Consider the following 60,948-nt stretch of genomic DNA (forward strand, 5'->3'; position numbering starts at 1 on the left):
TTTTTTTATTTTTTAATTTATTTTTTTGACAGAGATCACAAGTAGGCAGAGAGGCAGGCAGAGAGGAAGGGAAGCAGGCTCCCCACTGAGCAGAGAGCCCGATGCGGGACTCGATCCCAGGATCCTGAGATCATGACCTGAGCCAAAGGCAGAAGCTTTAAGCCACTGAGCCACCCAGGTGTCCCCAAAAGCATATTTCTATTACCGTACTCATAAGGATGTTTAACTACATTGTTGAAGGCAAAGCTGGATATAGAAACTGTGGAAAAGTATCTTTCCTCCTGCCTTGCTTTTCATCGGAATGACCTGAATGTCATGCTCAATGCCCATTTAAATCATTTCACCATTGTCAAAGCCTGAGAAGTATTTCCTTAAGTACTGGAGTGAATCGTAGGGACTCCACAAAAAGGAGTTCATTCCTTTGGCGTGTGACTTAGCAGTAATCTCCATTCTGCAAAGAAACCAAGAATGGGGCATTTTCTTCAGCCTGGAAAAGTAGTTTACTGGGAGGGTCTGAAGAGAACCAGAGGCTGGAAACTAGAAGGGCTGGGATTGTCCCTGGTGTCTGGGAAAGAGATATGCCCACCAAGAAGCTCAAGGTGAAGACTGAGCTACATGGCAGTCTCAGAGACCATCCCAAGTCTGGGCTCAGGACAACAAAGGAAGAGGCTCACTTTCCTGAGGAAGGCAGTGGTGTCTGTAGTGTTGACCAGCTCTATAACACAGAGATGCAGAGAGAGATGAGACAAGGGGTGGGGGGTGTGCCTCATGGGAAAAGGGACTTGAAGATATTCCTGGAGGGGGGGGCAAGAACTTGCTACAAGGCCAGAAGCCCAGGGGAGTCTTGGTAGTATCTTCTTACTCTTTCTGCTACACCAAGAACTGGCGCCAGCTTGAGGGACACTAGAAAGGCTGAGTGAAGTGAGCAGAAAGGCAATGACTCTGCTCTGAAAGGGCCAGAGAGGCTCATGGGAAACAGTGATAAGACAACAGATCCCAGGACTCACAGAGCAATGGAAACACACCTCAAACCCATGGCGCGGGAACTCTACATCTGTGAGAACTGTCTTTGACTTCAGGTTGCGAAAAAACTTCTCCCCAAAGTAATGTAGTAGTTACTTGGTTCAGCTAAGTTTTTAAGTAACTATCACTCCTTCAGAGTCTCTTTAAAGTCTTACGGGCGCAGTGTCTCTTTAGGAGTCAAGTGTGGACGTGCCAATGAACCCAAAAGCCAAGGGAGACTCAGTGCTGCAGGACAGGAGGAGATAAGGTACCAGAGAGATGATTATTCTTATTTCACTGTTCAACATAATGAAAACACACACGTAAGCTTTAAATGGTTAGGTACCAGTCATAGTGCTTAATAGGTCAAGCTGATTTTCAATTGAATACTCTCATTGTCACCATGTCATGAAATTTACCGAAAAAGCTGGCTCTTTAAAGCTATGTAAATCTAGTTTTTCTCCCAGATGAGCAGTTTCGTCTCCATCTTTGCTACAAGGTCCTTCGGCTCTGTCATCTCAATGTTTCTTCTCTGGACTCATTCCCTTGATACTTCATTCAGTTCTATATCTTTCCTGTGCCTTTAATAATTCATATATGCTCATATTCTGTATTTATGGAAACATAATCTTGAATTCTAGATTCGTATATTCAACTACCTAATCGTCATCTCCCTCCGTTGGGTAGCTAACGGGCACGTTAGTTGTAAAAGTTTGAAAATAAAACACTCAATTCTCTGAAACTCACTCTTTCTTCTATTAACCCAATTTCATAAATTAGTTTATTCAGCAAATATCATTGAGTACATCTTATCTGCCAGATATTGCTTAAGATTAACCTATGAACAAAAAAAGAAAGGAGGCAGAAACGAAGCAGCAAATAAAACACCCCAACGAATCCCCAGTGTGTTAGCAGGTAGGAAGTGTTTCATAAAAATAAAAAAGGAAATTAAATCAGGGCGCACTGGGAAAAGGCCTGCATCATCACACCAGGTGGCCAGGGAAATGTCACCAAGAAGGTGGCATCTGAGCAAAGGCTAAAAGTTGGTAAGGGAGTTCGGCATCAGGAGCCAGTTTAAGAAAAAGAAAAGAGTGGGGCACCTGGGTGACTCAGTGTGTTAAAGCCTCTGCCGTCAGCTCAGGTTATGATCCCAGGGTCCTGGGATCAAGCCCCTAATCTAGCCCCTAATTGAGCCCCTAATCAAGCCCGGCATCGAGCCCCACATCGAGGCTCTCTGCTCAGCAGGGAGCCTGCTTCCCTTCCTCTGCCTACTTGTGATCTCTGTCTGTCAAATAAATAAATAAAGTCTTTAAATTAAAAAAAAAAGAAAGAAAAGAGCAATTGGAGGTAATAACTCTTTTTTTTCAAGTAAAATTTTTTTAAAGTTTTTTTTTTTTTTTTTTTTTTTTTTTTTAATTTGAGTGAGAGAGAGAGAGAAAGCACAGACGTAGAGTGGGAGGGAGAAGCAGACTCTGCACTGAGTGGAGAGCCCGATGTGGGGCTCGATCCCAGGACCCTGAGACCATGACTCCCAAGACTCCTGTAGTAGTCTTGTTATATTTTCCCTGACCTGAGTGCCAGCCATCTCCTGGTGGTACCAAGCCAGCTAGAAGCAGCATGCTATCATTTGCTGACGGGGTTGCTTTTCCCTTTTTAGTCCCCCCCATTTGGGCCAAAGATAAACAATGTTAGACCGCAGGGCATTCATCTCGGATATGCATCTTTTTACTGTTGCCACGATTTTGCTGATCAGGAGGATGTCCTGAGTATGTTGCCTGTAGCTGGAGAAGGTTTAGTGTTTCCTGCTCTTTTTATTCCTGGATGAGTTATTCAAACCTACCGAGGGAGCATTTAAGAATATGAAAAAGATATATCAGCCATCTGCAACCCAGGTGATTACCAGAAACAACCTGTCCATCGCTTCTTGTATTAGACTCTCAAACAGGGACCTAGATGATCATCTCAGGAAATGAAAATATGTACCGAAGGTTTGCTGGTCTTTGCTAGAGACCTGGATGGTTTTCTCATCCTTATAATACAGAAGGAAAGGACACTTATTACTCTAGTTCTTGCTAAGGCAGCGCAAACCAAGCTTATCACAGAAAGAAAGCATATAACAATCAAAATTGATTAGGTCCAAATGAATATACCCAACTGTGTGCTTTCAAAGGGAATTTTTAAAAGAAAGTGAAAGAGCATCTAGTTATGCTAAGATAGCATAATAGTTTTGAAAAAGGTCTGTTTCAGCTGGTCACATAGGTTCATCCACACAAGTCCATTATGACCAGTAGCTTTTCTGACTGGTCGGTGCCACGCCTCAATCAGTAGGCACATATTTTGAACATTACCCTTGCTTATGTTATGGTTTCTGTGTCCATTATGTGAAAGGAGTCTTAGAAAAAGATCTACCTGTTTAGGCAGACGTGTATATACAAGCAGACACTCATTTATTGTTCATAAATATTTGTTAAGTGCTTTATTGATGAACTCAGAACAATTGGGGTTTCATTTCCCACCATGATTTTTCCTTCTTTTCTTAGAAGAGAGGAACAAGAAAAATAAATTATTACCCGAACCTTTTGTATTTTACACATGATTTGCTTCCACCTCTCTGTTTTGTCTCCTATGAATCTCTTCGGGTCCAGCTGGACTGGTCTTGATAGCTCACAAACCTGCCTGAACTTTTGCTTTCTTTGTGCCTTTGCCTGTGCCAGAGCTCAAAAGGCTCCCATGCTCTCCCACATAACATGGTACTGATGTGGGAAACAAAGGCAAAAGAAAAATTTGATTTGCTTACTACCTATAGGCCACTGACAAGTCCTTGAAACAGGCAGAGTGACATTCCTCTAGGAGCTCAGCTGTCTTGATGTTAATACTTTGCTAAGGGCAAAAGGCAATCTTAACCCAACCCCCAGGATCCTGTAAATCTACTTTAACATATAAAAACTCCTTTGGAAAAATCTACTTTAACATATAAAAACTCCTCTGGAAAAATCTACTTTAACATATAAAAACTCCTTTGGAAAAATCTACTTTAACATATAAAAACTCCTTTGGAAACTTCCTTTATCTCTAACCCCCAAGATATATGGTAGCAATCATCCCCCAAGCATATGGCCCACCCATATATATCTGAAGGGTCTCACGACTCAGGTCCCTAACAGTAGCTAGCCCCCTCAAGGTCCTGGGTCCTCCCAAATCCTACCACCTCTTGAGGAGTTCTCTGGGGCACTGACTAAAGTCGGTACTCTCTCTTTGTTATCTAGTACTGGTTAGATGTCCTAGTAGTCAGTGATAGTTTTTTGTTTGGGAATATTTTAATTTACTATGTAATTGTATTTATAGTTATTTGCCTTTTTTTTTTTAAAGATTCATTTATTTATTTATTTATTTGACACAGAGAGAGAGAGAGAGAGAGAGATCAGAAGTAGGCAGAGAGGCAGACAGAGAGAAAGAGGGAAGCAGGCTCCCTGCTGAGCAGAGAGCCTGACGTGGGGCTCCATCCCAGGACCCTGAGATCATGACCCGAGCTGAAGGCAGGGACTTAACCCACTTAGCCACCCAGGCACCGCTATAGTTATTTTCCATGTGTGTATGTGACTTACCCATTCCAAGGGCAAACTCTTTGAAATTTAAAATTATAACAATTGACCCCAGCATCAGCAAGGCAGCTTGCATGCAGTAGACAGACGGTGGTCCCGAGCTGGTGAGAGACATTTAGGTGCAGTGAATTTTCTCTGGCTCAGAGTTTGAGCTGTAAGACTCCAGGGGACTAGGGAGTTCATTTCTCTTAAGATCAAATGTCTTAATTTCCACCCTTGCATTCTCTTCATCAATCAACAAGTCCAGAAAGCCCAGGAAGACTGCAGGTATGGGGAAGGAGAAATAAAGTTGAAAACCTTCCAACATCAGGTACTCCTTCCGGTGGGGGTAGCGGGGTGCCATGGGAAGGGGAGAGAGAAGGGAAAGGCAGACAGCGGCATCACTAAAAAGGAATGGGAGCATGCCTCCAGAATGGTCCATGCCTTCTTGATTTTGTGGCCTGAAAGATGAAATATTTAGTAACAAAATTCAACGTTTGAGTCATAAAGTGATTTAGCAGCACAGCCGTGGCAAGCAGAGTTATGGCCCCTCCGAGAGGTCCAGGCCCTGATCTCTGGGACCCGTGCATGTGTAATCTTCCAAGGTACAACACACTTTGCAGATGGGATTAAGATAAGAATCTTAAAATGGAGGAGATTATCCTGGGTTATCCAGTTGCATGCAATGTAATCCCAAGAGTTTTTGCAAGTGAAACAGGGAGAGTTGGAGTCAGAGAGAGAGATGTTGCTGCTTTTGAAGACAGAGAAAGGGGCCAAGAACCAAGAAATGCAGACAGCCTCTAGAAAGGATGCAGAAGGCAGGAGAACAGATTCACAGCAACACCGCCTGTTGATGTATTGATTTTAGTTTAGTGAGCACCGTATCAGACTTCTAACCCACAGAACTGTAGGATAACAAATGTGTGTTTGGTGTTTTTTTTTTCTTCTTTTAAGATTTTATTTCTTTATTTATTCGACAGATCACAAGTTGACAGAGAGTCAGGCAGAGCAAGAGGGAGAAGCAGGCTCCCTGCCGAGCAGAGAGCCCGATGCGGGGCTCGATTCCAAGAACCTGAGACCATGACCTGAGCCGACGGCAGAGGCTTTAACCCACTGAGCCACCCAGGCGCCCTAAACGTGTGTTTTTTTAAAGCAACCAAGTTCAAGGTGATTTGTTACCGCAGCCGTGGAAAACTAAAACAATCTAACAAACGCAGTATATGGAGCATTTTGAGGGAAGCCCTACGTGAGCTGCTCAGGGTCAGTGGAGGATCTCGAGGGAAGGTTTCCCGGCAAAATGGAAATACAGTGGGAAACAAGAGAGGGTTTGGAACAGTACAAGCCATTTCACCTGACTGGCAGACAATGTAGTGATCCGTCAAGAGAGGAAGCAGGAGGGATGGAGGTGGGCGACTTCTCTGCTGGGGGCTGGGGCTGGGGGTGGGGGTGGGGTGGGAGGGTGGTTTAGGCTTTAAACCCAAGGTCATGAGGGGGTTTTAATGAATGGTAGTGGTGGTGGGGTGTGGGTGTGGGGGGTGTGGATGTGTGTATTGGGGGAGGGGGAAGAGCTGAAATGACATGGTAGGATTTGCATTTAAAAATACATATTACGGGGGCACCTGGGTGGATCAGTGGGTTAAGCCTCTGCCTTTGGCTCAGGTCATGATCTCGGGGTCCTGGATTGAGCCCCACATCGGGCTCTCTGCTCAGCAGGGAGCCTGCTTCCCCCCTCTCTCTGCCTACCTCTCTGCCTACTTGTGATTTCTCTCGTTGTATCAAATAAATAAATAAAATATTTTTTTAAAAATACATATTACCAAAAAAAATACATATTACATACAATTTCCTTTAAGCAAATAACCAAACCCCAAACAGAAATAAAGAACAGTGACTTCAGATATGAGCCCCGGTCTGAATGCCACAAGGCAGAGGCTCTGAATGTGGGCGCCTGATTTATGGTCTGATCCACTTTTAACCGGGACAACAATGTGTAGTGTGCTCCAAGGGGCAGAATGCACCTGCTACTTTGTTCCCTGCCCCCCCAATCCTTCCTTTTTAGTGAACCTCTGACACAGGGTCAGGGTATTTATTCAGCGAGGGTGCTGAGGGGGGTTTGAGGTGCTCTAGTCCCTACAACCCAAGCCATTCCAAAAAAATACATAAGACTAAAATACCAATACTTTTTTTGAAATGTGGATGACCATAGGTAAAATGTGAAGAAAAGCGGCTTTAGAATATATGGTATTTAAAATGATTTATGTATTTTTCTGACATAAAAATAGCAATCAAATGCTACAGCTATAAGAGAAATCCATAAATATTGATCTGCTTTTCCTCTATTTTCACCCTCTGAGACATCCCCCTGGCATTTTAAATTTAAGGATGGTTTATGGATTTTCCTGAGCAGCACTATGTAGGTTGTTTTTTATATTTCCGTATTCTCCCTAATTCTGAGTGGTTCCCTGCTATCTCCCCCAGAAAGTTATTAAAATTATTATGTTAACAGTACTTTTGCAGGACTATGAAATACAGTCAGTTCTTAATACTGACCAGAATGATCAGTTTCCATTAAAGTCCTCTCTCTCCCTCCAGGAAAGTGCACATAAGTCTCACCTTCACCTCTGATCTCCTCAGTTTCTCTGGGATATGGTGGGACTTAAATACAAAGTGGAGAATGTTTAGTTTTCCAAAACGGAAAAGCACTTACGTATTATTACTTTTAGTAACTTTGTCAAAAATGTTTAAAGAGTAGAAAATCTCTTCACTCCGTGGTCCTGGATTACTCACTGGGCTATCCATCCTGTGTTTACCTGGCAAAACTGGGACTAATGGAGTAGGTTTCCCTCTCTGAGAAAGGTTAAGGCCTGAGAGAGGTGAGGATCACCGAAGGCAAGGCGGCATCCCAGATTCCAGCTCAGAAGGAGGAAATGCAGTGTTTAGGGGACGACGTCATGCTTATGCAAACACAAGCAATCGAAACCCACATAACAAAGGATCTCTTCAATGAATAACAAATAACAAAGCTGGATTTCTTCAATGTTTAATGTCATTATAAACACCCATGGCTAACTTTGGAATGTGATTTGTCTATAAATACACATATATCTATTAATAGAACCGCAAGGATTAGTTAACCAAAATTTTCCTAAAGAAACATCAACTTTCACTTCTCTAGTTGGGTCCCAATCTATAAGCTCATCTGTTAGGAAAACAAACGAAGAGACAAAACATTTCTTCTTTTTTTTTTTTAAATGGGGCTGGAAATACAGTAATCATAGGATTCCCAGGAAGATTCAGAATAGTCCTCAGATATTAGGGGGCTGGGGTTTCAGTTTTCTGTATCTGTTAAATGTGAGAGGGACGAAGCCAATAATTAGTGAGGTTTTTATCCGCAGCCCCTATATGTTTATGAACTTTCAAAGGGACACAGGACCCAACCCGAAAGAGCTCCCAGGAGCTCTTTGTTCCCAGCTAGAACAATCTGAACAACACCATACATAATGTGGTATTGAATTAAAGTATCAAAGTATAAAATGTATAAAGTATAAATGTATAGTATAAATAGTATAAATAGTAAAGTATAAATGTATAAAAAGTATAAAGAATCAAAGTATAAAATGAATATATATGAATCCATGCTGATGTAATCAATGATCAAATAAATAAATGGGAGAAGAGGAATAAATCCTCTTTACAGAAAAATTCCAATAATATAGGCAGATACTCCCTCCTTCACCCAGGTGGAATTTCATTCCACTCTCCTTTCTTGAGGTGAGTTGAACTTAGTGACTCCCATCCAAAGAAAAGAATATGGAAAAAGAAAACCAGTAACCGCAGTGGAGAAAGCTGGCAAATAGTACTTTAACCAGGCGATAAAGATTAATATCACCAGCAGTTAAGTCGTGTTGCTCTCATGTACCCTGATAGGATGCTGTGATGAGAAAGGCACTTTCCCATCATGGTCCTCCTCCACCACACCCGTAACCATAGTCTCGTCATGAGGAAAGCAACAGACAAAACCAAAATGAGAGATATCCACAAGATAGCTTCGCAGAATTCTTTAAAATGATCATCAAGAAAAACAAGAGTTAAGAAACTGTTACAGACCAGAAGAGAGTAAAGAGACATAACAGTATGCAGCGTGGAACCCTGGATGGGATCCTGATACAGGAAGATATTTAGCAGAAAACTAGTGCAATCTGTAAAAGGTTGAGTTAAGTTAATAGCAAGGGCTCAGTGTTAATTTCTTAATTTTGACAAATGTACTATGCACACATGTACATGCACACGTACAGACGTAGGACGTGAATATTAAGGGGGCACCGGCTGAAGGGTTTAGGGAACTCTGTACCATCTCTGCAACTTTTCCTTAGACCTAAAATTACTCCAAAACAAAAAGTTTTATTATAAACAACAAAGGCAAAAGCTCATGAACTGAGAGCGCAAACAGAACCGTCTTCAAAATCAGCAACAACGGCCCCCTCTGTATCTCTCCACCGACCGGAGCGCAGCGTTCGGGACGGGGGTGTGGGCGCACGGAGTGCGCCCCCGGGTGCGTGGAACAGGGCGTGTGCGTCCCCGCGGGAGCGCGGGCTCCTCCCCGGAGTCGTCCAGGCGCCGGACTCTGCCCCGGGCGCACCCTGGGAGCGGGGTGGGGGGGGGCGGAGCCCAATGTGACGGCGGCGGAGCCACCCACGCCCGACGGAGCCGACCCGGGGCGGGAGGCGGGAGAGCGAGGCCGCGACCCCACGCTCGCTCAGCGCGCTCCAAGGTAGGCGAGCCCCGGCGACCCGCGAGCTCAGCCCCCGGGTAAGGGGGCGTCCGGGGCCCCCGGAGCGGGTTCCCCCAGCGCGGCGCCCCGACGGCAGAAACAGGCTCTCGGTGGGGAGGATATTCCTCCCTGGATTCCTCTCTCCGCTCTGGGCGGGAAGTTTCCGATTCCCCGGGCGGGAAGTCTGTGCTCCTCTCTGTTGCCTTTCCCCGGAGAAAGAACAACCTTCCTTTCGGCCGCAGCACATCTGGTTATTTATTTAGGTGACTGTTTTGCAGTCCCTTTGCCAGGGGTCTCCGAGAGTGAGAGGACCGGAAGACTTGATGTCACCTTGTGGCCGCTCTGACAGGTCACTGGGCCTGCAATTTTTAAGAGCACAAATGAATGAATAAAGGTGGTTGTCTTAACCTTCCTTCCTTCCTGCTGGCTTCTGCAGCGGCAGGTGCTTGTAGCAAAAGGAGAACAGCCCACTGGCTGACAGTTTTCTACTGCCTTGGGATTTTAGAGCTGGAAGTTACAGAGCTCTTGGCAGGTGTGCAAAGAAGCTTTATTATCTTACTGAAGAATATAGTACCGGACAGTGCAAGGATAGTTGTTAGACAGTGAAGACGTGGCTGTAAATTTTTCACCTTTTTTCAAAGAGGGGGAATATATACATGTAATGTATATAAAGATATCTATAAATACATATTATATATGATATAATATATAAATGCATTGTGTATATAAAATATATTATATATATTTATATAATATAATATATGTAATATAATATATATTTATATAATAATATATAATATATAATATACATTATATATAATATATAATATATAATATATAATATATAATATATAATATACATTATATATTATATAATATATAGATATAGATATATAGATATATAAATACATATTTATATATTTTATATATATTTATATACACATAAAATATATATAAATGTTATATATAAATATGTGAAACATATATAAGTATATATTATATATGTAATATATATTTTATATATATATAAAATAAGGATCAGAAGAAGCAATTAGCCCCAAACATAACTGAGCTGGGTCTGTCTTCCATTATACTATAGTTGTTTTATTTCAGGAATCAAAACTTTCTTTACTGTCTTGGTATATATAGACTAGATGAAATATCAAAGGGAGTTATTCTGCATTTGCAGTAAGGAAAAGATAATCTGCCCTTTTGATTTTACCTAATGATATTAAATATTCAGTTCTGCAGAAGTCTGGTTTTTCAGAAATACGATCTGAGCCAGAGTCTCAGGTACCCTGGCAGACACAGTTGGTGCTTTGTTTCCTGTTACCGGCCTGTCCCTTTCCCTCTCCCCCCAACACTGAGAGTTTTAGAGCAAAGGTCCCTGACACAGAGGAATTTGTGCCTAAGGCAGGGTATATACCCTTGTGGCTCCTCGGTTACTTACAGAAAGAATGAAAACAGCTTATACTTTCTGCAAATTTCTTAAGGTTCGGATCTTTGTGATTTGCTAAATAAATTCGGTAACTAAACGGGCACTAATGAAAAAAACTTTTGAAATAAATACAGACACTATTTCTGTTTTATCATTCACCTATATGATTTCGTGATTTACTGATTTACAATGTGCTGGACAGTGAGTGGGCTTAGGTGTCGTCCAAATTCTAGCTGAAGCTGAAAAATTAGGCGTATATTTATTCGTTTGGGATCAAGACTGAAAAAGCAAAGAACTAAAAGTTTTGAACAGAATCTAAAAGTCTTTTAAAGTCCTGGTATGAAATGTTTTGAACTGAGATACTTATATCCAAATTATAGGCCATTTATGAATAGAAAATAAATTCATAATGGTAAAGTGTTGCTATCAACTTAATAACATGTTTAGGTGAATTTGCATTTTACTAAGCATGAAAACAGCCAGCTACATGGGTTTGGAAAGCAAAAGCATGAGTGTGTGCATACTGAGTTTTAGAAAATATTTGGTGCACACTTGCTTTTGTGGACCCTATTCACACGCTTGCTGAGTACCTGTTGCTTAGGGCACTTTGTTCTGAGTTCAAACTGGGAGGGCGGGGTGGATACAGCTTTGTGGAAATAAGTCACATCCCTGTCCTCCTGGAATTTGCACAATGCTGGACACCTCCAGGACACCGTCAGATCATAGATAAGAACCACATCAATAATCATCTATCAGTTTTGACAGTGATTGGAACTAGATTATCTTCAAATCACATACTCTTTCACTGATTTAAATAGTCAACTCTAAAATTGTAAAGGAACTTACATATTATTCAGGTCCGTGTTTTTTTCTCTTTTGCTTGGATTGGGGAAGAATTTAGGAATCACGTATTGCGGGTTAAATATTATGAAAAATGGAGATGTGAAGCCTGAAATAGCTAAATATCAATTTCATGCAAATTAAATAAAAACTAAATTGTAGTAGTGGGTGCCAATAATTTAGTATATAAATCAGTAAGTGAAAAACTTCAAATTGAGAAAATTCTACCCATCACATTATTTTTTCCCATAAATTAGGAAAATATGACTACAATTATATTTTACCGCAGAGGAAAAGATTTACTTTGTCCAAGGCATTCTTGCTTATTGTTGTTGTTGTTGTCATTGTTGCTGTTTTCAAAAAACAGCTTTTCTGGGGCACCTGGGTGGCTCAGTTGGTTTAGCGACTGGTTTCAGCTCAGGTCATGATCCCAGAGTCCTGGGATTGAGCTGAGCTCCTCATCAGGCTCCCTGCTCAGCGGGAAGCCTGCTTCTCCCACTCCCACTCCCCTGCTTGTGTTCCCTCTCTCGTTGTGTTTCTCTCTTTCTGTCAAATAAATAAAATCTTTGAAAAAAAAATAGCTTTTTTTGAAAGTATAATTTACATACCACAAAATAAATCCAAATGGACGATTCAGTGATTTTTAGTAAGTTTCTGGAATTGTGCAACCATCACCACAATCCAGTTTTAAAGGATTCTCAGCATCCCCAAAAGACCCCACTTTCCTATTTGTTACCCCTAGACAACCACTAATCTGCTTTCCTCTCTCTTTTTAGATTTGACTTTCTGGACATTGCACACAAATGGGATCAGACAATAGATGGTCTTTCGCATCTGGCTCCCTTCGCCTAGAACAATGGTTTTGAGTTCATTCAGGGTGTAGCATGCATGGATCAGTAGCTGGTTCCTTTTTCTTGCTAACTACTATGCATTCCATTCTATGGCTGGTCCACAGTTTGTTCACCAGCTGGTGGATATTTCTGCATTTACATTTAAGTGGTAAGACAGATACTTTGGTCCGGCTTCCACGGTAGCATAATTCAAAAATAATTGATAGGAGCCAACCTTTTACTTATATTTGTGAAAAATATATTCCCGATATGGATTACTGCTATTTTCCATGAACTTTCTGTGATACTCCCACGAAAATAGTAAATAGTAAACCCTGTGCAAGCAGCAAAAAGCATCAATCATTGGGGATTCTAGGTTGGACTTGGAAGATGTTTCGCTCTTGACATTCCTTTGGCAAAGAGAATTCGTATCTCCTTTGGTATATTTTCTTCACAAATAATGTGTTTAGAGTGGGTGAATTTTGATGATTGTTTGACCTAACAGTGAGGACTGAAGTACTCTCCAAAATCTGACTGCTTCCTAATAACATATTTAAGTGGCACACTTAACGTAAAGCATGAGGCATGTATAGCCCTAAGCCTTAAAAAGTTGAAGGGAGTGCATGTGAATTTATGTGCTTTTAGTTTTATTAGTCTATGGTTTCTATGACTGCTTTAAAAAAATGAAACAGATACAACTGTTTATTTACAAAATCAGGCACTAGGTTGAGTTCTTAGATGAGTGAAAATCTGAAACAGAAAAAAAAAATGCCACTTCGCTTTTCTCTAGGACTTTTTTTTTTTTTTAAGATTTTATTTATTTATTTGACAGACAGAGATCACAAGTAGGCAGAGAGGCAGGCAGAGAGAGAGAAAAGAGGAAGCAGGCTCCCTGCCGAGCAGAGAGCCTGATGTGGGGCTCCATCCCAGGACCCTGAGATCATGACCTGAGCCGAAGGCAGAGGCTTAACCACTGAGCCACCCAGGCGCCTCTCTCTAGGACCTTTTTAAGGAGCTAGAGCAAAATTGTAAATTACTCCAGGTTCCTATTAAGTGGTGATGTTTTTCTGTGTTTCGTCCAGAGAATAAACCAAATTGGAACTTTCTAACATTGCAAGAACATTGACCTTTGAATTCCTTAGGAATCAGGAACCTTGAGCAACAGTTCCGTTAGAGTTGTTCCCTTGCCACTCACGCGGCTTTGTGCCAACTACGACAGTAAATGCATTCTTAGGAGGTTACGCTTGGCAACTTATGCTTAAAGATCCTCTTAGAAGGATTTCTCTGGTTGAGTAGAAACCCTTCGAGAAAAAGTTGGCAAATTCCGTGAAACTAAAGAGAAGACAATATGTCTCTTCACGCCTGCAAGTTACTGCTAGAAATTACACTTTCCTGCTGGGGAAAAAAGAGCATTAATATAACTTGAAGGTCTGTTTTATTGACAACTTAGAATGCAAAGGATTTTATTTTTAAAATTCTAAAATTTGAAAACAAGATAGTCTAGATTAAATAATGTAGTTTTCCAAAGCTGAATGTGCTCATTTGAAACTCAGTTTTTTCTGCTTGAAACATCAGAACAACTTGCTGAAATCTGGGGTGGGAACACTGTTCTTTTGATGGTCTGTGATTGGATGAATTAATCAGTCTCTATGGCTAATGTCTTTTTTTTTTTTTTTTAACCTGATTAGGATTTAAAAATCTCTAGAACGGGTGCATTTTTCTAGACTTCCGCTGACAGTGTCATTCCAAATGTCTCTTAAGAGTCGTATACCATTGACAGGAATCTGTCTCCATCATTCCCACTTTTATACGCTCTGAAATTGGCAGGGACACATTCCCCTTGTGTTGTGTCTGTTCACAGGAGGAAGGTTGGATCAGCATTGACGTGTGAGAGTCTTTGAATTATTTTGATGAGCTCACTCATTCATCACTCCTTGTAAGGGCCTATTTAGCCAGAGCAGCGCCATCCTGGCCCTGCCCCCGCCCCCACTTCAGGGCACTTACCTAAAAGCAAGTCTGGGAAACCAGTCCCAGGTAACAAAGCCCAAAGCCCAAATACAAGGGTGGGTCAGGTCAGGTGGAGATAACAGCCCGAATGCAGGGATGAGTCGGGTCAATTGGAGACATCCAGTCAGTAAAGCGCGCATACTGTCTCCCTAGCTACCAAGGAGCGTGGGCCCCGCCTTTTCGGCGCCAATTCTGACCAAGGTGACAGGCTAGCTCAAATAGCTACTATGGGGTGAATTGCAATTCAATTGGCCACCCGTGTGTGACCTAGCATGACTGTGCAGCTTTCTCTGTGTGTTACAATCTCATTGGCCACCTGTGTGTGGCCAGGCCCAACCACATGGCCTTTGCTGGATAAAAGTTAGTCTGTAAGGCAGGAAGGGGTCGCCTCTTTGCAAGAGATGGCCCTGGCCGGTCAGTTTGATTCTCGATGCTTGGCATGAAATAAAGTTTTGCTTGACCTTCGCTTTGTATCAGTCTCGCTCCTTTGACCATGGACCCAACACTCATGATGACATGATCTGTTATGAGGAGCCAGGTTTTACCCAGAGCCAGAAGCCGTGCTCACCCTGGTATCTTTCTGTGAGCTCCCAGATCTCGCATCTTGGGAGGTTGCTGCCCTATGTGTACCCATCAGTATGACATCTTCCTGTCTGCTGGTGGCGGCCATCCTGGACAGACTTTGGAGTCACTGATCCAGTTGTCTCCCTGCAAATGGGCTGCGGTGAAGAGTGGAAACGTGTTATGTATCTAGAAAACAAGAAGAGGTTGCGTAGATGAGATGAGGAGTTCTAGGTTCATGAATTCAATGTAAATCTTGTCATGGCAAATATTATTTACTACCTGTATACTTCTATAGATTTCCTCCTACTTTTCCACGTTAGTCAATAATAAGTATAGTGATCTTTCTTAAGATGTTGAAGATTTCCCTGGGCCTCCTCTGTCACCATATCAAATGTCAGGCTCCCCTGGCTCTTCTGGCCGGCAACAACGGTTCTGCTTTACCTTTTAACAATCCTGATTCCATCACTGTTTTGTTTTGTTTTTGCCATTTATATTGTTTGGGGTCAACACTTTGAAAAGGGAAACAAATCCAGCTAATTGTGGCTTCCAGTTAGTTCTGATAAAATCAGTGAAGGTCCTTGGCTTTTGAAATCTCATTTGTACTTTGCTTTCTCTAGGCTGCTGTTGCATGATTATTATTTTTAAAATAAAAGTACAGAAGTTCACCTTTTTTAGCACAGAGTTCTGTGAGTTTTGACAAAGGGTTACAGTCAAGGAACCACCATCACCATCAAGATGCAGAACAGTGATGGGGCACCTGGGTGGCTGAGTCAGTTAAGTGTCTGCCTTTGGCTTGGGTCATGATATCAGGGTCATGATCTTGGGATTCTGGGATTGAACCCCATGTCAGGCTCCCGGCTCAGTGGGGAGTCTTCTTCTCCCTCTCACTCTGCCCCCACCCTTACCCTTCCATAGATTTGCTCTCTCTCTTTCTCAAATAAGTAAATAAGATCTTTTTAAAAAGTTATAGAACAATTATGTTATATTATCTGCCCCCCCCACCCCCTGCAAAAAATTCCCCTGTGTCCCCTTGGTAGTCAGTCCCTTCCCCACTTCCAGTCCCCAGGTAACCACTGATCTGTTTTCTGTGCCCATAATTTTGAATTTTCTAAATCTCATACAAATGGAACTATGGTACGTAGTCTCCAGGATTTGACTCTTTTCAGTTGGGAAAATGCTCTGCTTCAGTACTTCATTCCTCTTACTGATGAGTAGGATTGGCCCGTGGAGGAATATTTGAATATTTTCCAGTGTTTGGCAATTAGAGACATTTGTGGTTTATGGAACATAGGCCTTCATTTCATTTTGGTAAATACCTAGAAGTGGGATTGCTGGGTTGTACAGTGAGTGCTTAACTTTATAGGAACCGGCCTTAGGGTTGTCCAGCATGGCTGCCCAGCCCCATCAGCACCCCACAGGCATTCCCACTCCTCTGCATCGTCGTTCACACTCACTATTGTCTGTCTTTCACTTCCCTTACTGGATAATTGTTCAAATGAAGTAAATTCTGTCAGAGCTAATATATTCCAGGATGAGTTTAGGAAGCTAAAGACATTTCATAGATTCCTGAGCCTTTTACTCTTAGAATATTTTAAAAAGTCACAAGAGAAATTTTCCAAAAGGGTACCTTCCTTTTAAATGTTACAAATGACTAAGATACATGCCATTGACATATGCTTCTTTTCATATTCTCTTCACTGACAAATCCTAGGTGGTTTTTGAGTTGGTTGTTAACTGAGGTCAGTTGTTAACTGGAGGAATAGTTGATGGCGGGGGGTGCCGGGGGGTGGATAGTGAGGGGACAGCTGGGCTGAGGCTTTGACACTTCCAAAGGATGTCCTATAAGCAGATGTCCTCAATGGGTTGTGGATGTCAATGTGATTATTTAATAGTCTTTGAATTCACGATGGGTCAGACATTCACAAGGCACTTTCTATGCACTGTCCCGTTTAATCCTCATATAACTCCATGACGAATTCAACAGTTGCATCTGAAATTTTCAGCTGGGGAAGCTGAAGCCTAGGAAGTCTGAAAACTGTTAGGAGGCCACCTGGCTAGTGAGAAGCAGAACAGCCTTATGGACGGCACCAACCAAGTCCGAAGCCACCATTTTTAAGCCATAAGGCCATACTGCTCTTGTCCGCGGAATAAATCTGTTGGGACAAAAACATATGCTCATGCTCCTGAATGACACACTGGGGAGCTTGCAGCAGGAGTCACTTGGCTGTTACTTAGTGACCTGACTACTAACCCAGCTCGGGCCCAAGAAAGTAGGCTTAGAAATCCACTCAGAATGCAGCAGAAGGCATGGTGGTAACCTGGAAAGAGCCAGTAGACTCGGGCTTGAGATCCACGACCATTATTAACCAGTGTTTAGCTTCATCTTGCTTAGCCTCATTTCCTCATCTGTAAAGTGGAAATAATAATGCCAACTTCTCAGGGTGTATGTGAGGATAATTAAAAGTAGCTAAGCTTAGCATGCATGCAGTAGGTGCTCAGCAGACTCTGGTCCCTTCTCTAGTCTTCCCCCAAATGGGAATGGATTCATGTGATTTGTTCCTTTTTGAAATTTAGTTGCTATACTGGGCACTGGGTGAAATCTTCAGCTGTTTTCAAAATTTCGAATTATGCCAATGAACAATGAAGATAGATTATGTCACAACAAAGACACCTTGATCTAAGGTCAGCCTATCTGGGTTCAGGTGGAGAGGTCAATTGATGACCTTGAAAAACTTGTATCACTGTTCTGGGACTTGGTTGCATTATCCCTACATACATGGATGGGTTTAGATATAGCTATAGATTTATAGATATATATATATAATATGATAATATTATATAGATAATATTATATAGTTAATAATATAATAATATTATATAGATAATAGGTATAGTGGTACAGAATGTAATGGTAATTTTGACAATATATAGAAAATGATTTTTCAGTAAATGGTTCAGTATTTGCCAATCCCATTTATTTGTATGCTGTGTGTGTGCCAGTATTTCAATTCTTTTTTCAAAATGGAATAACTTTTATTTCCTATCTAAGAGCTTTCTATAACATTGGCTATGTTGTAAATATGTTTGTATATAAATGAGTATCACAAATGAATAAAATTAATTCTACTTAAAAAATCTTAATTACTACTTGAAAACAATGTTATATTACTGGAGCTAAGAGTTCACGAGCATATCTTCTGATACAGTGTGCGTCATTTTCAGGTAAAATGCACAGTCATCTGAGATTTAGCTGGCTGACACTGGATGTCACCATTGTGCTGTAGAATGTAGTTGCAGAACAGGTGTGCTATTTAATATTCAAGACACGGTCAGTCACTTCAAGGGTTTGGAGATCTGTTAATGTTCTTTCCCTCATATAACCTAATTACCCTGGTTCACTTTTCACGCAACTTACTTTTTCAGCTTCTGATATCTAAGCTCTCTAGAAGAGTGACCGAGAATGATGATGAAATGATACTCAGTGTTGTTGGCTCAGAACTCAGAAACTGTGCTAACACCAGTCAGGGCTCTTGGTTGCAAACCAGTTAGTTAAGTTCATTGACTCTGGAGAACTTCAGCTGAAAAGGAATTTCCTGGTTTGGAAATGGGAGAATCCTGTGTGCTGGTACCTCAGCAAAGATCAGGGTGTCACAAGAGCAGGAGAGAGTCCTGGCATTGCCACTGGTTACTAGGTGCCTCCACTGGTGCTCCTGCCATCCGGACACAAGACACCTCCTTCGGCAAACTAGAAGTCTTAGCAAGTTTCAGTATATTAGAAAAAAAAAAAATCCCTGCGACATTAAAAGATAAAGAAAGTGGTAAGCTATACTCTGTAAACTACTGTTCTTAGAACAGGACTCTAAGCAAATTGCAGCCTCTTCTTTTGCTGCCCCCTTTGCTGGATCCCTCTTCTCCCAGGTGGCCACACAGCATCACGTCCTTTCATTCAAGTCTTTTGCTAAATGCCGCCTCTTCAGAACAGCCTTCCCTCACCACCCATCCAGAACAGCACCTCGTTTCACTCTGTTACCCTTCTCTACTTTTCTTCCTCACGCTTGTCCTCACCTCTCAGAACATTCCTTCTGTATTCACTGTTTTGGGTGATGTCTGTCTCCCCTTCGCACTGAAAGTCCCATGAAGGCAGGGTGTCTGGTGCCCCTCGGTGGTCCCAGCACCTAACATAGCTATACTCCGTAAATGGTCTATGGATGAATCAATCAAATGTTAAATAACAGAAGAAAATACCTTTGTTGGGAACCCTCCTGCACTGTCGGTGGGAATGCAAGCTGGTGCAGCCACTCTGGAAAACAGCATGGAGGTTCCTCAAAAAGTTGAAAATAGAGCTACCCTATGACCCAGCAAATGCACTATCGGGTATTTACGCTAAAGATACAAATCTAGTGATCTGAAGGGGCATGTGCACCCGAGTGTTTATAGCAGCAATGTCCACAATAGCCAAACTATGGAAAGAACCTAGATGTCCATAAACAGATGAATGGATAAAGAAGATGTGGTATATATATATATATACAATGGAATACTATGCAGCCCTCAAAAGAAATGAAATCTTGCCATTTGCGATGACGTGAATGGAGCTAGAGGGTATTATGCTTAGCGAAATAAGTCAATCGGAGAAAGACAATTATCATATGATCTCCCTGATATGAGAAAGTTGAGAGGCAACGTGGGGGGCTTGGGGAGTAGGGAAGGAAAAAAATGAAACAAGATGGGATCAGGAGGGAGACAAACCATAAGAGACTCTTAATCTCACAAAACAAACTGAGGGTTGCCGGGGGTAGAGGGGTAGGGAGAGGGTGGTTGGGATATGGACATTGGGGAAGGTATGTGCTATGGTGAGTGCTGTGATATGTTAATAACAAATTAAAAATTAAAAAAAAGAAAAGAAAATACCTTTGTTAGAAGTTCTAGAATATAAACCATACCCGTATTCATTTCCTAGGTAACAAGGTACCACAGGCTAAGTGACTTATACATAGTAATTGGTTTCTTCCAGTTCTGGAGGCCAGAAGTCCAAGATCAAGGTGTGGGCAGGGTTGGGCTTTTCTGAGGCTGTAAGAAAGGGTCTGTTCCATGCTTTTCCTCCAACTTCTTTGATTTGCTTGCCATTTGGGGTGTTCCTAGGCAGGCAGAAGCATCACTTTGATCTCTACCTTCAACTTTACATGGCATTCTCCTGTGTGCATCTGTGTCCAAATATTATAAAACACCAGTCATGTTGAATTAGGGGACCCACCTCCTCCAATATGGCTTCATCTTAACTAATTACATCTGTAATGATCCTGTTTCCTAAAAAGATCACATTCTGAGATATGGGGGGGTTGGTATTTAGAACCTCAGCATATGAATGGAGAGGGACCAAAATTCAACCCTGTAACAGTGCCTCATATGTGTTTATTGCATAACGGATAAGCCATTCTTACATCATTAAACAGAGGAGTACATTATCCTTGGCGCCCAAAGATGTGTTGGTTTATCACTCAGATTACAAATATTGTGTATGAATTGCTTTGTAAATCGGAAGCTATTCATTAGATGTTAGAATGATCAGTTGGGGATGTGGATGAATTATTGATGTGTTACTGGGAAAGATTTGTTAGTCTTAAAATTCCAGAAGCAGAATTTCCTTTATAAGCTAGCTCTGTCTGCAGACTGTTTAAAATATTACCTGGTTCTTCTCTACTATTCAGACTGCTTACCAGCAATAATTGTGGATAATGGATTCATATTTTATTTACATATTAGGCAAACAGATACATATCACTTATTATATGCTGTGCTCTGTCTTAGGTGCTGGGAAAATGTTAACTCCATGTTGTTTGTTATTTCTATCATTATTCATCATTAATCTTATCTGAATTTAACTGATAAGGGATCTGAGGCACAGAGAGGTTAAGAAACTTGCCCATGGTCACACAGCTCCCGAGTGGCAGAGTCGGGCCATGAAACAAGGCAGTCTGGCTCCAAACCTTCTCATTTGTAGCATGTTCTTTCTTCACAGAGAGTCTCATGGAGAAATTCAGTGTGTGAGAGAACAAAGCAGAACTGCTTTGGTTCAAGTTGAGATGGCAAAGCCCTGTCTGCTTCGCACCGCCCCTTCCCTCTGGGAGCCCTGTTTGCAAAGCCCTGATCCAGGAAATAACACCTCTTGGCATGATGCCACTTATAAGCTGTCTTCAATCCACTCTAGCATAAAACAAATACAATTCTTTTCTCACTTTAATTAACTGATTGTGTTTTATTTTGAAAATTTTATCTGCCTAATCTGCTTCTGGCAGAAATGAAATGCTGAGATGGATTTTCCCCAGGATGGTCATGCCATATGGCAATTTGGACTTTGCTGGCTTAAGTTCCCCTTGGGTTTCTTTATACAAATCAAGGACTGTGATCACAAAAATTTCCTGAATCAAAGAGAGAAATGGAATTTGATTTCGTTTGAATACAGTTGGGTATAAACTTTGCAACCAGATCAGCATACACCGCCCCCTCTGTTATAGGCTGCGTGTCTTCTGTGGTTATTAATAATATAAAATAAGAGAGTGACGGTATTAACCATTACTGTCCATTGAGTGCCTGCTGCAACCAAAGAACAAAAACAAAAACAAAGCCCCTCAGTGTTACAACTCTAGGTGTTTTATCCCTATTTTACAGATATGGGTTAGTTGAGGCTAAAATCTTATGTTAACTTGTGTAAGATGGCCAAACCAGTGAGTAGAAGAGATACGATGTTTTGAGAAATACAAGTGATTAAGGAGCAGAATTTCTTGATATTAAGCACAAAAGGCACAGAAGAGAAAATGTTTAGGAAATATAATGTGGGTCCCGAGGTGATTTTCAAATTATGAAAGACTGTGAGAATGCATTCTGGAGTGATTCATTCCTGTGCTGAAATGCCTCTTACCATTTGTTTATGTATACGGTGTATAACATACTAAAAAGAAAAAAAAAAAGAAAATCAAGAAATCAAGAAAATCAATCAAATGGGACCACAGATGGGGTGGGTGGGGGGATGGAACTGGAGAACCAAACAGAATTCAGTCCAAATTGATTGTTTTCCTCGCCTCTATTTCCCCCAGATTTTGCTCCCACTCTCTGCCACCCCCAACCCAGGGGTCAGCAAACTTTTTCTGTAAAGGGCTAGATAGTAAATATTTGAGACATAGCTTGCCGCGTATTTTCTCTGCCGCAACCTCTCAACTCTGCTGTTACAAAGCAAAAGCAGCATAAACGGATGTTTATGAGTGGCCGTGGTTATTGCAGCGCAAGCCTTCATGTAGGAGCACAAAATGTGAACTTCATATAATTTTCACGCAGTGCGTGTTTTGATTTTGGTTTTGTGGATGTGCGCACACGTTCATGCTGGACCATTAAAAATCATTAGAGCCATTGTTAGTTCATAGGCTGCGCACTTAGGTGGGAAGCCAGATGGGGCTCCCGTGGTTTGCGGACCACCACTCAAGCTTGACCGTCCCCCTCTGGTTTTCAAGCACATAGCTTCTTGTCTCTATGGGTGTTTCTTTTATTCTGGATTACATTTAAACGCTGTTTGGGACCAAGGACTTCATCCCGGAAGAGACTTCCTAGGACCAAGTAGCAGAGACACATGCAGGCACATTTTATAAAAGCAGACTTGCTGAATTGCAGCTGCCAAGTTGACTGCAGGCAACGCAAAGAGAAGCCATTGTGGCTGTCGAGAAGGATTTATAATAAAATGGAAAATTCTTGGTGTCCTCTGTCAATTTCATTGAAGATTAAAGGATAAATGCAGGACTTAGAGTTATCCCAGTAGCTATCTAATTTCAAAGTGATGTTAGCAAATATGAAAATTCTTTGCGTGTTTTACCAGCCTAGGTCATTGCGAAATTTTAAATATTATTGTTGGGTTTTTTTTTTTTTTTTTCCTCACTAGGGAAGCCAGCTTTAATGTGATAGAAACACCCTTGAACTTGTCCTAAAGACAAAGACTTGAGTTTCAGCTCTGTTAGTTTTGCGGTGACATTGGGTAAGTTACCACCTATGGGAGTCCTGGTTGGCTTCCTTATCAGGAAGATGAGACGGAGAACCCTACCTCACAGGGCTTTTCATTTTATTTATTTTATCTTTTCAGCTCTTTACTATTTGTTACGGAAATTTCGAACAGAACCAGAATAGACAGAGGAGTCTTGTGAACCCTCTGTGCCCTGGATCCGCTTCAATGATTCCCTGCATTTCACTAAAGTTCTTTCATCTTTATCCCACTGCATTTTTTCTCTCTGCTAGAACATTCTATAGTAATTCCAAATGGAATATTTCACTGTGCATGACTAAGGGAAAAGCTCTTTCTAAAGAATATCCTAATTCTAATATCATACCTCGTGAAATTACAATAATTCTTTAACATCATTTGTTCCCCAGTCAGATTTAAAGTTTCCCCAGTGGTCTCAACAATGTCTTTATATAACTGGTTTATTTGAATCAAGAGCCAAAGAAGAGTCCTATATTGCATTTGGTCATGTTTCTTAAGACTCTTCATTTATGGCAATTTTCCTTCTCTTCTTCCCATCTTTCTTCATGTAGTTTGTGGAAGGAATTAGTTATTTGTCCCACAGATGTCACATAATTTGGAAGTGGCTAATTGCAACCTTCACCCTTGTAGAGTCCTTGAACATTTTCCTCTTGTTCAGAAACTTACCGTCCTTGGGTACAGAGGCTTGATGAGATTCAAGTTCACTTCTTCTTCTTCTGTTTTTTAAAGCAAACTTTGTAGGTGATGCTTTCTACTTGTAGTTGTACCACATCTAGAGGACAAAATGTCTGGGCGTCTCTTTCTACTTGTGTCAAGATTGATTAGTGAGGTTCCCCAGGTTAGTGCATTCTGCATCAACCTCTCACCTAGTGATTTTAGCCCTGGTTGACGACTGTCGTTCAGATCCATTACCTCATAAAGGGTCGCAAAATGTAGGTCTTCCATCAATCCACTTGGATTTATTAGCAAGAATTCTTTAGAAAGAAGAATCAACTGTCTGGTCACCATGAAATATAATACACACAAGAAAGGCAAGATAAATGCTTGTTGGTGACCCCTCACTCCCTTTCTTGAGCTCATGTTCGTATAATGGTGGCCTCTTTCCATTGAGTTGGATGATGATGGTTGCTGGTTATGGTGGTTTTTCTCCTTCACTGTGACATCAGCAATTTCAAAAGCCTTTATATTTTTCACTACTTCACAGTCATTTCTCTGTCAGGTTGGTTTTTGTGTCTTATCTTAGTAGTATTTGATCACTTTTTGCCTTCTGGCAGAACAAGATATCTCGAGCTTACCTTGTACATTTCTTGTCCTGGACCTAAATCACTCAAGAAGCTGTGGTTTCTTTTTAATAGAAAATGGTATACTGTGACCACAGTCTGGACACTGAGAGCATTACTTGCTTATATTTCTAAATTTTTGAGTGGCTGGACCTAGAATATGCATTTTTAAGGAAAGAAGAATCATTTTCTACTCATCATTTCAGCTTGAATTATAAGGTTTTTACAGAATATTTTTTGTTCTAACTACAAGGACTTTTTCTTTATGCTCAGAATCTTGGTTCTTAATGATGTTAAGACAGTGACTTTGTGGCTTTATTCTACATCATGCATTTCTGTGGGTGCGTGCATGTGTATGCACGTACAGATATACTAGTTTCGAAGTAGCCACATCACTATTTCCATTTTACTGTAATACTAACAATATTATTAGTGAGCATAGTTTAAGGTTGTTTTGCAATTCTTTTTGTTCCTAGGGCATAGCACACCTGGGATAAGTAGTCCCTGGCATGTGCTTTAAAGTCGTGTCAAATAATTCATGTGGATATGTCACCAACTTGGTGTACAGATACAGTCATTTGTTTTATTTCTTATCTTGAAGAATTCCATTTTTCTTTTTAATTTAATTTAATTTTATAATGAGGTAAAATAATTACATTGTTCAGTGTCAAAACTTAGATCACAGATTTTCTCCTTCTATACACATCTCCCTTCTTTTAGAAATTACGATGCTATAGATCCTTTATGAATCTTTTTCTGTACCATGTTTTTTTTTTAAATTGAATAATGCATCCTAGAGAAGATATTTAACCAGTCATCTTTTTGTGGGTATTTTGTCTTTTCCCAACATTTTTCTATTACAAATAATTCTCCAGTAGGTGACCTTTATAGGATATTGAGAGTTAGATGAAGTGAGATATATATATATATATATATATATATACACACACATATATATATATATATTTGTTTATATATGTATATATGTGATATGTACATATGATTTTGTTATAATATGTTGTTTTAGTTCCACAGTCGTTTATTAAGCACTTATGATGTGCTGGAATATAAAGATGAATAAAATGTGGTCCCTGGCCTTGAGGTTTTACCGTCCAATATGATGTAGAGTAAAAAGAAACATTTTATGTGTTTCCTTCTCAGATAATTTGATTTTTATGCTTCTAATCAATGAATGCTTCAGCTGGTACTGTTTTTATATTAAATTAATTTCTGGATTTATGAATCTATACAGCTTATCAATAATTTATAGTATTTCTACTATTTTAATTACAGTGCTAATACAGACTTCTTGTAGTTTATTTTAGTTCTTTTGGTTATCATATCATCAAAAAGAAGTTAGTTTTGTCTAACCCATTTATATTTCCCCAGAGCCAGAATTCACAATGACAGCGGTAACAGGGACCACAGAAGTCCCCCCAAGGGGTAAAAGAGAAGATTATTCTGCCTTGTATGAGTCCACATCAGCTCACGTTATTGAAGAAACTGAATATGTGAAAAAGGTATGCAGGTGCTGGGGATCATATTAGAGTGATATGATTTTTTTGAAATGCAATCTAATATGGATCCATGGACTTTGTTTCTCCCTCCATAGAACCTATGAGGATACATTTGGCAAAGGACAATCCCAGTAGCTGAAATTTCAATATGTGTTTAGTAACCTCTTTTGAGGACATGAACCTTTGTTCCCCCACGTGGAGTAAACTTGAATAATGGGCGAGAAGGTTTCAGAACACCTGTCAGCACTTAATTTTCCCCACAACCTTCACCACTGCACTTCCCACCATTTTATATCATTTCTCAGTTGTTTCATGAGTGTTGATACTGTGTTCCCAAGTAGATGTTTACGAGTCTCGCTGAGTTTCTGTCTCTCCTTAGCCACTTCCTTTTCACAGTTCGGGTTGCTCTCCCCAGTGACCCATGGTGGCATGTTACTTCATTAAAAATGTGAAATCTTATGAGAATCCAGGGATAATGGCTGACAAAAGTATTTTTTCTTAGGAAATGTTTCTTAGAACAGAGGGAAGCATTTGGCTAGAGATAGTTGGTAACTTATTCAGATCGATTAATTCATCTTTGAGTGTTTTGCAATTCTAGAGGTCAGTAAGACATGGGGCTTATATTTCCTGCATATATTTGTATCATCTCCTCTTAGCAATTATTCTGTAGTAATTACTAAATAGTAATTATTCTCTAGTAATTACTAGCTAGTAATTATTCTCTAGTAATTACTAGCTGGTAATTATTTTGTAGTGATTACTAAATAGTAATTGTTTTATAGTAATTACTAAATAGTAAATTAGTACTAAATTACTACATAGGAAAAATAGAATTAAATAGTATTAAATACTAATTACTAAGTGGTAATTATTTTGTAGTATAATATTCACTTAGGTTATATTTTGGGTTTGACTGAGAAAGAATTATAAAGACCAAATGTTCATTTTCTGCAGTCTAAACAATATTAGCCCAAATCGAACTCGGGTTGATGGCAGTTATTTAAATCTGAGATCAGTATTTATGTATTACTTTCCAGATAAATCAGGTACATTATCGCTTGTATAAAGAAAAAAAGTATTTGGCATTAAATGCCTTTGAAAAAAAATGAAATATTTTTTTCTTCTAGATCCGAGCTACTCTGGAAAAGATCCGAAACCAAGTTTTCAAAGATGAAGTAGGACATAAGCGCACAAATGACAAACTAGAAACAAAGGTAATAAATTGATCAAAATGTACCACTTTCTTCCTTCATTAAATAAACATAAAACAGTATAAACCTTATTTTAATAACTTTTTAAGATGCAATTATTAAATTATCCTTTGAAGCTTTGAATGATGACTGTTAAATATTTTGTCAGGATCTAAAGATGTTAATGGGCATATGTATGAAATATTTAACCACAGATGTTATTAGTAGACTCAGATTGGAATGACTAGACCCTACTTGAATATTTTATTTTAAAATTTTTTAAGATTTTATTTTCTTATTTGAGAGAGAGAGAGAGAGATCACAAGTAGGCAGAGAGGCAGGCAGAGAGAGAGGGGGAAGCAGACTCTCTGCTGAGCAGAGAGCCCGACACGGGTCTCAATCCCAGGACCCTGAGATCATGACCTGAGCCAAAGGCAGAGGCTTAACCCACTGAGCCACCCAGGCGACTCAAGACCCTATTTGAATATTTTCAATGGAGCTTACTTATCTAAGGTATATGGGAAGTGTCAGCCTAGCCAGGATATATGGCAGTGATGTTTTCCAAAGATGGATGGAGGTATAACCTTTTAGACTCATCTGAGTCACACAAGTGAACATAGAGTAGAAGCTGTTAGGATTTTAGGTCAGTTGATCAGATTATTGATAAACTTAAATTTCTCTCTCCTCTTCAACTGGCCTTATATTCTTTACATCAAGCAATCTACACGTAGCCTTGTCTGGTTTATGCAGATTAGAGCTCATCTCAGCCAAGTGTACCTCATCAATGTTAATGTTGTCCTCTGTATAGTATGGCCACAGAGAATGCAGCACATAGGATATGAGGCATAAACATTGTTCTCTTTATCATCCTCAGCCTCCCAAACTGACACAACTAGCTCCAAATATTTTCTTATATTAAGTGCTCAGAAACTAGGGGAAAAAAAAGTTAATGTTTGTAAATGGTAAGAAAGATACAAAATTCCATTTTGGTTCTATTGAGTTGCTTATTAGACCTCTAAGTGGAGGTTTCTAATGAGTCCTGCATGTCTGATTCTGGGGGTGAAGGGTCTAGGCTTAGAGGTTCAGGCTACAGGGCAGAGATTTGGGGAATAAGGATAGTGTTTAAAGTTCCAAAATTGGAGGAGATCACCAAACATGAGTGTGGGTAGAAATGACAGGGGCACCTGGGTGGCTCAGTCAGTTGAGCATCTGTAACTCTTGGTTTTGGCTCAGGTCATGATCTTCTGGGTCCTAAGATTGAGACCTGCCTCCTCTCTGTGCTCAGTGGGGAGTCTGCTTGAGGATTCTCTCCCTCCACCCCCCACCCCATGTGCACAGGAGCTCTCTCTCTCTCTCTCTCTCAAAAATAAATAAGTAAATCTTAAAAACCAAAAGAAATGGCAGAAAATTTGAGCACTGAGTTCTGAGATACCCAACACTTAGGAGAAAGAAGAAGAATCACCATGCCAGGCTGCAAAAAGAAGCTAGTGAATTAGAAGGAAAACCAGGAGAGACTGGAGTCACTGAAGACAAGTGAAAAAGGGTTTCAGAAAGGCGGGGAGGAGCCACTGTGTGAAATGGTGCCTATGGGCCAAGTAAGTTGAGGAGTGAACATTGACCACTGGATACAACAATGGGGAGGTTGTTGGTGACCTTGATAGGAGGAGCTTCTTGGGAATAGAGATGAATTGTGCAGCTAGTGGGTCTGCCTTGGTCATCTCAAACCTCAGATGATCGGCAGACAAATAACAGCCTCCAAGTACCTGCCCCTTCCCCCGCAATATCTGAACAATGTCCATGTAGGAATTTAGTTGTCGTGATCTCGGCTTTGCTGCTGTCCAGGTGTGGGCTGCAGTCCCTGATACTTCAGGGAGCTCTTTAGAAATGCAGCATCTGGGAAAGAATAGCCCAAAGCAGATACTGTTTGGGGGGCAGGTGAAATTTACTGGAAAAAATTGTGTAATTGCTTCTAATTCTACTCTCTAGAGATAATCATTATTAACATTTGCTAGGTACATCCTTCAGTTTTTTTTTTTCCTATGCATGATTTTGTATATATGGCTATTTTTCTTTCTATAAAATGGTATTACTGGATATATTGTTTCATATCCTGCATATTTCATGTAGAAGTATATTGTTCACATTTTCCCATGTCGACAAATATTCTTCTATGGCTAAAAAAAAAAAAGAAAGAAAGAAAAGAAAGAAAGAAAGAAAGAAAGAAAGAAAGAAAGAAAGAAATGCAACATCTAGAGCCTCACCTCAGACCTCTTGAATCAGAATCTGTGTTTTCACCAGATCTATCACCAAGTGACTCATATGCACATTAAAGTTCAACATGCACTCATCCATGACCTTTGTAGCTATCTCCTGCTGCCAGCAACCTGCCTTCTACAAGTCTCTCCATCAAGCATTCTTTAATAAATTAAAAAAAAAAAACAAAATAATTTCTATATATAGAGAGTGAGAGTACATAGTAGGGTCTGGAGTAGAGAAAATAAAACCCTGATAGAATTATAGTGACTATATGATTTACATGCAGTATATTCTCTTTTTTTTTCTGTAAATGTAGTCCATTTTTTGTAATGAAAAGAATATTGGCTTTGTAAAACAAATTTGGATTCTAATTCTGGTTCTGGTAGTTATTTTATGTATAACCTCAGGCTTGTTAGTGAAATACTCTCATCTTCAATTTTCTCCTCCATATAAGGGGCATAGTGCCTTCTAGTGTTTTAAGTATTCAGACAAAGGGGTGTTTATCAAACATCTAAAAGATTATGTGGCACATGATAGATGCTTACTAAAAAGAAGCTGTTATTTTTTAATTGTTTCACGTAGGGTATGTAGAATTGTGTAATTCCTTAGTCTGTCTCAAAATAATTTGGAAGGCAGAAAGCATAAGATGGATACTCGAGTGGCTGTTTCATGAGCCCCCCCTTTACTGCATAAACCTGGGCTCAGTACCTCACTTTTCATATCTGTAAAATGGATGTAGTTGAATTAGATAATTTCAGATTTCCTTTCCACTGCCACGTGTCCTTGATTCCAGATGAGATTTATCTTATGCTCTAAGTGTATTTTCAGTGGGCTAGAGTTTATATTGAGTCACACTGGCAGTAACATTCAGTTCTGACATCTCTGGAAATTTTATATGGGGTGATTACAGTGAAGCATCATTGAATGTTGAATATTATGTATGGTAACTATTAAGCCTGATTATATTAGTTTATAATACAATGTAATCAAAATGTACTTATGTCTGCAATTTAAATAAAAAAGGGAAAAAATGGTCCTGTAGGTATTATTTGTCTCCTAAAAAGGACTTACTGGTATATATAAATTATAGGAAATATAATAGTATAAAATATGTACTGCTACCTTTTTTTTTTTAAGATTTTATTTATTTATTTGACAGACAGAGATCACAAGTAGGCAGCAGAGAGGTAGACGGGGTGGGGGGGGAGCAGTTTCCCCACTGAGCAGAGAACCTGATGTGGGGCTTGATCCCAGGACCCTGAGATCAGGATCGGAGTCAAAGGCAGAGGCTTTAACCCACTGAGCCACCAGGTGCCCCTACCTTTTTTTTGATATAATAATCTAATCAATTTTTGAGCAAATATGGAGGCCAGCTGCTTCATCTAGAATTCCCCATTGATATTTGAAATTCAAAATATAGTATTTTATTTGTGTTGAGCTGAATCTTTTTTGGTATATGTAATAGTGAGTGATAATTAATTATTGCCAAATTTGTAGAGGAAAGGAGTAGTCAGATTGATGATTTTCATGTTTTTTCATTTCAGCACTGTCGTAACATTGAAAATGGCTCTGATCCTGAAATGAACCCTTCTTGTGGCCATTTAGATCTGCTCATGGAAAGGATGAAAGGAAAGGAAGAGCAGCTCTTAGAAATGAACAAAGAAAATGAAATATTGAAAATCAAGGTATGGTTAGCAGGAGAAATTTTTTTTTAATTTTATTTATTTTTTATTTTGGGAGAGAGTGAGGAGAGGCAAGAGGAAAGGGAGAGACACTCTCAAGCAGACTCCTTGCTGAGTGTGGAACCTGACGTGGGGCTCCACCTCACAACCCTGAGATCACAACCTGAGCCAAAACCAAGAGTTGGATGCTTAACTGACTGAGCCACCCAGTTGCCCCATTAGGAGAAATTTCTAATTTTGGATTTTTGAGCCAATAAGATAGTTTCATGGATGTGTAAAAGCAGACAGACATCCTTATACATCCACAGATCCACACGGATGCTCATCTACATAGAAAAACATTTTCCATTTCATAAATTAAATCTCACTGTTTTATTTTGGAGACGATGTTTACTATTGAAAAGATTTTACAAAAGTTCAGTGGATATAGTTTCAGTTGTGCAAGATGAGTCCATTCTAGAGGTCTTTGTTGTGCCTACAGTTAATACCGTGTCTTACACTGAAAAATGTGTTAGGAGGGTCAGTCTCATGTTAACTGTTCTTACTAAATAATTTTAAGTCTTTCATGTTTAATTAATATTAATTAGAGCACTCAACGTCAAATGTCTCATCATTTTATTTAATTAATCTATTCTTGGATGCTTTATACATATATATTTTTGTTTGTTTGTTTATTTGTTATGTAGGCAGTCCTGCAATGAATAGCTCTGTAGGTAAATCTTTGTGGCCATTCTTGATTATTTCTTTAGGTTAAGTCCTTTGAGAAATTCATGACACTTGCCCTTAATCCTCACATCTTGTCCCATGGCTAATTTAGGAAAATACGTCTCTTAGGACTGTTGCAGATATCACTGATAAAACATGAATAAGTGTATAAGCTGAGAAGGTACTGTGCAGTCTTTGAAGGGTGCAGTTTATAAACACAAGGCATTGCCTTGGAGCTGTGGATTGGCCTGGTCAATCGTCATGCAAATCCTTCTGCACGACAGTTTTCCTAAATAGGACATTTCTCATTGTACATTTTCCTCTTACCGGATCATTTCTCTGCTCTATGATCTAGGAGGGTGCACATGGTACAGTTACAACCTGTTTTCTACCCCTTATCACACTGTTCTGCCTTTAACCCATTTTTGCTGTAAATATCAAAACATTCATGACCTCTTTTCCCAGCTGGAAGCCTCCAGACAAGCGGGAGCAACAGCTCTGAGAAACGTGGCCCAGAGGTTATTTGAAATCTACCAGACACAGTCTGAAGAAGTTAGAAAGAAGCATGAGGCTGGTAAACACTTACTCGAGGTAGGGAGCTAGCCCCATGTCAATGGGAAAACAAACACATGTAACCATTCTAGGAATACTAATATCTCATTAATTCTACATGGCTTCAGTGTTGTTGTAGCCCATCGGGTTTGTTTTGAAGGAAACCCTAAATTCGAAAGCGTAATTTCAATCAAGTGTGAATTATTACATTTTTTTTGGCTACTCGGCATTATAGAGCAAGAAAATATCTGTGTAAATTTAATAAAAGCAAGAGTTTGACAGTTGTTTTTCTGACCAAAGGTTAACAAACTTGAAAAGGAACAGCAATTGAAACAACATGTTGAAAATCTGAATCAAGTCGCTGAAAAGCTTGAAGAAAAACATAATCAAATCACAGAGCTGGAGAACCTTGTAGAGAGGATGGAAAAGGTGAGCTCCTGGGGATATAAAGGGATTTCTTCCAGACAGGGTTAGGGAGGGAATGAAAGAAAGTAACACTAAAATAAATAAGATATGTGTGTGTGTGTGTATATATATGTGTGTATATATATATACACACACACGTACACACACACATATATATACATTTATAGTTATATCTATATATATTTATATATGTTATATATATGTTATATGTATGTTACATGTGTTATTTATATATTATATAAATATAGTTTATAGATTTATATAATTAAATATGTTTGTATAATTATATATGTATATATTTTAAAGATTTTATTTATTTATTTGACTGAGAGAGACACAGTGAGAAAGGGAACACAAGCAGGGGGAGTGGGAGAGGGAGAAGCAGGCTCCCCACCAAGCAGGGAGCCTGATGTGGGGCTCGATCCTAGGACCCTGGGATCATGACCTGAGCCAAAGGCAGACCCTTAAAGACTGAGCCACCAGGAGCCCCATAATTACATATATTTTAGAGAGAAATTATGCATGCTAAAGGGAGCAGTGGGAGGGGGGCAGAAGGAGAGGGAGAGAGAGAATCTCAAGCAGACTCTCTGCTGACCATAGAGCCCAACAGGGGCCTTGATTTCATGACCCTGAGATCATGATCTGAGCAAAAATGAAGAGCAGGATGCCCAACCAAGGAGCCACCCAGGCACCCCTAAAATAAGTAAGATATTAATTGAAAGTAAGTATTCTTTGCAACTACTAAGACTGCAGGAAGTACTCAATAATGTTAGTTCCTCCTCTTACACACTTAGAATGATCTGAATAGTCGCTGATTGACTGCTCTACAAATACTGCGGTCATATCATCCTTTGTCACTTTCTCTAGTGCATGTCTGGCTTAGAAAGGGGAAGCAGATGAGGCTGCGAGTAGAAACAATGGGAACGATCACAAGCCCACCTATTACTAGTCATCATACAGTGGATCCCTGTAATCACAGCAGTATCACAGCAGTCCTACGTATTAGAGTCAGGGACATAGTCATACAGTGGCTACCCAAGCTCACTTTAGGGTTGCGAATACCTATGGCTGCATTAGAACAGATATAGTTCACATTAAGAAAAGACATCCTGGGGGCACCTGGGTGGCTCAGTGGGTTGGGCCTCTGCCTTCAGTTCAGGTCATGATCTCAGAGTCCTGGGATCGAGCCCCACATCAGGCTCCCTGCTCGGTGGGGAGCCTGCTTCTCCCTTTCTCTCTGCCTGCCTCTCTGCCTACTTGTGATCTCTCTTTCTCTGTCAAATAAATAAATATAATCTTAAAAAAGAAAAGAAAAGACATCCTGTAGGAATTAGAACTTCCATAAGAGACAATTTAGAGAAGAGTTGGGACAGAGCAAAAAATTCTTAAAAACTTCATGCAGTGTGCCTTTGAGGGCCTGACACTCCAAATATATGCAAAAGGTGAGCCCATAAATTAAATAACGCATCCCTTAGAATTTAGAATACAGACAAACCAAGGAATACTGGGGTTTTAGTGGCAAAACAAACTAATAGAAAACTGGGCTCTCTGAAACTGAATTTGGGGTAGATAAGAATATAGGCTTTGGAGGTGCCTGGACGCCTGGCTCATTCAGTGGAGCACGAGACTCTTATTCTCAGGATTGTAAGTTCGAGCCTCATATTGGGTATGGAGATTACTTAAAAATAAAATCTTAAAGGAAGAATATATAGGCTTTGACTGCTGCCTGTCAATAAATTTTTATATTTATTCTAGTAATTCCCTGATTTGCCTCTTCCCTTCTCAGCCTTATTCTGCTTCATGTCTCCTTGAGTTGATGCCATTTGAGAAATGTCACTTCAAAAGTGTCACATTTCAATGTTGATGATTCTTGCCAAAGGAATTTGGTTAACTTTCTACATATTTCCCAGTCACTTAATTTATAACACTGAGTTTGGTTGAATTTGTAGTGCCAATGAAGGTCCTATGAGGAAATTACAAAAATTAAATAAGCCCAAATTTAACTGAATCTAGTAATAATAATATATAGCTACATCTGTGTTGTGTATGTTGCATGGTGGGTCACTGAATGTGTTACTGTCCCCAGAATCTCTGGGCTAGAATATCCTTCAGCAGCTGGTTTGCTACAGTGCAGACAGTTTATAGTTAGGATATTTTGGACAAACTGTAACATTTGGATGACTACTTTGTAGCGTTAGAATATTTATCCTGTAATAAATAGTTCCACAATCTCAGCACAAAGAACGTTTGCCTTTAGGAAAGGAAGACAATTCTGAAATGCAAATAGGGCCGATTAACCAGCTTTCATTTGAATTTAGACTTGTGATCACCTCCAACCCAAACCCAGTCACAATAGGCCAGGTTTAATAGCCAGCTGTGGAGTATCATTTCTATTTCTTAGAAATCCTGCGAAGTCTGTACTGAATGTGAGTTCATCTCAGAATTGTGGGTTACAGTCACTTCACTGTTTGCTCAACAAATGCTTGAGTACTTACCATGTACCAGTCAGAGCTAGAGGCGGGGTATCTGTTTGTGAATGAACCAGGTGTGGTGTCTTTGTAGAAATTGCAATGTGGGTTATCTGGGTTCTATGGTACTCCAGGAACTTCTCCTACTTCTTTTCATTCATTCTCCTAGGGAAGCAAACAACCATATTGAAGGTAGGGGAAAGTACCCCAGAATAAACCTGACTGGCTAGGTACTAATAGGCATTTTTGAGAAGAAATAGCTTAGCATTTATCTTTTTTGTGTGTTTTTGGGTTTTTGGCCTTTATTTTGATATTGACCCATAATGGTGGGCTGTCTCTGGGTGCTCTGTGACAAAGTAAGTGGATAGGATACCCATGGTTCATGACATGCAGGAACCTTCTGGAATATTCTAGTTCAGTAATTTCCTGGAGTGGGGCTTATTGGAACCTCAGGGAGCTGGAGGTGGAGGTAGGTGGGGATGGCTGGAAGGGCACTGTGCAGGAGTTTTTTAAAAGGGATGTTGTATCTGTAAAACAAATAAGCAAACAAATTAAACTATAAGGAGAAAAACTTGGCAATACCTTCTTTTGCAGGGTAATAGCAAGAATACTTTTAAGGCTGTGATAAATGGTTCCTCAGGTAGGGGGTGTGTATCAGAATGAGAGGAGGGTTAACTCTAGATTTCTGCCTTAGTAGGAGAAAGATAGGAGTTCAGAAAGAAAATGAAAATTAAAAATGAACACCCACACAGTTGATAAATATTGCCCTGGTAGTGGGTGGCCCCTGGAAAAGGATTCATTTTCTACTCACTTGAACAAGCCACTGCTCCAGTAAATAGCCATTAGTGGTATGAGGTCTGGTAATGAACACATTACTTAAAACCTTCACCATCTGTCCCACTTTAATCAGGAATGCAGTGAGAATGAATTCCATAAACACAACGATAAGCCAGCAAAACCACCCAATAAGAGCGTTTTAATACGGCATATGTTCCTTTTGCTAGCAGTGCAATTCTGTTGCTTCATATTTGTTTTCCAGTGTCATTGATTTAGCTCTATTAGAAATTTAGAGCTCAGAGGTGCTTTGGAGACCACCTAGTTTCCTCATCACCATTTTGTAAATGAGAACAGTGGGAACCAGGAACGATTCCACTGTCCTCCAGTTACCGGTTCAACATGCTTTCCATTATGCCCCCATGTTCTCTGGCGTCAGATAAAAATGATATACTTGGTTCCTAAATCATTTAGATGTTAACATACGGCCATTATTTAAATTGGTGTCTACTCCACTTTGATCGGTAGGGGGAGGGAGCTCTTGAGCTTCCCAGAGGGGCAGTTTTGGGAAGAGTGTTTTGCCCACTGGGTGGTGCTGTGAATTCCTTTCCTTTTCCACAAGACGCTGTCCCTGAGAAAAAGTGCCAGCCTGTATGGTGTGATTGTCCGTGTTGTCAGAGAGGAAGCATTAAGAGTCCAGGCTCCATGCTGGAACCTTGTCCAGAGTCGAATGTTTACTTGTCCAGTTGTCCAGTCTGCTTGAACCCTGGTTATGAAGATCCATTCATGGATAGTAAGTCCATTAGGAGGGATGTTAAACACCATTTTCCTCCCTACAAAGTCAAAATATATTACCAGTGATGTATTTCTTGGATGATCCAAGTATCATAATAAGCTTACAAGGCATACCCATGATCCCTCAAAAATAAGTTGAATACAGCTAGGGAACCTAAGTTAGATTCCTATATGTGACAAGAATGCTACAGAAAAAAATTGAAAAAATTTAATATAAACTTAAAAAATGATAGCACGTAAGACAGGAAGTGTTTGGCACCTTCAAATTATACATTGAGGTCTTAATATGTACAAGAGAAGCATGTGGGGCTTTCACATATAGTATCTCCAACCATCCCAACCCTTTCAATATAGGTAACATTATCCCTATTTTAGGGATGTTCGAAAAGTCATGACTTTAAAAAACCGTGACTTAAAAACATATAGAATGAATACATGTCAGGTATTTTACTCAACTCATTCATTAACAAGGGAAGCAGTAAGATGGTAAAACCAGTTTAAATACAAAATGTGGAGAAACTGGCTATGTATAGGCATTTTGAAAAAAGGAATATAGGATCAGATTACTAGATTAGATATAAAACTGGTTAATATTTTTGAAGGCAATCAAACCATAACCTGTGGGATTATCTTTTCTACCAGGCAGAAATCTACAAATAAACATACAACTTCACAGAGTCAGGGCTCTAATCAAACCGTAAACAATAAAGTCAAACACAGACATTCTGCATGAGGATTGGTTATTCAACAGTAGGACCCAGTAGGACATTAAATTCATAGATGGTTTTGATTTCCAAGTTTTGGCTAATTTTTCTTAACAAACATAAGGCCCAGAGAGGTTAAAGCCTTGGCAAAAATTATTACAGTCCCAGTTTCAAAACCAGGTCGGTCCGTGTCCAAAGAGATTCCCATATTTTCGCTCTATAACACCACATTTCGTAATTTACCTGCATAAACACTGCAGCAGGAGTGGTTTTAAACAGCATCGTAAACAGTGTCAAAACATCTCTTGCCATCCAATATTAAAAACAACAACAACAACAACAGCCACCCACAATCATCCCAGCTTGGTTTTTCATGGATTACTGTTTTTCTTTTGACTGGAAAGAATTTGGTTTAATAATGATATTCAGGTATTTTTTAGGTTTTCTCTTTCCGTGTCAAAATATCTCTTCTATTCTAACTAGGAAGTGACTTTATTACCCCTGGTCTTGCTCCTTCACTAGAAATTCATTTGCTACTTTTCTACTTTCTGGCAGATGCCGTGTGGGCAGGTAGCGGAATAAGGTCAATAGTGTCCTTGGATACCAGCGACTTGGTCTAATGAGGGGGAAGCAGGTGGGATGGAGGGAGAGCGGATGCCTAGAGAGATGAGCTGCCAGTTTGGATCTGGGTGGGGTGGAGAGAGGCGGAGTTCGACCGAGCAAGATATACTTCCGTAGTTGGCTGGAGGAGGAACAAAACCTCTCCAGGCAAGTGAGGGGAGTGAGGACAGCTCGTCTTGACCTGTCGCTGAGCTACTTGGAAACCACACGAGAGGATGCTGGCTGGGTCTCCCTGGGGTGGATGGTAACAGTGCCATCTGAAATGAGCTCTTTAGCTTAAAAATATTGTCTAATATTATAAGAAGTGCTTTTTGCCAACAGTTTGCAAGAGTGACTTAGCAAACACACGCACACATGCACAGAAATAAATGAGATTGTATTTTATTTCCTTCTAGGAAAAGAAAACACTGCTAGAAAGAAAACTGTCTTTGGAGAACAAGCTGCTGCAACTCAAATCCAATGCTACGTATGCTAAAAGGTCTGCAAATCTCCCTCCTTACGAAAGCGGTTCCCGACACCTTTCCTCTCTGCTGTCCACTGGCCAGTGGACAGCAGGCTAGCACCCTCCAAGGAGACAGGAGGGCTGAAAGGGCAGGACAAAGGGAGATTTCTTAATATGAATAGCCATGTGCCTCCCCTCCCTCCCACTGGCAGAGTTCCCTGGAGGTACTGGGAAACTAGGGCAGGGTCAGTCCTCCTGAAGAATGAATGAGCCTGTCCCTTCCCTGTTGACTGGATTGTTGAAGAGGATGCTTCATTCCCTCCTAATGCTTCTGATTTTGTTAAAGGGTCTCAGCTGTAGCCTGCAGCAAAGTGGCTAGCCCTCAAACAGAACTGTCAGATCCTTTTACAGTGCTCCTCAACTTTGCAGAGTATGAAGGAACTACTCTGAATGCATTCTTAGTTCTTTGGACTTATTTCCGAATACTCGTAATTCACAAGCTGTTACAGTCCCAAGTATGGGTGTGGACCATGGGTACCACCCAAGTGTTGGATTACTTCACTTCACGGGGCTTAGAAAAAATCTGTGGAGGGCGCCTGGGTGGCTCAGTGGGTTAAAACCTCTGCCTTTGGCTCAGGTCATGATCTCAGGGTCCTGGGATCGAGTCCTGCATCGGGCTCTCTGCTCAGCCGGGAGCCTGCTTCCTCCTCTCTCTCTCTCTGCCTGCCTTTCTGCCTACTTGTGATCTCTTTCTCAAATAAATAAATAAATAAATAAATAAATCTTTTAAAAAAAAGAAAAAAGAAAAATTCTGTGCAACATCATGTAATAACTCATCACATATAAAATTTCCTCACTCCCCGCCTTGCCTCCCCTCCCCTCCCCTTCCCTTCCCTTCCCTTCTCATTCTGAACCTGGCACTGTCACTATAGGTCCTGATACAGTGTTCAAATTCAGGCCCATTTTGAGGTCTTATTGTATCCATCTGGAACTATCGCTTCCTAGGATATCAAGCACTCTGATGAGCCTCAGAAATTACAAATTCTTATTTTCACTTATTCAATCGTATATACTCAAATATCCCTCTCTCTTGGTCTTTGATTTTTTTTTTTTTTTCTGTTTCTCTTTCCTTTCCAATGATCTCTCTTTCTCTTCTCATCTCTCAAAAGCTTCTGCCTTCTGTCTGGGTCATGTTCATGTAGTGGACCACATTTGTCAAAGTCCAGACCGGGGCTGACCCCAACGATTGCATTTCCATATTCAGAACACGCTGAAATATCACTGATGTTCATTTACCCATATTCTTCCTTGTGAACAAACATATAGCCCCAGGAGGGCAGGTAGCACTGTGCATCTCTGTAGAAGATGAAGGAAGTACTGTGGACGACATCCATAGGTCTTCAGAATCACTTGCATATACTCCTAACCTAACTCTAAGTAAATCTGTGGATTATGTTGTGTTTTCTTTTTTTCTTTCTGGAAGACAGGCTGTCCATGCAGCAGAACTACTGGCTGGTACAATATGTTTTCCATCAAGAGCCCAGACAATCTGAGTCTGATTTTTTTTTCTTTAAAAGTGATTTTTATTGATAATAGGATTTTTGTCAGTCTTTGAGCCAAAAATGTAACCATTTTAAAAACCAAATTGAACTATTCCTTCTGTTCTCTTATATATGAACAGTTGTTATAGGGAATTCTCAGAAAGCTCTTAGGGAGGATTTAGAAATGTCTTAAGGGAAATGGATGTTTTGTGTTTCTAGAAAGGTGTTTGAACATCCAGGCTTATGTAATTTTCATAGATTGTAGGCATCACAAATATTTATCTTACTTATTATTTGTCTGTGTGTAGAGGTATTCACTCTGCAATGTGACAAGAAAATGGAATCAGTGGGAGTCAGGCTCTTTTGGTTAAAGCAATAGAGAGTTGGTTAAGCTACCATAAATAAGAAGATTCCTGGGTAGATGAAGATTGAACAGATATGGCCGTAAAGAAGATGCATCTCATGGGAAGGCAGGAGGACCGCCCTTCAGCACCTAATGGGTTTTTAAAAACCACACGATTTTGTTGTTCCTATTCAGTTGTGTGTATTTGTACAGTTTCACTCCTTCTTGTTCCTTGTTTTTCCTGTGTGATTTATTAACTTTTCTCAGTGGTTTTCTCCAGCTGGCTCCGAGCAGGGGGTTCTGGGTGACTAAATTTCCCTTGGGCAAGATGGCGGGTTTGAAAGGTGCCATGACTCTCTGCCATTTTGATGAAAAGATTTAGTATGTTCTAACCTGGCATTTCTAATATTTAAAAGCATCTCTAAAAATGATGACTTTAAAGTGTTCAATAATTCAGGAGAAAATGACAGGTTTTTTGCATATGGATATGAATATATAATTATATTACGCTAGTCTCCACAATTACTTTTAACGAGAGTTAAGATACTTGGCAGAAGCATCTCATGAAAAACAAGGTTGACTCCGTATTTGTACTACCGTCGCTACTAACCAACACATGTATTGTGCCTTGCTGTTTATAGAGTAACCCCAGGCACCTTATTGAATTTAATCCTTTCATCAACTTTTCGGGGAGGAAACTGAGCTTCTAGATGGTGAAGCGATTATACAGCCTTTCAGAAGTTGTAAGAGCTGGGAGTTTGGGCTCCAGAAATCTCACAGCAGTCAGTGCTCATTTGCTATAAAAGAGATTTGACCTCCTTTCATTTCTGGAGACCTCCAGAGGCTTTCCTCAGACTGGTTTCCTAATTCCCCTGTGTGTCTATGAGCAGAAGGCAGTTTCCCAGCTTGTCCCTCTGCCCTGTGACATCACAGACAAACACAGAGATCCATTTTAGAGTTATTCCTTTGGAGAAACACAGGAGCTGTCCCTCAGAAAAATCCTTCAAAAAAGGATACCCTGATGTCAGAAAACAATGAAGTCAAAGCCATTAGAACAGCGCGGAGCAGAGGGTAAGGTATAGTGTGGGTGAATAATGCTGCACTCTGATGGTGTAAGTTACCCAAAGATAGATTGTTAGCGTATCCTGATGAATGGATAGAGAACCCTCCCTTAATTCAATTTCCTTTGCCTTAGTGTTTGGCAGGCATTGGTCATCAGAGTGATTGAGGGTAGGTTTCTTGCCAAGTACTTACGCTACGATCATCCCATGTTACTAAAGGCTAAGCCATTTGTTTTCCCATGTCTGCAAGTTAAAGATAGGATAGACTTTGAACGTTAAAGATAGGATAGACTTGAACGTTGAGGAATCTCAGAGGAAGAATATCAGAAATGGTGCTCTGTGCACTCCCTCAGTGCCAAATGGAGAGAGGATCCTCGATTCCCTTCCTCAGAATAGGGCCAAGATTTTCCTCTCTCGTTGATGGGGCTTTTCTTGTTCGCTCTCTTTGGCATTCCCAGACTACAGACTTTTTCAGCTCCAAGTCTGGGATATATGAGGCAAAAAGAAAACCCAGGGAACTCACCATTGTGTTGCGCCTTGGGTTCCAAGGTCGTGAACTGGTCTGCCTTCTCTCCACCTGTCAGAGCCTTCTTGTGTTTGTTTGCATATAATCTCTAGGTTTTTGGTTGTACTCAGTGCGAAGGATAGGAAAAACACGTCTATGTTTTCCCAAAGTATAAGGTTTTCAATTCTCTTCTGATTTCAGCATGTACTGTATATTTATACGGCGACATTGGGAGGCAGAGCATGAATTAGACATCTGTTAGAAGGGCTCCGTGCCCTTTTCTAGGCCTGACCTTTGTAATGTTTTCTTCCTGCTGGTTTTGCTTTAGTACCTCTTTATTAAGACAGAGTTGCTTTAACAGAAAGATAAAGAGCAGAGACAAAGGGAGCTCAAGTGGCGATTTATTTCAGGATAGTCTCACATTTAAAGACCTTAAATGGGTGACTAGGTTCGTATTTATTGAACAATCCTAGGAGAGAATCTCTGCAATGTCTGTTAGTGCCTGTTCTAGTGTACTAATGCAGATAAGCCTGACAGCCGTGTTTTCAAGAGTGCTTCTAGAAATTATTTTCTTCCATCTTGAGACCTATGTGAGACTTCTGTTTATCTACAGTGACTTCTATGGTCACGCCTTCACAGAACACGTGGGGAAATCTCCAGAGCTTTGTATTTGGAGGAGCACAACATCTACCCACCCCATCTTTTTTTCTTTTTTTTTAAAGATTTTCTTTATTTATTTGACCAAGAGAGACACAGCAAGAGAGGGCTCACAAGCAGGGGGAGTGGCAAAGTGAGAAGCAGGCTTCTTGCTGAGCAGGGAGCCCTAGGAGGGGTTCGATCCCAGGACCCTGAGATCATGACCTGAGCTGAGCAGAAGACAGAGGCTTAAGGACTGAGCCGCCCAGGCGCCCCCAATCCATCTTTCTAAAGCCACCTTTTTCCCCCTCTCTGGTCTGAGTTCTGGGTCATCATAGGACACAACGAGACCATTGGGAATATTTCATCTGTAACATTTTTATAAATTAAAACAATTTAATTTTCTTATGGGCTCGTGAATAGTCTATGAGTATTCGAAGCCAGCATGCCTCTGTAAGGTACCCCTGAGTTCTTTCTCCTCATCTCCCAGGGCAGTCCCGGGTGCGACTGCCCCCTCCCTATTGCTCTCTTCCGCTCCTCCCTGGGGCAGTCTCAGCACCAGCAGCTGTGGGGCCCACTTCTCTTTGCCTTCTCTGCTGTTCTGATCTGTACGTCCTCAACTCATTCTGTGTGTGTGTGTGCGGGATCTCTAGTCCCTTTTTGATTTTTCTACGGGGGTATCTGTCGTATTGATCGGTAGATGTATCCTTAGATATTCTGGGCACAATGCCTTTATTGATCATTTGAGCTACCGACGTTCTGAGGCTATCCAGTTCCCTCTTACTTCATGACTCCAGTCTTTCCCTTTGTGTTTAATACTGTTTTGAGTTCTGTGTTAAAAAATCTTCATCTATTGCACATTCGTGAGGATGTTCTTTTATATTATTTTCTGAAAGTCTGTAGGGCCCCAGCTTTATTTACAATCTACATGGAATTTATTTTTCTTATGAGGTGAGTGTAGGATTACTTTTCATATTCTTTCTTTTAGATGAATGTAGTGTTGTCTCAGTACCATTTGTTGAAAGGGTCATCCTTTTTTATAATATTCTGCAGAATCATCTTTGATACAAATCAAGTCTGTTGGTCTATTCTTGTGATATATATGTATATGTATGATCAGAGCGGTACAGATATAGCATAATTAGTTTAGTCAGTCCTCTATTGATGACCATTTAGAGTGTTCTGATTTTTATGCTATGAACAACAATGAACTACATTTTACTTATATAAGTAAATTACTGTGTAATTGCACAGTATTTTTATAGTATGACTTATTTCATTCTATGGGGTAAGTAAATAATAATGGTTACCGTTATACAGTATATGCAGTTATGCAAGAATTTCTATGGTTTCGTAGAGATTACTTTTTTTTCCATAGTAAAGCAAACCATTTTTAAAGCTCTGTCGTGCAAAGCCAAAAGAGGGAAAAAATTAAAAGACCTTCTTAAATATCGCAAGTTACATGCAAATTACTTGGCTTTGAGAGAGAATATTACCTACGTTATTGAGCCAACTTTAGTGGTTCGGAGCTGGGCTACACAAAGCACAGGCTACCGTATTCACTGGCAACAACCGGGTGCCTATTGGAAATGCAGAATCTCAAGCCCTTTCCCAGCCTCCTGGATCAGCTGTGCGTTTTAACAAAATCCCTCATGATTTCATAAGACCCTCCAATGCATATTAAGTTTGAGAAGCAGTGTTTCAGCACATGATGTGAAACAAAATGAGACTCTCTTTTCTTTCGAATGAGAACATGTTCTGTAATGTCACATGAGTAGCCACGGCCTTTGCGATATTTGCAGAGGCTATAAAAATCAGAATTGCGATTGCATTGGACGTTGCCTACTAATTCTAAAACCTTAATAGCTAAAGAAATATTAACACATTGCTCTGTAAAAAAGCTTATTTTCCAAAAGCATATTCTCTTACCTCCTTAAAGCTCACAGTATATCCTTGTTAAGTAATACAGGTAGAATTGTTCTATCTGTTACATTGAGGCTGAGGAAGCTTGTGTGAATCCAGTCACAACGCTCCCAAGTTTGGGGACTTGCCACAATGCACGCCACCTCAAAACTCCAGTAGTATTGGCAAGAAGAAAATCTTGGCCAGTCAAAAGCTGTATAATCAATTCCAGTTACCTAAAAGGAGTTCCAGGAAAGTATGAATAATCTAAATTCAAACTTCATCTATCTTTTTTCACCATGGTCAATGTGAGCTCCAACCATTAGCTGGAATTTAATTTCTTTTTTTTTTTTTTTTAATGCCCTAGTTAGAGGTAGTAGAATTACCCAAAGCAGGAAGCCAAAATAATAATAGTGATCATAATCATAAAAGACAAACACAGGCAATCCACAACGTACATTAACTCTGTATCATTGAAAATTGTTTTCCCATTATATGCAAAATCTCCCCCCACCCTTGTCCTGCCCCCACTATCCTTCTGTAATTACCTGGGCATTCTGATGAGTGCTAGGGGTGTGGGTGCTTCTAGGCAAGACTGTTGAGTTCCGTGAGTGCTTCATCTGCTCAGTACAGTTTGACTCAAGTCTCTCCTGGAGGGAGGGAAGGCACAGCTGGGCGGGAGGGAGCGTTTGACATGAATGGGTATATTCATTCAAGACCTGTCTGAGCTCATCAGAGGCTGCTCTGTGCCTGTTGATCTTCCACATTTTTTTTTTTTTAAAGATTTTATTTATTTGACAGAGGGAGACACAGAGAGAGGGAACACAAGCAGGGGGAGTGGGAGAGGGAGAAGCAGGCTTCCTGCTGAGCAGGGAGCCGGATGCAGGGCTCGATCCCAGGACCCTGGGATCATGACCTGAGCTGAAGGCAGATGCTTCACAACCGAGCCACCCAGGCGCCCCGATCTTCCGTGTCTTGTGTGGCACGTGGGACCCCCAGCATCTTTCCCACTTGATGCCCAGTACCAGGGTCCTGTGTGGGGAGAGCCTGGCAGCCTGGATATGATCAATGGCTTCAGCACATCTTTTATCTCTCTTTTTCCTTTTGCATTTCCAGTTGCCACAGTCTTCAAATGGAGATTTCCCTTCTCCAGGAGCAGATTTCTCATCTGCAGTTCGTGATTCATTCCCAACATCAGAACCTGCGCGGTGTCATCCAGGAGGTCAGATGAGTCAAGTCTGTTTCTCTGGTAGCCGGTATGTTTACAGGGAGAAGACTGGATACAGGCGGCTTGTCCGGACTTCACAAGCAGTGAGATTTCTCTCCCCACTGACATTTCCTTTTTATTCCCGTGCAACCGGACTCTGTTTTCAATGCCTTCTTCAGTCTGTATGCCAACACCTGTAAGTGTTCTCAATGAAGATATTTGGGAAATTGTATTTAACTGCTCTTTAGCTGTTTCAGTGATTTTTTTTTTTAAGTGTTCTGAGCCAGAGAATGTACACTGTTCTTTAGAAGATTTTGGAGATTAGAAGATCCAGCCCTTTCTGAGGAAGCAATGATCTGTTTTTGTAACCTACAAACAGTAAATTTATTTAGTAGGTGTGTGGGGACAGTGCTGTCACCTGGCCATTCTTCTCTGGGACATCCTGGCAGGTGAAAGAGAGGAGGTCATGGTGGTGGCAGCCAGATGGACGGTGGGTTCTGAACTCATACGATTTACTTCAAGAAATCTATTGATCTGGTTTGGGCTGTGTCCTTTAGACCTAGAATCAACCCTTCACTCATTTTTTACTACCGAGTATTTGTTTCCAAAAGGAATCATTTCGAATAACGCCAATGCCTTCCTGATACAAATGTAACGTTTGGCTAGGACCTCACCAAAAGGCAGGAGAATTGAGTCATGGCTCTTGGGAGCCAGGAAGGACTTAGGGGGCATCCCACGTTCTCGTTTTACAAAGGAGAAAATAGAGGCGCACAGTAGATAAATGACAGAGCTGGAAATGGCAGAATCAGTCTTAGAATCCACGGGTTTCCTCTCTTCCCACTCTCTTCTGGTCATCACTTTACCTCCCCGGTTCCATGTTGCTTTTTAGCAGATGCTTTTCTTCCCCTGCAAAGCAGGCTCACCTTGTTATGCCGCGGTTGACCAGATCTCTGCGTTGGGGCGCTTCCCCGTGCTGGGGGGTGGTCTTGTGTGATGGCTCCAGCCTCTGCATCTGCAGCAGGAAAGCATTCATTGCGTGCTGGAAACATAGAAGGATGGCCAAAGCTGCTTTCCACAGGAGGCATGCCTACTGAATTTGGTTAAAACAAGTTTTCCAAAGATTACAACGTTTACTAGGACTGCCTGCGCGCTCCCATCCCCAGGGGCCACTTTGCCTTGCTGTTTTCTATAACCTACTGAATCCGCCAATGCTTTGGGATTTAATTTTTTTGTTTGATGGATGGGAGTGGACCACAGAAACTTGTGCACGTTCTGGCTTAAGGAACTTCCCTGTTGTCTGACAAGATTTTTCCAATTGTGTTTCCTAATTCTTAGATGGAAGGATTAAAAAATAACTTAAAAGAACAAGATAAGAGAATTGAAAACCTGAAGGAAAAAGTTAACATCCTTGAAGCCCAGGTAAGGAGGGAATCTGTTGTATATTTCAGTGTGAATGTGAATGTGTGTGAATGTGTGTGTACATGTGTGTGAGTGTGCTCAGTGTACCTGTGAGCCTGTGTATGAATGTGTCTGCTGGTGTACCAGGGTGACGCAGTGTATCTGTAGGTGGGCGGGTGTGTGTGTCTGTGTGTAATTGTGCCTGAGTATCTATGTATGAGTGCACAAGTGTCTGTGTGTGTCTATGAGTGTCTTTTTGTGAATGTGTGTGCCTGTGCATCTTCTATGCATAAGAAATTATAGATTTGTAGAGAGGTACTCCTAAAAATTATTGAAGTATTAAACATTATTTTATAATATTAAATTATCAATATTAAATAACTGTTAAAAGTTCACCCAGATTTTCCAGAATGCTTGCTCTCCTGGGGGGGCAGGTGAGAACATCTCTCCATGTGGACTTGAATTAGAAGCTGGGTCAAGACCATCTTGGGTGAATTCAGCTCTGGCCAGATAGCTGGGTTTGCTGTCTTATGTCTTTGTTTCTTTCCCGCCCTGACTTGTCCTCTTTCCCCCTCTTTCACCACTCACCCCCATCATCGCTTGCACATTTTGCCTCAGGGCTCAACCCCTTTAAGAAGCCTCTTGTAATTTTCTTATTTTTTGATGTTTTGAAATGTAACATAACACTTCAGAATTTACTGTGATAAGATGGACTTTGCTTCCTGCCCACTCCTTCCCCTCTACACTAGGGAAGCCCTTAATAAGCTTTCAGCTGCAGACCAAGGCTGGTCAGCACCCGGCCTCCCAGGAAGTGCAGCGAAGCCCACTGAGGCTGCAGCGTCAGAGGACGCCACCGCCCCCTCCCCCTGGGCTCAAGGCTCAGTTCTGGCCCCGCGACCTCTGTCAGAGACTCACCACTGACCCCCTGGATCGGGTCACCTTTCTACTTCATTCTGCAGTATTTTGACTTCCTGCTTGTCCCCCCTGCCACGCTGTCCTGTCCTGTGGAATCAGAGATGCTCTGACTGCCCCCAGACACCCCATCATCCTTGGGGGCTTTTCTCGCCCGGGATAGACCACGCCCCCAGCACACGGCCACACCTTTTCTCTCACCACCATGTTCTCAGCTTTCCCCAAACAGAAGAAACAGATCATCAAAACATAAAGAGGTTGTAAATCGTTTTACATCTTAAATTCTGTAACCATAGCCATGGTCAGCCATTTCTCCCTTCCCAGAGGACCACCATTGTCTCTGTTCTGGAGGGTGAGCCCTTTGAGGCTCAGGCTTTCCTTAGATGTTCACCTTCTTTAGGTTACACACAGCTGTTTGAGAAAGACAATGCTTGCAACTCTGTGCAGCAGAGATGGGGGAATGATTGGCTCAAAACTTGTGTCCAATCAAGTGCGCAGTAATGGCTGGTTAGTTTACATTGAGGGGCTCAGATGATGGGATTCAGACCACATTAGAGCCTCTTCCTCCCCCAAAAATGTCCCTGTGGGGATTTCTTCACTGCTTTTTGTACTTAGTGCCTTTTTTTTTTTTTTTTGGTTGCAGATGTTACTTGATAAAATATTTTTTTCTTATATTATTTTTATGTAACTTATATATATTCATTCATTCTGTACCAATTAGGAAATATAGATAAGCACATATAAAAAGAAAATCATGCAAACTTGTTGTCCATGGGTAATCACTCTTCATAGTTGTGTCCATCTGTATTTCTGTGAGACTGGATTTGCCTGTTATATACCTATGTGTATGTATTAAAGATATAGACTATACTGGCATGATATTATGACCATTTAATTGTATTTTTAAGCTTCACTCATTTGTTCACATCATCAATCTTGTCGTTAATTCTATAAGTACTTACTGAGTGGCTACTGTGACATAGAAGTTTTGCAACTGACTAAGGTGGAGAAGTGGCTACATTTGGGAAAATTATATTGAACAAAAGAGACATGAACCCCGTACTCTGGAATTGACTGTCTAGAGAGGGAGAGAGACACATAAATGAACATGTAACTAGCAATATTATAGAAGCACTTGGCAAGGAAAGAAGAAGATGACAGATAACACCTGGATAGAGGACTTAGCGTGGTGGGTGGGAAGAAGCTCTCTAAGGAAATGAATTTTTTTTAATCTATTTATTTGTTAGAGAGAGAGAGCGAGCGAGCACAGGCAGACAGAGTGGCAGGCAGAGGCAGAGGGAGAAGCAGGCTTCCCGCCGAGCAAGGAGCCCGATGTGGGACTCGATCCCAGGACGCCGAGATCATGACCCGAGCCGAAGGCAGCTGCTCAACCAACTGAGCCACCCAGGCGTCCCAGGAAATGAATTTTAATTTGAATTTAGGGAACAATTAGATGGTAGGGCTTGTCAGGAAGAGGGACAGGGAGCCATTGTGAGTGCTTCTAATCTAGTTGAATGAAATAGTGTGGGATGACATTGGAAATGTAGGAAGGCACCAGATCATAAACCATGCCAAAGAGGGTTTTTTTTTTTTCTATATATAACAATATAACAAGAAGTCTTTGCTTACCAATCAGATCAGATTTACATCATCTCTTAAAATAGCCCCTGTATTGATACTCAGTAATTTAACAAACTCAGTCCTTATTATTGGACATTAGATTGTTTTTCAGTATTGCTTTTGTAAAAAGCACTGAATTCAACATATTTATACAAACATCACTGATCATTTGATCACTGATATAAACATCACTGGTCATTCCTTAAGATAAATTTTTAGAAGTGGAATTGGTAACTCAAAGTACATCCATTTTTCAGATTTTTGGTAATGTGTTCTCTGACTCTCAGGGTTCTGCTTGATTAGTCATCTCCCTCAGCATCCATAGCCCCACCTGCAGCTGCCTCTGCAATCAATTTTTTGCTCACTTTCGGTTCTTCAGTCCTGATATTTCTGATCTGCTCATAGTCTTATTTTTTTCCCTCTTCATCACTAAGGGATTGACATAGATAGAAATCCTTGTTATTATTTTAATAAAATTGAAGAAGGGAGAGATGATAAACACATGTGCTCAGATTCCCTTTCTGGACTGGGAATCTCATTTAAATCCAAATTTATGTGTATATCAGGAAGTTTGGTGTGAGGTAGGGATCTAACTTTGCAGTTGTCTCACTTTATTGGGAAGTCTGGCCTTTCTTCATGAATTTGAAGTGCCCATTACCCTAGACTAAGTTTTTACGTTGGAAATCTCTTCCAATGGTGTATCTGCCTATTTGGGCTCCAATGCCCTACTGCTTTACACATTGCACATTGGCTGCACATTTTAATTGGAGAGATTGTTATCTGTCTCTGAGCTTTCCTTTCATTGTGTTCTGGCCAGATATAATTAAGTGCCAGCTGTCATCACAGGATCAAGGTATCAATGGTACTACTGCTTTTAATCCAATTTTATGTCCTTTAGATGTGTCTGTTTATTTATATCATTCCCAAAACAAATGTTACAGTCCTAACTAGGCTGCCAGCTTAACTCAGATTGGCCAGGTGCAATACATTATCCAATTGGTCTTTTGGTTAATAGTTAGACTGGAACAATGTATTTGTTTTTATTGTGCTCTGTTTCTATATTTCCAAATGTAACAAATAATTGCTGATTAGCCACTCAGTGTTATATGTAAGAAAGCAACAGATTTGTTCCCTTCATGGGAACTCCTTGGTTGACTACAGACTCGGCAGCGATGTGTAAACACCTCTCAGTACTGTCTCAGATTTTCTGTACATAGCTTGATTCAAGCATCTGTTTTTTTTTTAATGCTTTCTTTTATAAAAGAGTCTTCAAACAAAGCAGTACCTTATGAATATCTTTATGTTCTCAAAACTTCTTATCTTCAGTAGATGAATCTTTTCCTTCACAGCAACGAGTTTGACAGTGACCCTTTCAGATTTAAAAAGTTCAAGCCGCATTAATTTAATTGATTCATGAAATAGTTTTATGTGTTTTGGATGTGCCAGGAAATGTTTCAAGTGCTGGGCATATGGGTAATGCACAGAACAGACTGTCCCTGATCTCCTCTAGCTTATCCTTTAATTGAAGATACAGACAATAAACACATAAGCAAGTAAATAAACAACTTAATTAGGGAGGGACAAGGGCTCTGAAAAGTATAGAATGTGACAATGTGATAGTTATAGAGTAATGGTAGTCAGGAAGAGCATCTCTGAACCTGTGATATTTGACCAGGTACTTGAACTTAGTGAGTGTTTGAGTCAAGGTTAACCTACTTCTGGTCTGGTCCTAGTCGTTGCTTTATTATGAAGTTCTTAAATGATTTATGCAGGGGTATACTATCTTGCACTGCAGATTTAAGACCACTGCCTATTTTGGAATCTATTAAATCACAGGCTAAATTGATTCCACTTATGGTAAATGGTTACCCAAGCTTGAATGACCCATTTAAACACATCACCTGTGTTTCTAAATCGCACAGACAGCACCATCCATACCAAAAAACATTCATCTCTTTTTTAGGCATGCTACATGCTTCATTTTATTTAATCCTCAAAACAACTCTGGGAGAAAGTTATTACTTATTGCATTTTGTAAGTGATTAAATTGAGTTCCAAAGAAGTTAAGAAACTTGTTCAAAATCACTTATTTGAATCTTACTGTCTTGAAAGCACATGCTTCCCTCCCCCCATCAACAATGCAAAATCTGTTTATTGGAGTGATTAAATAAGTGTTTGTTGGGGGGGGTAGGTATGTATGTGCATGTGCATAAAAACATGTGTGAAATATGTGTGTGTATACAATATGTATTTAGAAATGAAGATTTGTTAAATTTGTCTATTTATATTTTTGTCATTTTCATAGTCACTAAATTACAGTGTTTTCCATTTTCCAATTTCTTGAGTCATGGTAACAAATAGTGTTTTTCCTGTGGCTCTCTTTTTATCCTAGCAGGTTTTTTTCCCTCTCAAGAAGGGAGATATATTCACTCAAATAACAATATCCTTTAAAACACCAAAAGCAAAAACAACTTTAAGGTTTTTAAAACTTCTAAAAAATATCACTGGAACATTTCTGCCTAAGTCTACCAAAATTATTTACTTTCCTTTCTATTTTTGCCATATCTTTATCACCTTCATTTTCATCTCTAACTTTCCCTCTCACATCTCATGCGTTTCTAGCTTCCTCACTAATGACCTGCTGATATGGAAATGCATCTTCAGAAATTCCTCCATTTTCTGAACATTGAAGATTATCTTGTTTTATATATTCACTGTGATCCCTAAAATTAAATTTAACAAGAATGTGTTGACAGAAAGGGTACAAAAATTAGGTTCTTTTGGAAAACCACATCAAGAAAATATCCTTGGATACAGTCATCATAATGGCAGACATATTCTGGTCAGTGATTTATAGTTTTGTAAAGAAATGATGTAATAAAACTCACAGATATGGCTGTTCTTTCTTTTTTTTTAAGATTTTATTTACTTATTTGACAGAGAGAGATCACAAGTAGGCAGAGAGGCAGGCAGAGAGAGAGGGGGAAGCAGGCTCCCTGCTGAGCAGAGAGCCCAATGTGGGGCTCAATCCCAGGACCCCAAGATCATGACCCGAGCCAAAGGCAGAGGCTTAACCCACTGAACCACCCAGGTGCCCCAGACATGGCTGTTCTAATTAAAGGAAAAGCTATGAAAGTCCATGAATCAAAAATAAATACCTAAATCTAGCAGCTGAAATAAATCAGCAAGGAAGTTGAGATAAATGGACATAAAGACAGTCTAACATGATACCTCTTACACTTTTGTATTATTTGATACTCAGCAACTTGAGAAACTAGGAGTTTATTTTGGAAAAACTCTCAATAGCCTTTAAATAATTGTCCAGCCTGGATTATTTTATTCCTGTATTCATTGTCATCATGATGTTGTGATTCCTATGCCTTCCTAACCTGTAGAGTACTGTACAGAGAGGAGTTTTTCTCAGCAACGTCCTTGGCCTGTGATACGTGCCTACACTTGTTAGGAGTGCGTATTAGCTTGATCTCCACTGTACAAGGAACATCTTCATCATCAATGTATGAAATCTGAAGTACATTTCCTACGTGAGACTTAAGTGCTTAACTCTTGAAACATCGCAGTGAAATGATCATTGTGTGTCAAGACTTTTGCTCCATTTTTGAGTTATTCTGCAGTACAAATGCTGAGGGATAAGAAGGGGCAAAACCCACATCTTGTCTGCTTTCCTTACTCCAGTCGTCCTTCATCTTAGCAGCGCATTAGAATCACCGGCGGAGTCTTGGAAACTTTTTTTTTAAGGTTTTATTTATTTCATTTTAGAGAAAAGGGGATGTATGGGGGGGAGGGGCAGAGATCTCAAGCAGATTCTCAGCTGAGCGGAGAGCCAGAAGCAGGGCTCCATCCCACAATCCTGTGATTGTGACCTGAGCTGAAACCAAGAGTCAGATGCTTAACTGACAGCTGCCCAGGTGCCCCATGAGTTTTGAAAACTCTTGAACCCAGACTACAACCAAGTTAAATAGATTCTCTGGGGTGAAACTCTAACATGAGTAGATTTTAAATCTCCCCATAGAGGGATGCCTGGGTGGCTCAGTCCTTTAAGCGTCTGCCTTCAGCTTAGGTCATGATCCCAAGGTTCTAGAACTAAGTCCCACATCAGGCTCCCTGCTCAGCGGGAAGCCTGCTTCTCCATCTCCCTCTGCTGCTTCGCCTGCTTGTGCTCTTTCCCTCTCTCTCTAGGACAAATAAATAGATAAAATCTTAAAACAAAAAACAAACAAACAAACAAAAAACAGAAGTTTTGGGCTCCTGGTGGCTCAGTGGGCTAAAGCCTCTGCCTTCGGCTCAGGTCACGATCTCAGGGTCCTGGGATCGAGTCCCAAATTCGGGCTCTCCTCTCAGCGGGGAGCCTGCTTCTCCCTCTCCCTCTCTGCCTGCCTCTCTGCTTTCTTGTGATCTTTGTCTGTCAAATAAATAAATAAAATCTTTAAGAAAAAAGCTTTAAGTCTCCCCACATAATTCCAATACACAACCAACACTGAAAACGAGTACTTTAGTCCAATGGCCCTCAAACTTGAGCAGATGTCAGAACCGTCTGGTGAGCTTTTAAAAACCCATCCCCTGACCATCTTGGGTTTCTCAGTAGGTCTTTCTGGAGACTGAGGATCGGTAATTCTAGCTGATTCCCGGGTGATACTGATACTGTTGATATCCCAGGGTCACACTTGAAGAACTGTTGCCTTGGTCTTTTCTCCTCTTCTTTTCCACCTAGGCCATTTCACTTTGTCTTCACAGTCCAGGCGAAATCTCCTTGTGTATGAAAATGTGACAAATTATTCTTGTCACACTGATTTCTGTTATACCTTCTATTTAGTAATTAATTACCTAATGCCTATGGCCTCTCCTGAACTGCCTTTACTTATTTACATTTTTTATGTTCACGTGTTTGTTGTATCACCCCCACTATACCATGCATCCTGTGTACTGGAGGGAGAGATCCACATTTTCTTGTTCTTCTTCCCACACTCTGCTCCCAGATTGGTGCCATAGACGTGGCAGAGATGGATGGATGGATGGACGGTTGCAGTAGACTAATTGTTGATTAATTTCCTGACAGTTTATTTTTTTTTCTGTTTCGTATTTATTAGATCTGAAATCCCTCTGGAAATCATTGAATCTCTATTCCTCTGGGGCTCACCATTTACTTATTTGTAATGTAAGGAGGCTGAGCTAATTCCTCTGGTTACAGAAAAATAACATCTTGCAGGGAAAAGAGCATGGGATTTGGAGGCAGGCCTGCATAAAGCCTGCACATTTATACAGAATGGGTTATCAGAAACAAGTTAACCTGAACAATTTGAGATTTGCCGCCCTTATTTAATATGCCTAAGAGTAAAAGTTATCAAGGAAAAGTTGTATGGAAAGCACCTGGCAAAGGTCTTGACATTTGCTTGGCACTCATAATCATGAACTCTCCTGCTTCCATCAAAATTCTAACATCTATTTCCCCAAACCATGCATTTTGGTGTTGGCTTACTTCAAATCATCTGGTGGACTTTTAGGAAATACCTTTTAAACTTCAATTATATACTTTAACTCCTTAGTTTCCTACTAGGGATCGGAGCTGGTGTGTTACTTTCTTTTTGAAGCCATAGCTCTACCTGTTAGCTTCCCACCCAGCTACCTTCCAGCCCCAGCCCCTGCTACCGTGGTGTATCATTTAAACACCTCTGACCTGCACTGACATCCCTACCTTGGGCATGATCCTTTGCTGTTTTAAGTCTCATGTTCCTGATCTGTGAAATGAATGTGCTTGGTGTGGCCATGCTATAGGGGAAGCATTGGCTCTGGACTGGGAGGACCCGACTCTGAACCTGAATTCTGCCATGAACAAGATGTGGGACACTTAAGCTCTTTGGATCTCAGTTTTTAGCTATAAAAATGGTACTTGGACTAGAAAATCATCACTAACTGTTTTTAAGTCTTAAAAACTGTGCCATACTGAGCTGAGAACAAAATGATAGCTCATTTCAGAATCTGTGAAGAAGAGACTATGATTCTATCCTACAGATGAGGAAATTGGGCCCAGAGAGTTTAGGTAACTAAATGAGGTCACATAGCTACTGAGTGGCTAGGATTTGTCCCTGGGAACTTTAAACTCTTGCCTTCCTCATTATCAGCTATTGAATTGTCTCCTGGAATTATCAGAGTGCTCCCAGATTCAAAATATTTATGGTCATATGAGATTTGTTTCCTCCAACAACCAATACATGATAGACAATATGTGTATCATTTACCAGTAGTATAGAGATCAAGAATCTGAGGCTTCAGTGGGAGAATGGAGGCTAAAAATGCCGTGAACTCTATAGTAAAGAACAGATACAGATGGTGTTATTTTCATGGAGTTTATAATCAAGAGATTGCCCAAGAATGACAAATGTAATCAATATCGTGGGTGTCTTTAACAAGGTTCTTTAACAAAGTATTTTATGAAGTTTTTTGCATCTATGTGAAATAGAACATATTTCAGCTGTTAAATTTTGGAAGCTCACGTAGACTACTCCGTTTTAATCTCTTGGAGAATTATGCACTTTTCAAGATGTGTTTGTAATTTCAGAGATCATAAGGGACTCTCAATTGGCTACATTCTGTGTACAAGCTTACTGCCAAGGAGGGACGTAGGTGGTGGGTTGATCAGAAGCTTTAAGCATGTGGCTAATGAATATGCTACCTTTGTGATCCCTGTACATTTTTTTTTTCAACTGTAGAATAAAGAACTAAAAACCAAAGTGGCGCTTTGGTCTGAAACACCTAGGACAACTGTATCTAAGTCTGTCTCTACAAGGTAAGGTTTTCCTTCCCCCATCACCATCTGCCTTCACAGCTTCTGTTGGACATACATTCAAGAATGTTGACATTTATCCCATTGGAGAAATATTCCAATCTATTAATACTTACGTAGTCGTTGGTTTACTGTGTTTTCCAGTTCTTGAGAAGAAGACTGTGTTACTTGTTTATCATTGGACCCTCAAAGCCTAATATAGATATACTTACTGAAAAAATGAGTGAATAAATTTAGGTATCTTTTCTTGCTTTGTGCCATGAAACGAGCTTAGTCTTGGTTCCAACACTTTCTCCAAGCAGCACACATCGTTTCTTTTCTATTGTCTTCATTTCTCCATTAACTCCTGTGCTCTGTAGCATCGATGCCCACTTCTGTATCTCAAACCAGGTAGATTATCAATGCTAAGAAGGCAGGAATAGTTCCTTTATTTCCTGCATTGCTAAGGACAAATGTCTTCAGTAACTACTTAATAATGACTAAATCAAGCAATGATAATGGCCCAGGACAGCAATCAAAATGATGGTTGAAACCATGAAACTCACTTTCTAGTGCTAAAATAACAAGTTAAAAAAAAAAAAAAAGACTTCTGGCTCCAATGTTATTTCCATAATATTCTATGAAATTATCACTTAAAAGAAAACATAGTCTGTAATTCCATGAATCATTTAAAAAGTGATTAAAAACTTCCTGTTCTAGCAGCTTTTGAATTTCCCAGTCTAATCCCTCTAGGGCAAAAGCCTGTTTTCTGAAACTCTCCTGGTTGCAGTGCCTGAGGTAGACAATCAGGCCTGCTGTGTTTAACATCCGTCCAGGAAATCAGGTAGATCCGTCTCCCTCTTCAGAATTCCCCGCAGTCCTGCTTCACTTTGCTAATGATATATGTAATTAGAGATGAGATGAAGCCATTCTGAATCGAGTCTTCTAGAGTTGGGCTCCCAGATGCTAAGTTATCAACTTTTTGGCCACTGGCCCTGCAACTTCCAATAAAGAAAAGAAATTAAGCCCCAGGAAGATTAAAGGAGGAAGGGAAGTACCCACGATTCAGAAACCATGAGAGAAGTAGTCACTTCAGTGCGGGAAGAAATGGAGAGTCCAGAATAGAAGGGTAAGCATGCCTTTCCAAGGGAAAGGAAGGTGATCGCTTTCTTTGTTCCCTTACCAGATACCAGTCCCCTTGGGAGTGGTGAGGCATGGTGGCCATTCTCAGTTGTTTTGACCCCATAGGGAATGCACCCAGAGTGGAGTAGAGGAGGGAGAAGCAGGTTGTTTCTATACTATAACTACTCCAGTATGGAATGAAGATACTCCAGCTGGTACAGAGGGAAGGTGCCGGAAAGAATGACTTCTACCGCCAATGCTTTAGCTGTAGTAAATTGTCAAAGTTCTTTTAGTTTTAGAGATTTTTTTTTTTCTTCCTGTGACTTGGTAGATCTCATCTTTGTAAGATGAAATATGACCAGTCAGCTGCTTTGAGAATGTAAGCGGTAGCATGGTTTGGGAGGTCTCAGTTAGCCTGTAGGCAATGGAATTATAACTCAAGGGAGAGACTTTAGTAGAAAAGTAGATGTTAAGGGGGGAAAAATCATGTACATTTAAAGAGTAATCCAGGCAAATCTCTTTAATCATCCATAAAATGTAGTTCTATATATCTCAGTAAGTACTAAAAAGCAAGGTGTTTCCGTTGAGCATTAGAACATAGAGATATTTCTCGAACACTGGAAGGAGTGTTTGCTGGAGATTCAGGGTCATGTTCTTAGATAACAAAACAGAACACACGTAGAAGCGTGTGTGTGTGTGTGTGTATGTGTGTATGTGTGTGTGAACATATATACATACATAAATATTTTAAATACTAGACTCACACAGTTTAAGAGAGAAGCTCAGACTGAGAAGCCCATGGAACTAAAAATGTCCTGGCAGAAGGGTTGATTTACTTATTGTCTCCAAGTCACAGGAGTGCATGTCTCCACTGTGTGGAATGGCAGATACAGGCTCTCACTCTCTCTCACCTCCCCTCCCTCTTCCTCACTCTTGTTCTCATACTTGGTAGTAGAGCGGTGGTGGAGATGGTAATGGTGGCGATACAGCACTTATATCACTAAAATTTAAAAGTGCTCGGCTTTGGTAATTGTATGGTCTTTTCTAAAGCGAATTGAAGACTGTCGACACGACGCCCTATGTGATGTTGATCAAGCTCCGGAAATGAGCTGACTGGCTGAAGATCTGAATGAGAAAGATTGCTACGTGAGTCTTATTTATTCCTTGAAACACAGCGTAAACTTTCATGTTGAAATGGCTCACTGCCAGCATTCAGTGGAATTTACTGTACATCAACAGCTTTGCAGGAAGATGACATTCCAGAAAATCAAACAAATGTATATTCAAGGGAAGGAACTCTTTCTTCAAAACTTACTAAATGGGTGAAGACACCAGGGGCTTTTGATGGAAGAGGAATTTTGCTTTAAACTTAAAAAAAGATCTGAATCTTTCTTGCAGATTTTTGCTGAAGGGAGTGGTTTAAGGTTGTCAATGATGACTTTTTGATAGTGGTTTTTATGTATAGAAATGGAAGAGTGTATGTGTGTCGTAAATGATACATTTTAAAGTTAGCTTTGGATAATAAAAAAAATTCTCAACATGAATTTACGAATTCATCTCCTGACCCAGGGTTCATGGGAGAGTTAGTTTCGACTGCATTATGGACAGGAGAAGGAGTAGGTTCTTTTTAGCAAATTCCCCAACCCACATAACCCTCCAAAGCTGAGAATCATGGCATCCCACCACACCTTAGGAAGCCATTGTTCATCAATTGGGATTGAAAATTGGTTGCTGGAGACAACCCACAAATAAGTGCAAAGAAATGGAGCTTGTGACTCTGGCTTCGTGACTAATTTTCTTTTCAAGATTCATTATCTTATCTACGCAAATATTTGGAGGGAAGAATAGAAACACAATGCTGTCAGCTCATACCTCCATAAAAATGTGTATATTCCGGGTTTAGAGGAACAGTGGCTACTGTCTGCAGCCAGGAAGATGCTGAATTCATGAATTGGAATTAAATGTCCAGTGCTTTTGTGAAAGCGTATTTACATTTTGATACAGGCATTCATCACAGGTGAAGTTTGTGATTGCTATGAGGAAAACCAGACTCTGATTTGCAGAAATGCAAAAATGCTGACACTCAGAAGAGAAAACCCTTGAACTAAAGGAATAATGGGCAGCCTTAGCCCCACTGAAGGATGAATTACTTGTAAGCCTTTTGATCATCCTCTCGGACATATGACTATAAACATTTTCTCAGGAAAGATGCTGGAAGCCTTTCAATGTAGAATGTGAAATAGCAGTATTGTCTATGAAATATTTAAAAATACATACAAATGAGATAAATTAATGTATTTATAAATTCATCAAAGTACTGTAATCCTTGAAATGTTGCATAACTATATGTGTGCACTTCATGCTTCACGTTTTTATTGCTTGCTAGTTTTTCAAGTGTAGTTATTGAATAACATTTATGGCACAGTTCTTATACGAGGAACAATTCTAAGTACTTAACCTGTATTAATTACTTCAATCTTCCCAACAGGCCTCAAAAGCAGGTCATATTATTACCCCATCTTCCAAGGGTGGATCCTGTGAGATCCAGGACTTTTCCCTGCTGCTAATGATGGAGCAAGGATTTGGACCTCTGACTTGGCTACCAGTAGTCATTCTATCTACTCACATGGTGGTCGGAGGTATTGCCACACAATGGAAATAGCTCTCTTTTTGCTACTTTAACAAGCACAGCTTCCTTGTTGTCTGTATGCATTATCCCGTGAATGACAGTCAGAAACAACCTTGACTCATAAAGTAAATATTTTGCTGCAATTAAGTTGGCCTTTCACCTGTTGGATTGCCCTCATGAGAACTTAGTTCAGAAAAACGTCCCTGCTAAAAATCTTCTAATTCTATATTTATCATCATGACCTATGCCACATGGAAGATTTTTTGGTAGTATGTTTTCAGGCACATTTGTAGGGACACTGGGGTCATGAACTCTGTCAAGTATTTGTGGTGTGGTAAGCAAATTCACCTTTCACCTGAAGACCACTTAGGGTTCCTTTTGTACTCTAATCACCATGCTGGATGGTAATAAATATGAGAGTTTGGAATGGATCCATATGACTGACCTAACAACTAGAATGATTCCCATTAGAACAATGTATTCTAGAGTCAAAAATGGGAAGACACTATTGGATTTAATTTAGGTTTAACTCTGCTCTCTTTTGAACATGGGAGTACAATTGGATGTGAGAGGACCGGTCATGGGTTCTCCACGTTCACCCTGGAATGGTCTTTGGATTTCCTGAGAATCAGAACAAGCAGTTTCAGAAGCTTAAAAAATGTCTGAACTCTTCAAATACAGAAGTATCTTTTTAGTAACATCAGCAGTATCATTTATTTGTCATATGTGGATTATATCCTATATCTTTATTGTTTCAGTTTTTATCATTTGGAATGTTTTTTGAATACATATTTCTGAGCAATAAAACAAATGACCACAGTGGGGA

General features: G+C 40.3%; 1 protein-coding gene across 1 annotated transcript; it reads left to right on the forward strand.

Moving 5' to 3' along the window:
- Positions 1–9,264: 9,264 nt before the first annotated feature.
- On the forward strand, positions 9,265–59,035 carry CCDC68 (coiled-coil domain containing 68). Its single transcript, XM_080821959.1, has 11 exons — positions 9,265–9,354; positions 25,726–25,856; positions 26,981–27,067; positions 30,844–30,984; positions 32,152–32,277; positions 32,539–32,667; positions 38,422–38,504; positions 45,573–45,678; positions 46,999–47,082; positions 56,319–56,395; positions 58,544–59,035. The coding sequence occupies exons 2-11, from the start codon at positions 25,740–25,742 to the stop codon at positions 58,599–58,601; spliced, it is 1,008 nt and encodes a 335-aa protein (XP_080678085.1). The 5' UTR covers positions 9,265–9,354; positions 25,726–25,739; the 3' UTR covers positions 58,602–59,035.
- Positions 59,036–60,948: the final 1,913 nt, after the last annotated feature.

This window comes from Martes martes, assembly GCF_963455335.1.
Source record: "Martes martes genome assembly, chromosome: 13".
Taxonomy (NCBI): Eukaryota; Metazoa; Chordata; class Mammalia; order Carnivora; family Mustelidae; genus Martes; species Martes martes.

What these genes read in the sequence shown, in the direction of transcription:
- CCDC68 (XM_080821959.1), top strand. Translation starts at nt 25,740, where the DNA reads ATGACAGCGGTAACAGGGACCACAGAAGTCCCCCCAAGGGGTAAAAGA. An exon ending in TTGTAGAGAGGATGGAAAAG is followed by an intron (nt 32,668 to 38,421) that starts GTGAGCTCCTGG and finishes ATTTCCTTCTAG; the next exon opens with GAAAAGAAAACACTGCTAGA. An exon ending in TGCGCGGTGTCATCCAGGAG is followed by an intron (nt 45,679 to 46,998) that starts GTCAGATGAGTC and finishes CCTAATTCTTAG; the next exon opens with ATGGAAGGATTAAAAAATAA.